This window comes from Chanodichthys erythropterus, chromosome 10 (assembly GCF_024489055.1).
Source record: "Chanodichthys erythropterus isolate Z2021 chromosome 10, ASM2448905v1, whole genome shotgun sequence".
NCBI classification, from domain to species: domain Eukaryota; kingdom Metazoa; phylum Chordata; class Actinopteri; order Cypriniformes; family Xenocyprididae; genus Chanodichthys; species Chanodichthys erythropterus.
The window spans coordinates 12,317,374-12,388,755 of record NC_090230.1 but is presented as its reverse complement, the minus strand read 5'-3'; the positions used below and the strand labels follow the sequence as shown (position 1 = coordinate 12,388,755).

General features: G+C 35.6%; 6 protein-coding genes across 10 annotated transcripts in view; 2 read left to right on the top strand and 4 right to left on the bottom strand.

The window, feature by feature from the left end:
* Window positions 1-5,454, top strand: part of stx6 (syntaxin 6) — a 6,498-nt gene extending 1,044 nt beyond the window's left edge. Inside the window, exons 3-8 of the mRNA XM_067398632.1 lie at window positions 27-121; window positions 2,351-2,413; window positions 2,500-2,628; window positions 2,755-2,861; window positions 3,548-3,642; window positions 4,177-5,454. Of these exons, the coding sequence (XP_067254733.1) occupies window positions 27-121; window positions 2,351-2,413; window positions 2,500-2,628; window positions 2,755-2,861; window positions 3,548-3,642; window positions 4,177-4,253 (566 nt within the window). The 3' untranslated portion in view covers window positions 4,254-5,454. The remainder of the gene's footprint in view (window positions 1-26; window positions 122-2,350; window positions 2,414-2,499; window positions 2,629-2,754; window positions 2,862-3,547; window positions 3,643-4,176) is intronic.
* An 8,698-nt stretch (window positions 5,455-14,152) lies between these two features.
* Window positions 14,153-31,819, bottom strand: si:dkey-121a11.3 (uncharacterized protein KIAA1614). Its single transcript, XM_067398631.1, has 10 exons — window positions 31,448-31,819; window positions 25,494-26,419; window positions 24,565-24,634; window positions 23,129-23,269; window positions 20,189-21,390; window positions 19,040-19,187; window positions 18,409-18,667; window positions 18,091-18,215; window positions 15,335-15,507; window positions 14,153-15,255 (listed from the first exon to the last, which is right to left on the bottom strand). The coding sequence occupies exons 2-10, from the start codon at window positions 26,383-26,385 to the stop codon at window positions 15,062-15,064; spliced, it is 3,204 nt and encodes a 1,067-aa protein (XP_067254732.1). The 5' UTR covers window positions 26,386-26,419; window positions 31,448-31,819; the 3' UTR covers window positions 14,153-15,061.
* A 4,136-nt stretch (window positions 31,820-35,955) lies between these two features.
* On the top strand, window positions 35,956-41,769 carry plekhb2 (pleckstrin homology domain containing, family B (evectins) member 2). 3 transcript variants are annotated; one of them, XM_067398630.1, is made up of 10 exons: window positions 35,974-36,045; window positions 36,341-36,396; window positions 36,748-36,782; window positions 37,586-37,738; window positions 37,929-38,031; window positions 38,113-38,152; window positions 38,261-38,347; window positions 38,980-39,036; window positions 39,907-40,024; window positions 40,102-41,769. In XM_067398630.1, exons 4-10 carry the CDS (start codon window positions 37,675-37,677, stop codon window positions 40,233-40,235), a joined length of 603 nt encoding a protein of 200 aa, XP_067254731.1. In that variant the 5' UTR covers window positions 35,974-36,045; window positions 36,341-36,396; window positions 36,748-36,782; window positions 37,586-37,674; the 3' UTR covers window positions 40,236-41,769. The 3 variants fall into 3 exon arrangements, with proteins under 3 accessions (XP_067254729.1, XP_067254730.1, XP_067254731.1); XM_067398628.1 differs by lacking the exon at window positions 36,748-36,782 and having other exon boundaries at window positions 35,956-36,045; XM_067398629.1 differs by lacking the exons at window positions 36,748-36,782; window positions 38,980-39,036 and having other exon boundaries at window positions 35,956-36,045.
* A 486-nt stretch (window positions 41,770-42,255) lies between these two features.
* LOC137029107 (vacuolar protein sorting-associated protein 4B-like) lies at window positions 42,256-49,581 on the bottom strand. Its single transcript, XM_067398627.1, has 11 exons — window positions 49,433-49,581; window positions 48,205-48,316; window positions 45,910-46,060; window positions 45,782-45,837; window positions 45,580-45,699; window positions 45,351-45,507; window positions 44,295-44,443; window positions 43,556-43,637; window positions 43,254-43,473; window positions 43,037-43,177; window positions 42,256-42,962 (listed from the first exon to the last, which is right to left on the bottom strand). The coding sequence occupies exons 1-11, from the start codon at window positions 49,451-49,453 to the stop codon at window positions 42,861-42,863; spliced, it is 1,311 nt and encodes a 436-aa protein (XP_067254728.1). The 5' UTR covers window positions 49,454-49,581; the 3' UTR covers window positions 42,256-42,860.
* A 1,461-nt stretch (window positions 49,582-51,042) lies between these two features.
* ankrd29 (ankyrin repeat domain 29) lies at window positions 51,043-59,247 on the bottom strand. Of its 3 annotated transcripts, none has more exons than XM_067398624.1 (10): window positions 59,072-59,247; window positions 58,185-58,295; window positions 58,005-58,106; window positions 56,611-56,709; window positions 56,417-56,515; window positions 55,644-55,742; window positions 55,452-55,550; window positions 54,158-54,253; window positions 53,921-54,019; window positions 51,043-51,978 (listed from the first exon to the last, which is right to left on the bottom strand). In XM_067398624.1, the coding sequence occupies exons 1-10, from the start codon at window positions 59,081-59,083 to the stop codon at window positions 51,895-51,897; spliced, it is 900 nt and encodes a 299-aa protein (XP_067254725.1). In that variant the 5' UTR covers window positions 59,084-59,247; the 3' UTR covers window positions 51,043-51,894. The 3 variants fall into 3 exon arrangements, with proteins under 3 accessions (XP_067254725.1, XP_067254726.1, XP_067254727.1); XM_067398625.1 differs by having other exon boundaries at window positions 58,005-58,103; XM_067398626.1 differs by having other exon boundaries at window positions 58,185-58,292.
* Window positions 59,248-62,724: 3,477 nt separating this feature from the next.
* Window positions 62,725-71,382, bottom strand: part of ttc39c (tetratricopeptide repeat domain 39C) — a 16,342-nt gene continuing 7,684 nt past the window's right edge. Inside the window, exons 6-15 of the mRNA XM_067396050.1 lie at window positions 71,125-71,382; window positions 69,291-69,459; window positions 68,589-68,682; window positions 68,335-68,442; window positions 68,140-68,249; window positions 65,724-65,847; window positions 65,523-65,620; window positions 65,125-65,229; window positions 64,998-65,036; window positions 62,725-64,914 (exon numbers count right to left, since the gene is read on the bottom strand). The exon at window positions 71,125-71,382 is cut by the window's right edge and continues 109 nt beyond it. Coding sequence (XP_067252151.1) covers window positions 64,825-64,914; window positions 64,998-65,036; window positions 65,125-65,229; window positions 65,523-65,620; window positions 65,724-65,847; window positions 68,140-68,249; window positions 68,335-68,442; window positions 68,589-68,682; window positions 69,291-69,459; window positions 71,125-71,382 — 1,195 coding nt within the window. The 3' untranslated portion in view covers window positions 62,725-64,824. The remainder of the gene's footprint in view (window positions 64,915-64,997; window positions 65,037-65,124; window positions 65,230-65,522; window positions 65,621-65,723; window positions 65,848-68,139; window positions 68,250-68,334; window positions 68,443-68,588; window positions 68,683-69,290; window positions 69,460-71,124) is intronic.

Below are 71,382 nucleotides of genomic sequence, written 5' to 3'. Positions count from 1 at the left end.
GGTTGTAGCCTTAACCCAGTGTTCAAGTATTGTGGAGGCCAATCCAAAGAAGTTTAACCTTGATGCGGTGGAGTTGGCCAAGAGGAAAGCCTTCATCACTAGCACAAGGCAAACAGTCAGAGTGAGTAGATTTGAGAGACTTAAAGGGTTAGTTCACCCAAAAATGAAAATTCTGTCATTAATTACTTACCCTTATGTCGTTCTACACCCGTAAGCCGTTGATCTTTGGAACACAAATTAAGATATTTTTGATCAAATCCAATGGCTCAGTGAGGCCTGCATAGATAGCAATAACACTCCCTTTTTTAATGGCCAGAAAACTGCTACAAACATTTTTAATACAGTTCATGTGACAATAGTTGTTCAACCTTAATATTATAAAGCGACGAGAATATTTTTTGTGTGCCAAAAATAACAAAATAGTGACTTTATTCCACAATATCTAGTGAAGGGCAATTTCAAAACACTGCTTCATGAAGCTTCAAATCTTTATGAATCATTTGTTTCAAATCAGTGGTTCAGAGCCCGTATCAAACTGCCAAAGCCACATGAACTATTGAAGTTTCAAAACGCTTATGACATAACCAAGCCTTATTTACTGAAATCATGTGACTTTGGTGCTCTGAACCACTGATTCGAAACATGATTCGTAAAGCTTTGAAGCTTCATGAAGAAGTGTTTTGAAATCGCCCTTCACTAGATATTGTGGAATAAAGTCACTATTTTGTTATTTTTGAGGCACAAAAAGTATTCTCATCGATTCATAACATTAAATGTGCCCTAGATTCAAAAATTGAATTTATCTCGGCATAGTTAAATAACGAGAGTACATGGAAAAGACATACAGTGAGTCTCAATCTCCATTGTTTCCTCCTTATTATATAAATCTCATTTGTTTAAAAGACCTCCGAAAAACAGGCGAATCTCATCATAACACAGACTGTTACGTAACAGTCGGGATCATTAATATGTACGCCCCCAATATTTGCATATGCCAGCCCATGTTCCCAACATTATGAAAGGCATTAGACAAGGGCAGCCAGTATTAACGTCTGGATGTGCACAGCTGAATCATCAGACTAGGTAAGCAAGCAAGAACAATAGCGAAAAATGGCAGACGAAGCAATAATAACTGATATAATGATATTTTTAGTGATATTTGTAAATTGTCTTTCTAAATGTTTCATTAGCATGTTGCTAACGATTAAATGTGCTTTTTTAAATGTGCGGTTAAAGTTACCATCATTTCTTACTGTATTTACGGAGACAAGAGCCGTTGCTATTTTCATTATTAAACACTTACAGTCTGTATAATTCATAAACACAACTTCATTCTTTATAAATCTCTCCAACAGTGTAGCATTAGCCGTTAGCCACGGAGCACAGCCTCAAATTCATTCAGAATCAATGTAAACATCCAAATAAATACTATACTTACGCGATTAGACATGCTGCATGACGAACACTTTGTAAAGATCCATTTTGAGGGTTATATTAGCTGTTTGAACAGTTATTAGCAGTTTGAACAGAAAAGTTTTTTTATGTTGTTTAAGGCAAGCGTGAGCTCCGTGGGCGTGGAGCACCAGATTTAAAGGGCCACACACCCTGAATCGGCTCATTTCTAATTATGCCCCAAAATAGGCAGTTAAAAAAATGAATTAAAAAAAATCTATTTTGAGCTGAAACTTCACAGACACATTCAGGAGACACCTTAGACTTATATTACATCTTTAAAAAAAAGTTCTAGGGCACCTTTAAGGTTGAAACACTGTAGTCACATGAACTGATTTGAATATGTTTTTAGTAGCTTTCTGGGCATTGAAAAAGGGAGTGTCATTGCTGGCGATGCAGGCCTCACTGAGCCGTCAGATTTGATCAAAAATATCTTAATTTGTGTTCCAAAGATAGGTCTTATGGGTGTGGAACGACATGAGGGTGAGTAATAAATGACATTATTTTCATTTTTGGATGAACTAACCCTTTAAGGCCCGTTCACACCAAGAATAATAACTATATTAGTATCCACATTAATGTATGATAAAGTTCAGTTTATTTTAAGCATATGCTGCAGTTTTGTCATCTGTCATCTTTAAATGCTCAAGCTCTTTAAAGCAGGATGGATTCTGATTGGATGTCAATGTTTTTATTGTCCATCAGCTGGAAAAAAATAGTTTTGACAATGATTCTCGCTCTGTGGTGTTATTGTTATAGTTGTCTATTCTATTCAATTTAGAACTATTTTTAAAACCATATCTTTATCGTTATAGTTATCGCCCTTGGTATGAACAGGCCTTTACACACATCTGCACTCGTGGTAGATGACTATCTCTAATGGATTTTCATTTTACAGGAGATGAAAGACCACATGACTAGTCCAATGGCTGTTACAGTGTCAGAGAAGAAAAATCGACAGGTTTGTACTTAAGCTATGGAAGTAAGGGTCAGATTATGATTTTTACAGTGTGTATCATCTCATGTCATTTTACGTTCCCATGTTAGACTTTAATGGGGGATGGTGGGTCTCGTGGCCCAATCTGGCAACCCAGTGCTGATAAGTATACTAGACTGGACAAGGAGCTGCATACGGCAAACTCACAATTCATTGAGGAACAACAGACCCAGCAACATGTACGTGTGTATATATATATACGTCATACCACAGTTAACAGGTGATTATCACATAATTAGCATATTCTACAATATTCATGAGCACTTATCAGGACAATGTGTTTTATTTGTGTGTGTACATGGCAGCTAATAGCAGAACAGCAGGATGAGCAGCTAGAGTTAGTGTCGGGAACTATTGGCGTCTTGAAGAACATGTCTCAAAGGATCGGCCAAGAGTTGGATGAGCAAGCTGTGTAAGTCGCTTCAAAATTGGTAAAGTCAGGTAGGAGAAACAACAGTTCTGGTTCTCGAATCTGATTGGCTGAGAGTGTTTTCTAGCCTTGCGATATTCTACTAATATTACACGGAAACCGTTTCAGGGTTTGTATCACTCCGCTTATTTTTGCTGGATCTATACTGGCAGCATTTCTCACAGCGAGCGTCAATGGCTAAAGCGCAACCGCACTTATTGCGAAATTTGTTTAGATGTTTTTGACATCTAAATATAAATAATATGAAAATGTAATTGTTTTTTAAATTTTATATATATAAAATTCTATTATATTTAATTTTAGAATATTTTTGAACATTTATATATCAAATTTATATGAATATAATATTTCACTTTAATTTTTTTTATTACATATATTTTTAATAATTCTGAATTTGTGAACACGTTTATATATATATGTTTGTGTGTGTATATATATATATATATATATATATATATATATATATATATATATATATATATATATATATATATATATATATATATATATATATATATATATAATATAATATGTGTGTGTGTGTTTTTTATAATTAGCTTGTGTCCACATACAGTACAATGCACACACATATGCATTGTATTGTTTGTATATCAATTAAATGTAATTATTTATCCTTTTTAAAATGTGTGTGCCTGGCCTTTTTTCAGAATGCTGGATGACTTTTCTCATGAGATGGACAGCACTCAATCCAGGCTGGATAATGTCATGAAGAAACTGGCTAAAGTTTCTCACATGACCAGTGGTGAGTAATACTGCAACGGAAGAGGCAGACATGCTTCATTTACTGTCTCACATGGTTAAAAATGTCTTTCTCAGAATACTTTGAGGAGTCATTGAACTGAAACCTCTTATTTTAATATCTGACATCCTATTTATTTGTCTATACATTTTTTTTTCTGAAACAACAGTTTTTATGTATTCCAGAAGCAAAACGTTCTGTCATAATTCATAAAGCTAGCACTTTATTTAGAAAGAAATCCATCATGCGTTTGCTGTTAAGAAAATCCCTTGACTTCCTGTTGTAGCTAAAGGTGATTGGCTGCAGTGCTCTTTATATGGCAAAGCATGAACAGGAAGTCAAACTTCCGGACCTTTTCTAACGAAGCACTTTGTTGAGAAGCCAAGAATTAAATCTGAATCCCTCTTGAATATTGTGGGAACATTTTAAAAATGTTTAGTTCTTCTTTCCCCATAAACCTCTATGGCTATATGGATTAGCTGTTGATAACCTAAATATCAGTGTTTTAACTCATTACATTCTTGCTTGACCTCGCAGATCGAAGACAGTGGTGTGCTATCGGCATTCTTCTGGCTATCCTGTTTGTCGTGATCATCCTCTTCATTGTTCTGTGAACAGCACTCCGCTACAGCTCTCCCGCCTGCGTACGTTCACTCCAACTGCTTGGAAGGGAGAGAACGAGCAACAAAACCCTTTTGTCTCCATCTCTAGTCCATCATACGGTAGAATTCTGCTCCTTTTTTGCTTTCTTATAAGCAGCCCAGACTGAAAACAAACACTAAGCAAGGGCTGTTCCAGTTTATTAATGCAATTGCATTCCAGTTCAGGCGATAATACGATCTGAATCATTTCGTAAGAGTTGTCATTATCCAGGGTAAATCATTTCTTTCAAATGGATCATGACTCTTAACACTTAAGCAGCTAAAATAATTAATAAGTCTATTTTTTTTTCTAGTACTACTAGAAAATATTGCCTACGTTATTTCCTGTACACTGCTTTAACAGTTTAGACCACTGTAACTAATCAGCACTAACTATAAATTTACTAAACACTGGAGTTTAATGAACCAGATACTGTTTAAGCGGGTATGTTACTGATCATACTAATGAGAATTAGTTATTTACTGTCTGTGTTTATTTTTGTGTGCGTGGTTTACTTTTTTTTTACGTTACTAGTGAGATTTATTCACACGCACTGCGCTTTGAAAATGGATGGAATCGTGTTTTTAACGAAAACGTTGATGTTAAAAGCTTCGGGTAACTGTCTAAAAGTCTCCGAATAGTTTAGCAATTGTAACTGATTTAAAAAAATTCTTTAGTGAGCATCAAATTTGTAAATTGCGTGACAATTGGTTATTAATCTGTAAAAGTCCAAAAAAGAATCACTTCAGATGGAAGTGAAGTTTTGGACCAAATGCTATTTTTAGTATAAAAAGCTAAATTTGACAACTAATGGTTAAGTAATTAAAGGAATAGTTCATCCAAAAATGAAAATTTGTTATCATTTACTCACCCTCAAGTTGTTCCAAACCTGTATGAGTTTCTTTTTACTGAAAAAATATATTTTGAAGAATGGTGGTAACCAGAAAGTTCACCGTAGCCATTGACTTCCATAGTATTTTTTGTCCTACTATGGAAGTCAGTGGCTACCGTCAGCTGTTTCGTTGCCAACATTCTTTAAAATATCATCTTTTATGCTGATAATTTTTCATTTTTGGGTGAACTATGCCTTTAAAGGGTTAGTTCACCCAAAAATGAAAATTCTGTCATTGATTACTCACCCTCATGTCGTTCCACACCCGTAAGACCTTCATTAATCTTTGGAACACAAATTAACATATTTTAGTTTAAATCCGATGGCTCCGTGAGGCCTCCATAGGGAGCAATGACATTTCCTCTCTCAAGATCCATAAAGGTACTAAAAACATATTTAAATCAGTTCATGTGAGTTCAGTGGTTCAATATTAATATTATAAAGCGACAAGAATGTTTCTGGAGCGCCAAAAAACCCCAAAATAACTTATTTAGTGATGGCCGATTTCAAAACACTGCTTCAGGAAGCATCGGAGCACAAATGAATCAGTGTGTCGAATCTGCTGTTCGGAGCGCCAAAGTCACGTGATTTCAGCCAATGGCAGTTTGAATATTTTGTTATTTTTGGCGCTCCAAAAATATTCTCGTCGCTTTATAATATTAATATTGAACCACTGTACTCACATGAACTGATTTAGATGTGTTTTTAGTACCTTTATGGATCTTGAGAGAGGAAGTGTCATTGCTTCCTATGAAGGCCTCATGGAGCCATCGGATTTGAACTAAAATATCTTAATTTGTGTTCTGTAGATTAATGAAGGTCTTACGGGTGTAGAACGGCATGAGGGTGAGTAATCAATGACATTATTTTCATTTGTGGGTGAACTAACCCTTTAAGTCCTGTAAGTATAGGTTACTATCTAGCCAGTGCCTTAGCACAGAGGAGGGTGACGTTACATTTCGGTTACATTTCATTTTAGGACACCAGGCACGCGTGACGACTTTAGGTTTCAGAAAGTATGTTCAGACAATATTTATCATTCATATTTTTACAAATTGACGGTTTGCAGTGTATTTCTACTGTTGACTCAAATGGTGGTATGAAGCTGCAGTCACTAATATGAAAATTATTGTATTTCTTGTTTGTTTTGGTTTTTTGACAGCACAACACTACATATTCTGTGTAAAACGTGTATCTTACTGGGTATTATTTGTATAGTTTTTGTTTTGTTTGTATTTTGTTTCAATGATCTCTTGGGTGAATCACACAAAGAAATGTTATATTTCACCCCAAAAAATCGAAAGAAAAATATGTGAAATTCCATTTTGCATAAGAAAATACTTTTTTTTTTTTTTTTTTGCATTATTATATTACATTATTGTCATGCCAATTAAGCACATTTGTCATTACTGTAATGTGAAAAATACATATTTTTATTTAATATAGTAATAAAACTAATCTTGTCTGGACAGTTAAATTTTTTTATTAAAACAAGCTTAAATTAAATACATCAAATATTATCTTGATGTGTATATATATTTTTCTTTATAATTATTATTTTTTTCACATTATGGTAATGAGAATTGTTAATTGGCCATGAGAAATGCTTAATTATAATGAAAATAATGTCATAATGCAGGAAAAAAATGTTATCCTAAAAATAGGCTTCATTTTCTTAAGTCAAAATATAATGGATTTTATGTTTTTTAATGTGAAATATGACCTGGACGTGTTTTTGACAGACTTTGTCTGATTTACCCTTTCTGTTTTTGAGCAATCACACCACTTGTTTTTCAAAAGCTCGAGGAGACTTTACAGTGTTTTTATCTCTCATCATTTCTGTTGGCCCATATAATAGTGTTCCAGCTGATTCTGACTGCACTCAGTCACATGATGCAGTACGTCAGCTCTGATTGGTTCGAAGTATGAATGAATTTATTATGCAATTTTACGATACAAATGAAAATATACAATTGCACAGTTGTGTCACTGTTTTTGAGTCGCAGTGACAGAGCGGAGAGATCAAGGTAGTGAAGGGGCTCATAAACGCTGTTCTTCCTGATTGTGTGAATTTCAATTGTACGTGTTTGTTTGCAGTGTTTGTTTGCTCCTGAAGAGAATGCAAGTATTTTTTTACCCCCCATTGTTTCTCCTCGTCCCTCAGAAAACTGTCAAACCACCCCTCAGTTTGTCACTGTGTGAAACTCTGAGCCCCATTAAAATAGTCATTGCAAAATTGTGTTGGATTGAATTCCTGTTGATGTGTGGAAATGAATGTTATCTATCTATCTATCTATCTATCTATAAAAAATATTAAAGTGTGTGTATGTATGTATGTATGTATGTGTATGTATATATATATATTTGTGTGTGTGTAAGTGGAAAAAACAAATACATTAACAAAAAATGTTATTTTTAATATTTAAAATATGTATGCACATGTACATATATAATTCGATTTGCATTTAATTTATATTTTATTCATTTTTATATCTTTTATTGATTTATTTATAAGAAATATGAAGTATATTATAAGAAGCTTATTAATTTGTTTTTGTTTTGTACAATCTGATGGAAGAGAGATGTTTATAGAGCTTAATATGTATTGATCCTGAAACATTCCTCTGAATGAGGATGTATTTTTCTACTGGTTGGAGTTGTAATTTGAAGAAGGTGATGTGCTCAGATCAGCGTCCATCAGAAAACTGGTATTGATTATTGTGTTGACGGTGACCGTCGTCATGTGAGCAGTGCTCTATTGATCCACTAATCCTGCAGGCAAGATGGACCGTTCCATAGAGGCCAGAGAGGGGCCATTCACCATGATCTCATGACAGGTGGCGTCTTTCTCCTCTGCCTCCCCTTCCTCCCTCTTTTGTCTGTCCCAGTAATGATTAGAGATCAACACCTGAGTCCAGCAGTATTGAGCCTCCAAAGAGCCAAACCAGAACTTATGGGGGTCTTCAACACTCCCTTACATTGAGGTGTTTTAGAGGTCATGTTTATAGAGATGGTAAATTTGTTGACCAAATTGAGAAATATGACTCATTTTTATTCATATTATGAACATGAATTTTTTATATTACACACACACACACACATATACATGTATATATACACATACATACACTCACATGTTATAGATACTATTATAACATTTAGTTCTGCATATTATATAAAAATAATACAATCCAAAATATTTTATGCTTATGCCATTTATTTTTTAAACTATATTTGCATATGTGGTGTTAGATATGTACTACCCGTTTATAATTCTAATATTAATATGTAAATAAAAATGTGCATAGTACAATATTACTGATATTTCAGCATTAGTATTTTTGCATATTTAATATTAATATAATATGAACAAATGTTTTACTATAATAAAATGTATATTATTTTTATGATGATTACTATTTTCTTATGTTTATTCTATAATATGATCTGAAATGCTAAATATATATATATATATATATATATATATATATATATATATATATACAATCAAAATATTTTATATATGCATATATTAGAGCATTACAGGATTATTATACATAAAACAGTTTTTTTCCCTCGTGACATTAAATATGGACTGCCCATTTATAATAATATGTAAGTAATGCTTTTCAAGTGTGTATATAGTATATAGTACAATGTTAGATTAATATTACAACATTAATATTGTTTTGCATATTATTTGAAATAATATAAAAAAATGTTTTATTTCATTTATTAATACAAAGATATTTTATTTCATTGATTATAATATAATTTTTATATAGTGTATTATTTTGGTTTAATATAATTTATATAATCAGGGATAAGTAATATATAAATATGTGTTTGTGTATAGTAACACATTAAAGGATTAATAATGGCAGCATTTATTAAATAAATATTTAATTGAATGAATTTATTAATTAAATATGTATTATTTTATATTGAATTAATACTAATATTTTGGCATATAAAATACTTACTGCAATTTTTATTTTAATAATAGTCAAGGAGAGTTGTAGTACATAGACTAGAATTAGAATTTTGGGCTCCAAATAGTGGTGATATTTGTGGGTCTGCATAGCTGGAGTGGTTCTAATGATGGATTTAGAGCGAGACAGAGTGTGTGTGTGTGTGTGTGGCAGGGAGGCAGCAGGTGCAGGATGCAGGTTCCGCATTGGGCTCCTTTATCCCACAGTAAGTGGAGGGGACAGCTGAGCTCTCGTACCCATGGGGAGGTGGGGGCAGGGCTGAGACGTACCCCTCCGCCAGCTGAGCTCATTAGCATCAATACGCACAACACAAACACAACATAAACCTGCACTTGAGAGCAGTGATCATGCTTATAAGGGTGTAGAAAGCCTATAAACCAACCCAGAGTCCTTTTAAACAGCTGTCATGAGCTTTTCTTATAGTTACCAGTGACACAGCAATGAATATTGAGTAATGAAGGGTGTGTCTGCTTAAAGCTGAAGCCAATATAAGCAACTATAAAGACAAGAATGAGATTGTGCATGTTATGAAGAGGTTTATTATTAGTTTTGTAATCGTTTTGTCTTGTGTACAATAAAACTGAGAAAAAATGTATCTAGGGAACAGTATATGATAAGAGACTTGGAAGTCTTTTGACCACCCAGAATATCCTAGCAATCATTTGGAACACATTTCATTACTTATGTAAATGTAAATGCATGTTTTTTGTGTATGTGTGTGTGTTATAAATGCTGGTGACCAGGATGGAATCAATCATGGTCTAATCAATAAGGGAGGACAGGCGAGATATTGACCAGTGCACACGCCTCCCATTTACCTCCACCCTGACAGCTGGAGGAACCAAGACGCTCTTAGGGTCCGTTCATACGTGTTTTTCCATTCCACTGCGCTACTCTTCTGTTGTTTTTCAATGTAAACGCACTGACATCTGTAGCCGCTGCGCTTGCTTGCAGTGTCTCGCGCATGACACTGTATTCTAAAACTGGCACTCGAGTTCGAAAGAAGTTCGACTTGCATGTTTACATGATAACAATGTACTAAAAACAGAAACGTTTTTCATTTGCGTTTCGCATACAACGTTGTTAAAATGATCCCCGTTCACACGGATTCCCAAAAACGACTAAAAACGCTGCATTATTCATGCCAGGCCAGTAGTTGGCGATGTCACTTTGTAAAGAAACACTTTGCACCTATAGACAGAACATGCATGTCACAGTTTTCACAAATTCACGTTTTGTAGTTTACATGGATATGATAACACGATCGTTTTCACTATCGTCGCATTTGAAACCCATTTTCAAAAGTTTGCATTTTCAAAATGCACAAAAATGTTTCAGTTTTTAGTTGAAAACAGTGTTGTGTAAATGCCCCCTAAAACAATTTTTTCCATTCCACTGTGCTACTTTTCCATTGATTTCAATGTAAACACACGTTAGATGGACATCATTAAAGGTGCTCTAAGTGATGTCACGCGTTTTTAGGCCAAAACATTTTTTGTCACATACAGCAAACATCTCCTCACTATCCGCTGGTCTCTGTATAAAACGCGGTCTCTGTAGTCGCCACAAGCCCCGAAAACGGCAATAAAAACAAATTGGTGCAGCCTGGACCATGAATCATAATAAACACGCTCCAGCCAATAACCGACAAGAATGATTTTAGTTTTTGAATTAGTTTTTCTTAAAAGTTGAACTTCTTTCAACTTAAGTGTCACGTTTCTAATGCCTCGTTTCCACTGAGCAGTACGGTACGGTACAGTACAGTAATTCCGAACTGTACCGTACCACATTTTTGGGACCCTTCCTTTGGGGTACCTAGCACAGTAGTCCGGTACTAAAGGCTGGAGCTAGACACACTGCAGAATGTTGATTGGTTGACAGAGAATCGCCAGTTGCGTGTGCTACAAGGGGAATGACAACAAAAGAGCTGCCATGTTTTTTAATAAAGTTGAAACAATACCATTTCTTCTTGTGAAAACAGCCAATGCCAAAAAGCAAGAACAAGATCTGCCGTATGTCCTACATTGTTGTTTACTGTGGGTTTCTTCTTTGCGTGAGAATCACATTGATCGCTACTTTCCGTCATACATCACGCCTATCAAGTAAGGGTACTGTTGGTGGTAGAAACGCAAGCCAGATCAGAGTTTACTGTCCCGAATCGTACTAAACTGTACGGTAATGTCCTGTACCGCACGGTGGAAACGAAGAATTAAACACCATCTTTTTTTGCGTTTAAAAATGCAAGATGCAGGTTAATGGAATGAAAACAAATGCAAGGTCTAGACATGTTTTTTAAAAGTTATTTCTTTTTCTACAACGTTGGACTGTCTAGCACGTTTACATAGAAAAACAATGGAAAAGCAGAGTAGTGGAATGATTAAAATGGTACCTTAGGCCGTGTGTCCACCTTAAAGTCACCATGAAATCAAAATCAACAATTCTTGAAAAAAATTCCTGAATTTTTTTTTTTTTTGGAATATTGTAATATTTATTAAAGGTGCTCTAAGCGATCCTGGGTGGAGTAACTTCCTGTTGACATTCGAAGTGTTGTCAAACAAAACAGAGGCTAGCTAGACCCTCCCTCCTCCTCCCCCTCCATGCTTCCTGAAACATTCATGAACATGCATTTAAAATCATTCTTGTCGGTTATTGGCTGGAGCATGTTTATTATGTTTCATGGTCCAGGCTGCACCAGTTTGTTTTTATTGCCGTTTTTGGAGCTTGTGGCGACTACAGAGACCGCGTTTTTTTACAGTGTGTTCAGGGGACAGGCAGCTAGCGGATAGTGAGGAGATGTTTGCTGTATGTGACAAAAAATGTTTTGGCCTAAAAACGCGTGCCATTGCTTAGAGCACCTTTAAAAACGATTTATCCATGCACAGCTTTTTGTTTTTACCTCACTGTGGCGACCAGGGCGGGCGAGAGCCGTGAAGGAACGGCGCGAGGCCGGTGACGCAAGTGATAACAAGCATCACCTGGGAGGCGCACCGGCCTTGAGTCTCTCACGGAGGAGCTCCGGGAGCATAAAAGGAGGAGCGACGACCGTGGAGGACGAGAGAGGACCAGGCCTGGACTTTATTTTATGTTTTATTATGTTTGTGTGGCCGGCAGACGTCCGCGAGGGTCTGCCGGCATTACTTTCGTTTTGTTCTATGTTTATTTTGAATTAAAAGTTGCGTTGAATGTTCGCCGGTTCCCGCCTCCTTCTTCCCACATTTACGAACTGTGTTACAATGGTGCCGAAACCCGGGAGGAAGGAGGGACATGCTGTCGGAGAGCCCTCGCTGCTGAGGGGGATCGCGGTGCTGCGGAGTTCGGGCAGCGCGGAAGTGAAGACCGCGAAAGGCTGCCCGAGGCGGTGGTGCTGGAGCCTTGTGAAAGGTGGGACGGAGACCCGGATGCCGTGCTCCTGGGACGAGGTGGGGTGGCTGCCGTCCTGGACCTGGAGGGAGCGGAGGAGTCGCCGCCGTCTGCCGTGGGCCGGAGCCTGCTGCCGTCCGCCATGAAGGGGAGGAGCAGGGGACGGGGGACTCACTGCCGGCTGCCCTCAGTCGGAGGAGCCATCGCCGGCCGCCAGGAGGCGGTCGAGGATCGGGCCGTCCACCGAGCGTCTAGTGCCACCGCATGGCACCGCGAGAAAGAGCCTCTTGGCAGGCTGAGGACCGAGTGGCAGTGTGTCGGGGAACCGGACCAAGAATTTTTTTTTTCTCTTTTTCCTCTCTCCCCTCTCTCGTCCTGTCGCTCCCCTTGCTTCCGTCTCCTTTCTCTCGTCTCGTCTATCCTTACCCCCAGGTGCTGCGGCCGCCGAGACAGGCCCCGGGGGGGAGTAGAGCGCAGTCTCGGAGGTACCCCCGGCCTGCGAGGGGCGATGGGGGTATGTGGCGACCAGGGCGGGCGAGAGCCGTGAGGGAACGGCGCGAGGCCGGTGACGCAAGTGATAACAAGCATCACCTGGGAGGCGCACCGGCCTTGAGTCTCTCACGGAGGAGCTCCGGGAGCATAAAAGGAGGAGCGACGACCGTGGAGGACGAGAGAGGACCAGGCCTGGACTTTATTTTATGTTTTATTATGTTTGTGTGGCCGGCAGACGTCCGCGAGGGTCTGCCGGCATTACTTTCGTTTTGTTCTATGTTTATTTTGAATTAAAAGTTACGTTGAATGTTCGCCGGTTCCCGCCTCCTTCTTCCCACATTTACGAACTGTTACACTCACCTACCCTCGTAATCTTTAATCAAAAAATCTTCCCCTCCCTCTTGCAGCAACATCTCTTCTCTTCTCTGATGATGTGTTTACTGGCACAAGGGTGGGACAACCTGTCACTCACATGAGATCAACCAATAGCAAACCACCGCCATTCCCCACAGACAAAATCAAGTCCCGCCCTACATTTTTTCTTGTTCGAGTAGCCATTTTACTCGGATATACATCACAATCAGGAAGAAAAGATTATCGCAACTTCCGTTTCATTTCGAATTTAAAGTAAATATTTCTGGTTCAGTGCAAATGAATCTGAATCCACAGATTACCACAAAAGTTAATTTCCACTTGCTCTTTGTTTTCTTAAGAAAAAAAAAAAAAAGGAGGTTACAATGAGGCACTTACAATGGAAGTGAATTTTTGGTTGATTGTGAAGAAATGTGAAGCTTATAATTTTATAAAAGCACTTACTATAATTCTTCTTTTAAAATGTTCTTTGAGCTGTAAAGCTAGTTAAATCATCGTTTTTATAGTGGTTATACAGTTTACGGCATTATCGTGGCAACAAAGTTGTACAATTGGCTGTAACTTTACATGGAAAATGTTATCAAGAGATTTTTTAGTTCCCTCTCATATTGTTTACATCTTGTGTTTATACAATTGAAACAATTTGAATGTTTATGGATTGGTCCCATTCAGTTCCATGCTAAGTGGCTCACTGCATTTCTGGTCCTGCTAAAATACTAACAATCTATGAAGGAAAGAAACAAGCCATCCCACAAAAGCCAGTTGTTTTATTTCATAGGAACACATATAAATAACTGTAACAAAATACATTAGGTTGGTAGCTTTTTGCGCAGCACGTACCGTAATACTGATATCCTTCAGGACAGCAGACTAATGGTGTCAGGTTGCACTATAGAGGCATACCAATGTGCTGCCTCATGGAGAAATATCGAATCAATTTACTAAAGAGCATTTAGAGCTGATGATCAATGCGACTGCAGCGTGTGCAATGAGTTCTAAGAGAGTATATAAACCTCTTTTGACTGTGTGCAATATAGATCTGTGTACTTGTCAGCAGCATGGAGAAGGTTTAGTACTAGAACCGATGGTATGAATGCGAAAATGACGGCTTTCAATGAAACTAAATGTTCAGAAGAAGGATAAACATTGATGTTCATTGGTCTTTTTTGGCAAACACATTTCGACTGTCCTTCATTACAATAATACTTGAGTTTAGCTTTCAGTACGTGAAATATCCTTGTCCTTCATACATAATTGTGCCACAGATATATAATATTCTGTTGTAATGATATAATTCAATAGTACCATTCTGGTAGGAAACAACGATCCAATGAATGTTATTGAATATAATATTTTTCTGAGGTACCACTGTAAATTAGCCATAACAGAGGCTTCAGGGATGAGTTCACCCAAAAAATGAAATAGGATCGGAACAAAATACAAGAAAAGAAACCCTTCATTTTGGGTAACTATCCCTTTAATATGGACTGTCACCTCATCATTGCTTAATAGCAAAAATAGCAAAAAAAATCCAAAGGGCGGTAAAACATAATACTGCCGTTTACACAAACTCATCCCTGACTTTATTTCTGACGCTCATTAGCACAGTGTTCGATTGCGTCGACTGAAACTAAACAAGAACAGAGTCGATCTGGCTCAGTCTGGTCTTCAGTTAGCGCTGTAGGCGTCTATGTCGTAGTACGCGGATTGAAGCCGTACTGTTTTGAGTCATTAAACGAGTCACCAGGTCCAGACTGAGTCCCGCCACCTTCTCACCGTTCACCTCTAAGATCTCGTCCCCGACCCCGAGCAGCCCCGCGTAGAGTTTCTCCGTATTGCTGTCACCCATTTCTTCAACGTACACCCCTTAAACATAAAGCGAGTTAGTCTTAAACGTTCCGACTACGTCAGAAGTGCATGAAAATGAGAGTGAGAGGTCACTCACCTGAGTCTGGCCTGCCTTTTCCTCGTGAGATGAGAAAGCCGAAGGGGCCGTTGGGGGGTCTGGAGAGCTCCAGTAAGATGGTGCCGTCGGGGAAAGCCTGAGCCACGCGTCCCACCGGGCGCACCGCACTGGGCCGCCCCACGTCCTCTACACTCAAGGCACGCTGAAGACCCCTGAAACACACACACAGATTTATCTACCTAAAACGACCACAGAAATACAACTGAAGTATTTTACTGCAAGATTACATGGTGAGTTACTTATTATTTATTAATTATGATTTTGAATTATGCTAATACAAGCAGTTGGCATATAACAGTGCTAGAACTTTATTTTCTTAGGAAAATGTGAGTGGTTCTTGATCATCGAAGTTGCTACCGTTACGCTAGAGTGTTGCTATGCTGTTACATTTTTAAATTTTATTTATAATTACTTTGAATTACATTTATATGTTTATTTTTAAACATATATATATATATATATAAATATGTAATTTTATATATTAATATATATATATATATATATATATATATATATATATATAAATATGTAATTTTATATATTAATATATATATATATTACTATTAATAAATGTTAAATACATCACTATATTAGTATTATTTTAGATAATCATATTTATAATATAAGAAAAATAAAATGTACATAAACAGACACCCTTATCTGACACCTTATCTCTACAAAGAATACCATGTATTTTCAACTGTGAAGGCTGAATAAACAAGACACAACCAGAATAGATATATCCTTATTGGCTCTCAAGGAAGATGATGTAAGCTGCAGCTTTGCTCCAGTCACTGAAGCTGGAATTTCCTCTCTGGCTATCTCTCCTTCACTCAGACACACATTCACACACTCATAAACACCACACACATCCACAGGCGCTATCAAATCGCAACACCGGTGACAAACACGCTATCTGGCACTGTGAACCCAAATACACTTAAAGGGCAGTGTCTAGTAATACTAGGCTTAATATAGCAGCAGCATGTAGACAGGTGATCATTGCCAGCATTCCATGTCTTTCTTTGGCAGACACACACACCTCTATTTTTATCCTCCCTCCCTCCCTCCCTCTCTTTTTATTGCTGCTGCTGACCCAGTCAATGGAAAATACTTATCCTGTTGCACAACACGACAGCTGTCTGAATGTTACAGGAGCACGAAGCATGCTCCGCAAAACATGTCATGCTTGAAATTGCCATCGTTCATTACGCTAGAAGGTTACAAAGAGGTAAATAGGCAGATTTAATAAGACAGAGAAACGTGCATGTGCGTGAAATAATACTTACAAAAAATGACGGGATGGTATCAGATTCTTTTTAGGAAAATTATTATGGGATTATTTATTAAAAAAATCTGTAAATTTAAAAAAAAAAAAAAAAAAAGTATATTATGAAAATAATATATATTTATATTTAGTGTATATTTATCTATTATATATTTAAATAAAAAATATAATATTAATATTACAATGATAATAATATGACTATTAATTAATATATATAGATATGTCATTGACGAATAAGGTTTTTAAAAGTGTAAAAAAACATAATGGAGATATAATTAATTTTGAAGTTTTATTAGGTGTTAACAATGAGATTATGTGGGTTTTATAATCAATTAAACACTCCCTTTGTCATTTTTTACAAGATGGACAAAATTTGTCAGCAAAAATGTCATTCGGTTTAACCAAAATTTTGGTTTTACCGAATGACCCATTTGGTTATACCATGGGTTAAACTGAATGACTGAATATTTTCAAACAATGCTAACAGAATGATATCTAGCTAGCTAGCAAGTTAGTTTGCTAGCTAGCTAGCAAAAGAACAATCAAACATTTTATATTTAGTACCAGTTTTAAAAATATTACAACATTTTCCGTGTTTTATAGCAGTTGTACCGAATTACCTTATGTTTTGGGACATGCGTCTTAGCAAGTGAAAACATTAATTTTTCAAATAGTTAAAAGAGAGTTAGTTACTTTGCTTCATGACCATGTGGTCCTTGCAGGTGTCTGAATGATGTCACATCCTGTCACATCCATGATATTGACTGCATGACTTGATCCAAAATGGTCCCTTTATATTGGTTACTCCGAATGACATTAATGAAATAAATTTTTCCGGACATTCTTTCTCATAATAAAGCAACGACTTCTGCACATAATTTTAATGCCATTTTGCACTATGTTGATATATGATGTTATAAAATCATGCCAGAATAGAAAAATATATCAATTTATTTCATTTTAAGATATTTTAATCACAAATGAAGTGGCTGTATTGGCCTTTGGACGGTTAAACCGAATGACCTTTTGACACTTCAAAATCTTTAAAATACCTTTATATGTAGCAAAATATAATTAAAACCTTTTGGATTCAATAAAAGAGATCTAGTTGTACTACCTTACATACTTTGGATATCATATCTTTGTTTTTTATTATTACTGAGGCCTTTGGACAAAAAAAATGACACGTCTCGCAATTGACCCATATAATATTTATATATGTTTATAATTATTTAATATAGTAATATTGTTTTAAATAAAATTGTCTTAATTTCATATTCTTAAATAATGCAACCCTTAAAAAAATGAAAATATTCGTCAATAAAATTGCATTTTTTTGGACATTGCATTATTATGTTATATTATATATTATATGTTGTTTGGTGTAATTTAAAGTGATACATTATCTTAGTGTGTTATTAATTTGTATGTTGTATAAATGTTGTACCTGGTTAATACAGGGCTACAGGGCTGTTCTCCTGGAGTGTATGCAGAGGAGCGGTCTGCTTTCTTCTTGGGAATGTAGAGGTTTTGAGCCGATGAAGATCTCCTCAGCTGGAGATATGGAGACCCCTAGTGGTGAGAAATGATGCAGTCAGTACCACTCACTATAATCGCTTTGAAATTTTAAATTTAAATTAATAACTTTATATACTCTCTTTGATTGTAATTAATATCTATTTATAAGAAACACATGTTTTTTCTTAAAAAAAAATATGTTTTTTGAGGGACTTCTAAAGGTCATACAATAACAAAAGGTGCTAACCAGCTGTATACTCTGCAGTGAGGGGGCTTTCTTCAGCTGGTGGTGGTGTCTGTGTGTGGGGCTTGGGGAGGTGGAGGGTGATGTTGGCCGAAGGTTTTGGTTCGAGTTTGAGTTGGGTTTGGGGTGCAGGCTGAGCTGATCCATGCTGCTGGATCGCCCCTTTCCCAGCAATCCCACACTGTTCAGCCCCATGGCAGAGAAGAACCGCCGCAGGGAGAGTTTGGGTCGACCTTCCCGCTGCTCCACATCCGCCCCCGCTCTAAAAAACAGGGCAAGTCATAACAGGTTATTTAATAAAATATATCCTGATTTTTGATATTGGTTTTGTGACATCTGTATGAATGTTTATGCAATTGCGATTCTCAGTCAGTAGGTGGCAGTGTTGTAGTAGTGTTCATAAGTAAGTCTGCACCACATCTCTCCTGACCTACTTTGAGCCTGAATTGCCAAAGCAATCTGTATGATTGTTGCCCCGGAAATTAAATTGTTCGGCGAAAGGATTTAACATTTTAGTAAAGGATCTTGTTTGTTAAAGTCCAAACCAAAAAAAGATTACAAAAAAGGGATGTAGCCGTGGGTAAGGGCATAGCATACTCATCATTTCCACCTCTTTCTTTCCCTCTTTACTCACTGTGAAAAGTTTGGACTAGGTGCCCTGTGATGCACTGGTCTGATTGGCCCTCTGACGTGTCCATCACTGAGATGAGTTTGTGTTGATTCAGCATTGCTGGATGTTGCATCAGATCCTAGTTGTCCAGTAGTCTGGTGCTGTTCAACATCTGAGTAAGCACAGAAAACGTGGCAGTGCATATCAGAGGATGACTGATGAAACATTCTATGTAAATTGTTAAATATTATGATTAAAGTATCATGATACTGTATAATCTGAACTGTTAAGTATAACAATATTACATAGTGATGCATCTCATGCTACTGAAACATAAGTGTCAGAATGCATTTACAAGTAGCGTCACACAAGATGGAAAATTGTTGAGGGTGTGGAAAAAGGCCGGGAGAGTAGTTGCTGATCGCACTAGCAACTGGCCCACTGTGGGATTACTCCACTAGGACAGTATGGATCTGCTGATCTGGACAATCCCCAGTGGGACAGGAACGCAGTGAAGAGAAGCACACACGTTCACAGGTGACACCAACGCTGACTGGAGAAGAACTTACAGGTCTACCTGGAATTGCCACTTGATTCTGGGAAAAGCTTTTATTCATTTTTAGATTACATTACGTAAGCGTGCATCTGAAATCTAACCTTCACAATGCTAAATATTAGCTTTATTCTTTGCAGCGTGAAGCGATAAAGCGAAGATATGTATTAAAAAATTAGGAGGTTATATTAGCTCTATTACAGTTAGTGTTATTAGTGCTTTACGAATTGCAGACTTCATGCTATTGTTTATTTTTCTGAGAAATTCATTTTCAGCTAGGCTAAATCTTAGTGCTAGTAACCAGAAGGTTGCAGGTTTAAAAGACAAGAACCACTGTGCCCTTAAACAAGGCACTTACTCAAGGTTTCTTTTGGGGGGTTTCTTTTTATGTGTATGGCAGGGGTGTCAAATGAGAGCCACTGTCTTGCAGAGTTTATATTTAACCCCAATTAAACACACCTGAACCATCCAGAAACTTCCAAGCATGCAGGTGTGCTGGACTTCTAGGCAAGTTGGAGCTAAACTCTGCAGGACATTGGCCATCCAGGAGCAGGTTTAGACATCCCTGGTGTATGGATAAACCATTGACTACTGTTTTTAGCCCATGTATTTAAACTAACCTGTTGACCTTTCCTCCCCTTGTATGGGTAGGTTTCGAGCACACAGAACCGGGCTTGTCCTGAGTAAGGGTCCAGGGGTGGCCATGGCAGACCGGTCCTCCCAGTAACCCAACCCAGATGAAGCCTGCTCCTGAGGACAACTCTGCACAATGCCCCCTGCCTCTGTGGAGTCCAGATGCACCAGGTGGTACTCTGGCGAAGACATGAGTGTGACGGTCCGCCGACCATTAGAACGGTCTTTGGAGCTGGATTTCAGGGCAGATTTTTTCGGTTGAAGAGGTGGAGGGGTTGGCTGGGGAAGGTGGGAAGTGGGCGGTTCTCCTTTTGGAGGCAACGGAGGTGCCACAGGACCTTTGCTGGATGTAGGGCTGCATGCGGCTGGGATTCTCTGTCCATGTAAATCCGTGGCATAGGGGTTGAGAGGCAATGCTACTCCATTCGATAGACAAATTTGAGTCCCATTGGGTGTGAGTTTGTTGCAGTCTGGAGGTGTTGGAACCCTCAGGCCATTGACATACAAGGGTTCCTGCTTGCTCTCGAGTTTCCGGACCTTCTTCTTCAGCTTCTGGAATGTTCCTCTACTGCTCAGATTATCCACAGGACTGCAATGCGTTCCATCACTGTGGACAATAGCGGGACTCGTCCCAATGTACGTCTCCTTAATCTGTTCGATCCGGACTAGCCGGTTGGGAAGGGTGGGAGCAACCCAACATGGTATCTTCTTCCCTTCTACTTCCCCGTTAGGTACGGACAGCGTATTTGAGGTCAAGCTAGGCTCATGGGGTTCATTTAGAAAAGTCCCACAAGAGTTGCACTGCCTGTTTTCTGTCTCGGAACCTTTGCCATTTAACAAACTCTTCTTGGCTTTTGTCTTCCAGAATATTGAATCCTTCGAGCCATGACCTGACTCTGCCTGTCCATTGATGTAAGATGACAAGGTGGGTTTGGACACCAGCAGGCCCTGTGCTCTTTCTCCAGCCCTGCGCCGCTGGCGTAGCCGCTCCAGGTAGCGCACCTCGGCGTCCTTCTCGGATTCGTCTTCGAAACGCACGCGAGTTGGGGACTGGCCGTGCCTCCGCCGGGTTCCGCCCACTGAGTCACTGCTGGAGGAGTCACTGAGGTTTCCCGAGAGGACCGCCACGCCCTCCTTCCCGGCAAGAGGAGCCTGGTGTAAGGGTACACCAACCCAGGAGAGCAACTCCCTGTACACACATGCACATATATGAAATTAGTTGCATTCCTGTGCACTTAGATACTCAAAGAAACAGATGCATGCCAAAGTGGCCTGCAGTCTATCTCTAAGCATGGAGACATGGGCAAATTCCTGAGGAAATTTTCCCTCTGCTTTGGCTCCTCTGTGCACATTCCTGACATGCTTTTTTACTCCTTTTAGGAAGGTCGTCTTCTGCACACCAGACATTTTGAAATCACCAGGTCTTTGTTAGACATAAAAAAAATCAAAACTAGCGCCTTTCTATATTCCCTGTTTGCTAAGATGTGGAATTGCCAGAATAGTAGTCTACAGGTGTATTGTTGTGCACTGGGACTTTTTATGCCCATTAAGCATTGTGCACTGTTCTGAAACCTATGGGACTTTTTACAGCCGTGAGTTTGTCTTAACACTTAACTGCCTCTCTTGAGATTGAATGTTTAAGTTTAACCCGAGCAAACTGACAGCAGTGTAATCAACATTACCAAGCTGTTTTTCCCATAAGGGAGAGGCAGGGAGGGAATTAGGGAGAAGGAAAGTAACAGCTGGCAGACATGACAGGTGTAGCGGAGCAGTACAGCAAAGCGGTTTCATCAAAACTCCCTTTTAAATAAAAAAAAAAGAGAGAGAGATTTCTCTGTCAATCACTAATTCACTATTATTAATTACTATTTTTAGATCCAAGCTAGAATATGAATGTACAATTTGTATTTTTTATTTGTTTTTGTTTTCTATTTAATACTTTAGTACAGTAATTTATGAAAAAGTCAAACCATCTAATAGCACATTGCTGAAAATGTAATTTACTATTAATTTAATTTCTTATTTATACATTTTAAATATTACTTTTTATTATTTACATATATTTGTTAAAACATTTTAATATATATATTTATATATATATTTTGTAATGTCTTTAAAATATATATTTTCCCTCTTTTCTCAGTGCGTGTCAGGTTTTGTTGACGTTTAAAATTGCCCTAATCTGTTCCGGATGCTGCCATGCAATGCACGCCGCTTGTCTTCATACCAAACAAGGATACAGACGTTTGGGGCGGATCGCCCATCTGTCTTTGTGTGAAAGTGCTGAGGTAGAGAACAGAGCGCTGGATGGGGAAGTGGGATTTAGAGGCACCAGACGTGTGTACATGTTGTATAATTCGGGTTGTCTTATGTAACACGTGGCCGGCAGAAATAGAGAAGAAGAGTTTGGAGGAGGACGCTGGTACACTTAGTTTAGAAGTTTAAATTCAGGATACCATTAGCTTCCTGCTGCTTCACTGATAGTATTGAATGGGTTATCTTTGTTAAATTGTTATACAATACTCACATATCAGTTTCATTCAAATACAGAGAAGATAAAACTTTATTTTAATGTCTTTATCATGCCATATTTTATGCCGTATTAAAAGGCCAGGCTAAAATAGAAAGCAGCACCTGTTGCTTCTGAAAAGAGATCTGCCAAACACTCCCCCCTTCCCTTTTATCAGCTGCCCGCCTCCAAACGGAGCAAAATACAATTCAGTCCAGCCCCAAATAATACAGTTTAAGTTCTACATCCCCCATACAAATCCTCAAGTGTGAGCAGGTGAAGGTTTCCTTGTTTTGATATGAAGAGAGCCATGTAGACACCCTCCTTTCCCATGATGCCTAAGCCTCTAAACCCCAACCCCCCCAGCAGAAACCCCAACAAGCCGAAGACTAGAGAAAAAGAGACCGGAGAAACTTACGGGTTGTCCCTCTGGACGGGTAGGATGGTGTGGTCGGCTTTGATAGGGTTGGACCGGGCCTTCATACGCGCTCTCTCCAGCAGTCGTTTGGCCTGCTCGTGGCGAGGGCTCAGCGGAAGGTCGTCGGCCAACACAAAGGCCCTGTGGGCAGGCCAGAGAGAGACAGAGAGAAAGAAACACGTCAGCTCCTGTGCGGAGTGGGGGGATTAAGTGGAGCAGACCGTCATCACTAATTAGGCTGACGGTTGTTGAGTGTGTGTTGGGTTTGTACCTGATTATGATGCACTTGATGGGCTTATGCATATGTTTACATGATCAAAGGCCTGAATATTACTCTAAAATAAAAATATGGCCATACCAAGATATAAAAAGAATGTATGGGTCATTCTCAGGAACTGGTATGCCTCAGGACTTAATACTGATGTAATTCAAAGAAAACTGAACTTAAGTCTCGTTATTTAATAACGTAAACGTAATAACGTAAAATCTGTAAATGACATTTTTTAAATAATAATAAAAAAGTTTGTTTTTATTATCAGCCAAGTTTGTAATTTGTCAGTAATTCACTATTTTTTTTAAATCCAAGCATTTAGATTTGTTTGTTTTTTGCTTTTTTCATCTTTTGTTTAATTCAAAGGATTTTTAAAACTAAAAACACCAAGTACATAAAAAATTAAAACCACAAAAGAGTTTATATGAAGTCATCAGAACCAGAATGTATGGGTCTTTCTCAGTAACCGGTATATCTCAGGAAACACTACTGATATAACTAAAAGGAATATATGATACTGATATATTTTAACAGTGTCATTATTTAATAGCTTTAACTCTGTTTAGTGTGTAATCATAATGAAAAAAAAAAACTGTTTTAAAAATTCTCCTTAAATTTGGCTTTTATTGAAGTTCAAACATCATTCTTACACTCTTAATTTTTTTTCTAATATAATGCTTTATGTAAATGTGTCTGATATCTTTCTGACATATCTACATGAGCACATTAACAGTCCTTTTGACCATATGGTTTCTTATAATAACAGTGATCTGTTTTTTAAATAATATTTAAAAGTATGTTCCTGATTTTTTTTATGAAACATTTTTCAAGAATTACCCATGTTTTTATATAAGAATTTATGGCATCTTTATTAGTTTGTTGAAAAGAGCTGAGCTATTTCCTTTGTTATTCAACTCTTAGGTGGAGTTTGAAAGAGAGGCAGGAAGAGCCAATGATATGATCTCGTTCCTCTGCTTATGAAAACCTCAGCAGCTGTTTTCTCCTGAGCTCACGTTCCCCTTTTCTGTATGTTCCACATTTAGAGAAATTGAGGACTTTGGAGAGCCTTGGGCAACTAAAATAATAAATCTCTAATCAGCACTGTGAGAAGCTAAATATACAAGTGTGTGAGAATAATGTGAGAGCATTAATCTGTGCTGCCCACCTTTGGCTGTGTTCACTACCTTGGAGCGATATCCCAGAATCCCAATCACTGTCATTCAGGCCACAGAAATCTGTGGAAACAGATACAGAGACATTTGGGGTGCAAATTACAGGGGGTTTTGACCTTCCTAATTAATTTTGACTTGATATTAAATATATATGATACATATAAAAAAAATATTTTAGATATGTTTTTTATTTTATTATGCATTTTTCCTGCTTTCAGAACAGATCGGACCTGCATTCCACCAATTTCACTACAGTGCAGCATCTACTTCAAGTTGAGTACAAATGAAGCGAACAAATGAAGCGCCACACCGTCTTTGTTTTTCCCATCTCACAACCTTTATTAGAGTAAGTTGTTTGTAATCAGTGTAATTCTCATTCTTATCCTTCTGTCTCCTCATATCTGGATTATCCAGCTCTCTCGTCTATATGACCTCTGCTTCATTAGAGAGGTCATGTGCACCTGTTGCATATAATGCTTAAACGTGCTAAAGGAGACAATGACATCTCATCCGACATGCGCTAACGTCATTTAACACCTGTCTGATAGCCTTGGATTAACTATGCATTATATCGTACATTACGTTACAACGGATAAGGCTGATTACATCTCAGCTTCCAGGAAACAAGATGGCAGTTTGAAACACTGCCTTTGTATTCATGTTGATTTTATATAGTTTTAAAAACCATTTTCAAGAGTTTCTAGTCAAACCATGTCATGTGGTGTCACCATCTAGTAACAATTACATACACATCTTATTCATTATTATTTTTTATTATAAGCTTCATATTTTATTATGTTTATGAGGAGGTGTTCAGGTGTCTGAATTGCATTTTTAACATATTTTTGAAGAAATTAATAGATTTTAAACAAAAAAAAAATGTTTTGCCACGTCCCTGAGCCACTGTAACGGATCTCCATACCTCTACCGCCAATGTGCATCGGGTCCTCCAGCCTCTGTCCTAGTGCAAGGTCTTTGCTCTGGGCTTTCTGCAGCATCTGTTTGAGAAGGCCACGGTTCATCTCGACCCTCTCGGCCAGGGACAGCGCACTCCCACTGCTGCACATGCTCTCCAAGCTGTCGGCCCGCCAGAGTCCACTTTGTCCCACCTCGCCATGACTGTACCTGCGCAGGTGACTCTCCAGGCTGTCAGACCTTTGGAGTTCCCTTGGGAACTTGTGGCCCATTTTGGAGCCAACGGCCCATGGCCCTCCATTTGGTCTGTTTTTCCCAACAGAAACATCCCCGTTTGGAACTGGCATCTCCGGTTTAATGGACCTCCAGAAATACTTTGGTGGCATCCAAGGTTTATCGGATGGGGAAGCGTCATCTTGATGACCGCAAACATCGTTTGAGAGGTTCTCCAAGCTTGCTCCTTCTCCAAGGCCACGGGGAATTGCCAACAAGTTTTCAGAAGAGATGGGATTGTAGTCGAGTTCTACCTGAGGCTTGGGGTCTCCTGTGAGGAACGTCAAGGGCTTGTGAGGTTCCCCGTCTTCATCGCTGCTGCTGGAGCCCCAAGCATCAGTGAGGGCGTATCCCAGCATGAAGGTCCCAGGAACCACCTTCTTGTCCTGGTTCTTACTTCCAGGTTCTTTCCAGACAACTCTGCGCTCAGAGAGAGCCTTGACCTTGGTCTGCAGCGCCGATACGGCAGAGCCTTGAGTTTGCTGATTTGAAGGCGAGGACGGGGAGCCAGGCTCTGGGCTTGTGCTAGAAGGATACCTGTCCTCTGGCTCTTCAAGGTGGATGTCAGTATTTTGGGATGGGGCAGGCAGGGGGTCAGCATCCTCAGAGGTCACTGCTTCCTCCATGGCGAATCAGAGAGTCAGTGGAACATTATGGTGGCTGAGGGGATAGAGAGAAACAAAAACAAGAGAATCATTGACTAATAATTGTGTGGATTATTCATATTTGTACGCACAGGAGAACTTTTCACAAAAAAATGTCAGCCTATTTCACAAAGGTGCGTGAATCTGGAGTATAATAATGAGACAGCATGAGGTTAGTAATTTGCATAAAACATGGAAAAACCATCTCCATATAAGGGCTTACTGCTAAACCTTTCTATTACAGCCTTTTGAAAGTTTTTGGTGAATCATAATTTGTTTGTAAATACATTTATACACAGATTTCACGCACAAACTTGTGCATACCCATGGTTAGTGAATGAATCCCAATGTTTACATACTTAAAGCTGCAGTCCGCAATTTTTTAAACAGAACTGCACGCGTCTTGCGGAAGAACATTGTAGCCGGAGTTACTTTTCTCTGTGTATGTCTATGGCGAGTTACGCAGTTAATGTGATACACTGCGGCGAGTCCTACCAGTCCGGTCTGAAATAGTCCGAATATAAACAATTATTAAGTGTACCCTAACGATTCAGAGTAAGACAAAAACACGGTTTGGAAAATGGATTCATGTTGTACAGTCTCATTATATATTTTTGTAAATTTTGAACACAAACAAAGTTGCGGACAGCAGCTTTAATTTAATTTTTTGTTTATGAAATAAATGTCTCTTATGTAAAAAAAAAAATTTGTTTACATGAGAAGTAACACTACAACACTGACTGCATAAAATATAAAGACTTTCTTTCAGAGAAAGTATCTTTAATAATACAAATGTATTGATTGATTTAATAAATGGTGAATTTCCTGTGAAGTTTTTTTTTTCATACCGATCTGTTCTGTTTTATCTGCACTACAACTGTTATTTTTATCTGCAACATTCTGACCGAAAAACATTCAAGTTACTGTATTTGTATTTAGCTATGTAAAATAATTCTGTTGTATTTGTATAATGACAATAAAGAACTTGACTTTTTGCATTACTATCTTTGCTGCTGGCTAAACTTGTAAAAGATTTCCAGTAAGAGAAACTCACCAGCTATAAACAAAGGAAGAAAAGTCGTTACTTTTGTTTATCACGACTAGATAAATTTACTTGGGAATCAAAAATGCATAAGATATGATGACTTGCTTTCATAGATTGTGTTTTGAATATGAATGTATTTTGTCTTATTGCACTTGCAATATTTTTAACATATTTTTAAATGGGTCCTTGATTATGATTTCACTTTAACTTTAGTTAGTGTGTAATCTTGCTGTTAGAGCATAAACAACATCTGTAAAGTTACGATGCTCAAAGTTCAATACAAAGGGAGATATTTTCTTTTAAAGAAATCACTTTTTAAGGACTACAACAAAAGGCTGGTACAAGCTGGACTACAACGAGCTTCTTCCCAGGTTGGTGACATCACAAACCCCAAAATTTACATAAACCCTGCCACCGGGAACACGCAACAAAGCGGGCGAGGCCATGTTGGACTCCTTTAAAGAAGAGGAAGAGTTGTTGTAGAGTGTTGTTACATGCCGTCATTTTACGCCGGACTGCTTCACAAACCAGGGTCAATTCAACACTGGATTTGCACAAAGGATTAACATGACGGCACATGCTAGTCAATGAGTTGAATCAACTCCACAGCAACTACATAAATTTATTCACTTACTCATTCAGAAACGTCCAGATTCATTCTAAATGTTGTAACTTCTTTCTAAGTCTCTCCATCAGTGTCCGACTTCGGTTTGAACAATGTAAGGCTGAACACTGTTACTAACAATCGTCATTTTGGCTGTGTGAGATTCTCCAGCTTTGTTGTTGTTGAGCAACTGACGCATAGAGACAGAGCGCAACGCGTCATAGTCTGAAGACCACGCCCACCGGGGGGGAAAACAAACCAACCGTCTCCATTGACTTTGTATTGCGTGAGGCTGCCTCTTTGTCTTTTCTGACTTATTACAAAAAACGGAACAATGTCTAAAAGCTGCTGTATGACAAGGTGCACAGCTAACAAGCTAAAAAACCCATAAATAAGTTTTTATAAGCTGTCGATCCCAAAAAATGAATGTTTTAGGACATAAAAGTGGATACAGGCAGTGAGACAGAGCGCAAATGGTCATAATTACTTTAAGAAATACACTGGAGGTGTTCGTAATCGGCGACAACATATGCTAAACAAACCAACAAAAACAAACCATTCATTATTTTTTACCATGTCAAAGTATTATTTCACCTGTCGCCGATTACGTTCCCCTCCAATGCATTTCTTATAGTAATATGACCCGTTGCTCTCTGTCTCACTGCCTGTATCCGCTTTTATGCCCTTAAACATTCGTTTTTGGGGGTCGACAGCTTATAAAAACTTATTTCTGGGTTTTTTAAGTTTGTTAGCTGTACACCTTGTCACACAGTAGCTTTTAGACATTGTTCTGTTTTTTGTAATAAGTCAGAAAAGACAAGGAGGCAGCCTCACGCAATACAAACTCAATGGAGACGGTTGGATTGTTTTCCCCCCCGGTGGGCGTGGCTTTCAGATTAACATAAATGCGCTCTGTCTCTATGAGCTGTTAAAGCTCCGCCCTCTTCTAGAAAGGGGGCCGGGAGCAGCAGCTCATTTGCATTTAAAGTGACACACACACAAACCGGTGTGTTTTTGCTCACACCAAATACTGGCAAATTTGACACGCTATAATAAATGATCTGTGGGGTATTTTGAGTTGAAACTTCAGATACATTCTAGAGACACCAGAGACTTATATTACATCTTGTGAAAAGGGGAATAAAATAAAATAAAAATTTAAATAAAAACTTAACAAAAATACTCCTTAAGAATCAAATTTTCAGTGCAAAGAATTCAAGCATTAGCATTTTTGAGTGACAGTTGCATGAACTGAGGGAAATAATTGTGTGCAAACAGGCCATTATTAACAAGTATCACTTACAGCATGATATACTGTATTTGGCATTTTAAACGGTCTCTTTGAGGCCATTAGCAACCACAGAGGGTTTAATTGTCCTCAGACCAGTGGAAAGCACATTCTTCATTCAAGCGAATTTTTGATAAATCACTTTCTGTTGACAAAAAGAGTTTCACAGCTTTCATTCTTTCCAAACAGCTTTGGCCAAGGCTTGACCACAGTATATATAAAATGTCCACAGTGTCTAAAAAATCTAAAATGTCACAAACAACTGCCAGTATGTCATTTTGGTATTGAAACTGGATTTTCCCAAGGCTGAGAGAAAGTAATAATGAATATTTTAGTGTGTCACATAAGATTAATCTGTTCTACGAACTACTAACGCCACTGATGTAGAACAAATAGTTTCGCCAGTAACCGATACAACATGCTAACCTGTTCTGAGAATAATGTAGGGCTTGTTGACACATTATCCCTGTTTTAGCTTTTGGCTTAACAGCACTATCCTGCTTTTAAACCTTCAATTGTCATTTAACAAAACACAATGATGTCGAACTAACATCTGACCGCTCTTAACTTTTAAGTAATAAACCCGTTCAGGTGTTAGAAACATGCACTTGGCATCTGATCTTGCCATTATTTAGGACCGGAATGGAAAAGCAAGTTTGCTCTGAGGTAAGTACACAAGCGAGTGAGTTTTCTGGGAGATTAATTTGATTTAATTGGTCCTCTCTTAATTAGGACTCCCTCCCGTTGCTCCAGGTACTTCTCGTTTGGATACATAGACGTTATTCTGTCTGAAAACACACACACACACAAGATAATAAAGAAAAATCTAAACAATTTTAATCACTTTTTAAGTTTTTAAAACACTAACAAACCTGTTCAAGTGTTCAAGCTGCTATATCTACAACAAAATCTAGCTGTTCAATGACTAGAGATGGCAATATATTTGACTGATGATAATCTTGTAATTTTCAAAAATAAAGCGAAAGGCAATTTGTTTTTTGTTGTCATTGTTGCGGTTTGTTTTTAACAACCAATGAGAGGCAAAAATATAGTCTCAAGGTACAGGCTAAAAATGTATAAGGGTTCCTGAACCTTTCAGTCATGATTTATTTTATTTATATATATATATATATATATATATATATATATATATATATATATATATATATATATATAAAATTATTAATAATTGTCTATGTATAATTACTATGCTAACAAAAAGCGATTTCTAGCCAATTAAATAGAGTCAAAAAAACAAATAAATAGAATGTACAAATATTCACTAAGTTTCCATGATTTTGTTCCATGACTTTTTAAAATAAATTAGTCAATACATGAATAAAATATGCTCACAAAGAGCTTTTTCTAGAAAATTAAACATCTTTGAGCTGAGCATAAAAATAAACAGAATATAGAAACATTCACTATAGAGATTTGATAGTGACCTTTTTAGAGATAGATAGATAGATAGATAGATAGATAGATAGATAGATAGATAGATAGATAGATAGATAGATAGATAGATAGATAGATAGATAGATAGATTTTTAGGCAGTTAAACACCTTATGGAGTCAAGCATAAAAATAAACAGACTATAGAAATATTCACTATAGAAGTTATTTCCATGTGCTGTTTTTAAATTACAGTGCAAAAAAAAAAAAAAAAACGGCTGGTGATGAGAAAACTACAGGAAATGAGACCATTTCAAAGGAATGAGTAATATAATTCATGCATGATGCGTTCTTGATGTCTCACTTTGTGCTCAGGTCAGTTGCTACAGCTCTGCGTCTGAAGTCTAGACTAATTTCTCTGCTGGTGTTGAACCCCAAACACACGGGGGGTCACTCTCTGTCGGACCAGGAATGAAAACAATCATCTCGCGCGGGACCACTTCTCTCATCTGACATTTATTTAACACTGGGGCTCAAAGAAGCAAGGGCCAGGAAAGCAAAACACCATCCGAATTCAATAACTCTCACACAGGTGGCCATGAAAGCTGCACAAACTACTTTTAAAGATCACGAGAGCTGTAAATCTGACAAATCACGTCATCGCACTCACTGAGAAGACAAGAAAACAAATAAATATCTTTTTCAAACATCTTACCTCCTTCGTCCTTCTGCTGTCTAGCTTCCACAGCAGCCATATGCGCCCTTAAAACCCCATTTTACGATTTTAAAAATCATGTTCAGCTACCAGGAGTCAGCAAAAACTCAAGCGGCCAGTCAAATCCCATCTTGCTCCAGTTTCTGCTTTGCTTTCAGTTTTGAGCGTCCCAAATCTTCCCTCACTCACTCTCTCTCGCTCCAGCTGTTTTGGGCCAGCTCAAGGGTGCTCGGCACACTCCCACTTCAAATTTGGCCTACTAAACAGCTGCGTTTAAAGTACCGGCTATCACTCACTGCTCTCGCGTTACAGAGGAAGGACCAACTGTAAAACTCGACAACATGTGGAAAGATCTCTACGTTGCTATGGAGACCGTGGTGACCACCTTTGAGAGAAACTGACCTGTAAAACGTTGCTATTGGTGGAGCGGCCGCGTAGCTCCGCCCCCAATTAGGAGGAGCGTAATCCTACCCTTGAATTTGGGTGGACAGGAGATGGAAGAATTCTTAAATGCTGAGAGGAAGTTCGCGAGTCTCCAGGCACATATTCCAGCTGCCAAGGAATTTCCTTTGTTGATTGTGAGCGCGCGCCCGCTGATCTGTGCCCGTCTTTATGTTTGATACCCTAGACATTTCCGTTACCTTCACGTTAAGAGAACTTTTGGCATCTGGTTTGATTTTTCTGCACGAATAGCCATTAGAAGTCAGTCAAACTTCATCCGTGATTATTTTTCTTCCAGTAAGTATAAATCCCTGATCTGAGGCCAGTTTGAAGCAAAGCCTGATGTAATAGAGAGCACTGGGCTGGGTCTTGAACTTCATGCACAGTTGAGTCCAAGGACGCATAAACTGCAGGAGAAAAAAAAAAAGAAAAAAAAAGAAAACGAATAGACCTTCTTATTTGTGCATTCCTACGACACAGACCCAGCCCTGCCTGTAGCAAGAAGTAACCCAGAAATTCAAGCATGGACAAAATACACTTGCAATCACTGTTGCTTTAAGCAAAAGCCATTATCTGGTTTTTAAACGTCCTATCACATTAATACACACATTGTAATTACATGCAAATTAGTTAAACGAATACAGGGGGGTGGTAGGGAGTTTTAAGGTTTTCTTGAGCCAACTGATATATGCATATATATTTACAAACCTTTATGTGAGATGCGATTAATTGTGATTAATCATTTTGACAGCACTAATATATATATATATATATATATATATATATATATATATATATATATATATATATATATATATATATATATATATATATATATATATATATACAGCACTAATATATATTATAATATAAACCATTAAAATGTATTATAATTTTATAATATAAAATATATAACAAATATAGTTTTATATGCTCTCTCTGTTTCTCTGTACATATGTATATAATAAAAATAACATTTTAAAAGCCTTTATATAGCCTTAATGCATATATATACAGTCCAAAAGGAGCCACTAAGATTTTTAATGTTTTTAAAAGAAGTTTCGTCTGCTCACCAAGGCTACATTTATTTAATTAAAAATACAGTAAAAAACAGTAATATTGTGAAATATTATTACAATTTAAAATAACTGTGTACTATCTAAATATATTTGACAAAGTAGTTTATTCCTGTGATGCAAAGCTGAATTTTCAGCATCGTTACTCCAGTCTTCAGTGTCACATGATCCTTCAGAAATCATTCTAATATGCTGATCTGCTGCTCAATAAACATTTATGATTATTTTCAATGTTGAAAACAGTTGTGTACTTCTTTTTTTCAGGATTCCTTGATGAATAGAAAGTTCAAAAGAACAGCATTTATCTGAAATACAAAGCTTCTGTAGCATTATACACTACCGTTCAAAAGTTTGGGGTCAGTAAGAATTTTTATTTTTATTATTTTGAAAAGAAATTAAAGAAATGAATACTTTTATTCAGCAAGGATGCATTAAATCAATCAAAAGTGGCAGTAAAGACATTTATAATGTTACAAAAGATTAGATTTCAGATAAACACTGTTCTTTTGAACTTTCTATTCATTAAATAATCCTGAAAAAAAATATTGTACACAAATATTTTGTACAATTGTACACATTAAATGTTTCTTGAGCAGCAGATCAGCATATTAGAATGATTTCTGAAGGATCATGTGACACTGAAGACTGGAGTAACGATGCTGAAAATTCAGCTTTGCCATCACAGGAATAAATTACTTTGTGAAATATATTCAAATAGAAAACAGTTATTTTAAATTGTAATAATATTTCACAATATTACTGTTTTTTTACTGTATTTTTAATTAAATAAATGTAGCCTTGGTGAGCAGACGAAACTTCTTTTAAAAACATTAAAAATCTTAGTGGTTCCAAACTGTTGGACTGTACTGTATTTTATATATATATATATATATATATATATATATATATATATATATAGTTTTATATGCAGTATTGAAATGATTTGTTATTACTTTTTATATTTATGCCACTTTAAGTGTTAAATAATAATTCATTATATAATATAATATAATAAATTAATAAATAATGTATATATATAATGTATATGTATTAGCCTATAAAACTATATATATATATATATATATATATATATATAATATATATATATTCAATTATATTTCATTATATTTTTAAATTGATAAGATATTAGATATTCAATATTAATTACAATCACTATATCATATTTATAAGGATTTTTCAAATTTTTGATTTGATGATACAACTTTATTAGCTTTATTTGAAATTTTGCAGACCTAAAGAATACTGTAAAAACACCATTGGGTTAGCTATTAGAGTTTTATTTGCATTTAGTTTAAATCCTAAACACATTACATGAAATGTAACAATAAAGCATCGAAAGACAGTTCACTTAACAGCACAAGCACTAATGTAAAGTTGACACTTACCTGTCAGTCACTTGAAATGTGCATAACTAACCATCACAGTATTTCCAAAAGATTAAATACATTTGCTATACATCCTCCAGAGCCATATAATCTTCTCAACATGAAGTTTGCAGTGTTTAAGTTCACAAGTTCCCCACACATTAGTCCCGTGGAGGCACACAATTGGTTCGGCCTGTTAATCTGTACAAAGATTAAGACAATACAAAATCCGCAACAGCCCACCACTGGCGAGACGTTGTTGTGTAAATCACTTCAATCTGGCCTCCACGAGCCTCCTCAGTATGAGTGAATGAGGCTCAGATGAGATTATTTCATGGAGCACTGGAATGAGCTCAGCTGTGCCAGCCAGAACCGCAGAGCCAGAGGTCACAGCAGTCTGGGAACAGCAGCGGCAGGCCAGCAGTCTAGAGGTAGAGCTTATAGTAATTGTGAAGGGTAGGGTTAGTGGTTGAGGCAGATACGTGATTGCAGCTTGGGTCTGAGGATGCTGGCCTGGCACTGCTGTGGCGTTTGGTTCTGCGGTTCTGCAGTTAGATATAGTATCTCCTGCCAATGACTTGTAATGTCACCTGCTCTGATCCCAGCTGTGACAACCATCCACAGGTTACAGTAGGATTAGATTCTGCCTGTCTGTTCTCAGAATACTCCATTTAAAGAAGTGTAACTGTAGCAAAATGTTGCACCATATTACCATAATCTTCTGAACTGGATCACAAAATGGCTTGTGTTTCAGTTTGTTGGTGTAAATGCAAATGTGAAGTGACCAAATGCAATCTTGATTTGTAAACTGGTTTATGGGTTATAGAGGCTTTGATAATTCAGTATCTTTTTGTTTTGACCCTTATTCACTAAGCTGTCAGTGGGAAAGGTCACTGGGGGAAACACTGAGCTGGATAAGGCTTAGGTAGGCAAATGCAGTGTGAGTGTAACATGACGATTGCAAATGCAAATGCAAAAAAAAAACTTCACATGGATACTTATCATTTAAAAAAACAATCTATTCAAGGGTTTGGGCATAATTGTTAGCGTAATGTACGTTTTCATTTGCGTGAACATTAAATGCACCCAATTTCCAGTGAAACCGCCCCATCTAGTGGTGGCATGTTGTATCTGATCTGACTGTTTTTAGTTTTTATGTGTTGCTTTTCAAATTAATATCACTTATTTACATTGGACTGGATTATCATTATAAGCTATTATTTTAGGCTTATTTGATAGGTTGTAATACATACTAATACGTAATAATTGTTTTTGTTTTTCCTTCAGTTTGCTCCAAATTTCCATGAGATTTTTTAAAGAAGACAAAATACAGTAAGACTTTTATATTTATATAATACATAATATTATATTAAAAACAATATGAGTAAAAAGCACCTAAATGAGAACTAAATACTGACAGAATATTCTCGAAAGCCTCTCCATACTGCCTGTTTTGACTTCTACGTGGTGAATATATGAGTTATTTGTCCTAGAAACGATGCCTACGCTAATATCTCATTAAAACGAATTGTGTAAAGTTAATAAAAGTCTGTGAAACTTAATAAAAGTCGTGCTGATCATCTGATACAGTGACATAAGGCATCAGCTGAGCCGCGAGGAGGAGGAGGAGGAGGATGCTACTGATGTCACTTTGCTAGTCGCACACACACTTCAAACATCAACAAAGCGAAAGAGGGTAGATTTACTCATTTTATCCATTTAAAAGAACATAAATATGACAAATGTAGTGCTTGAACATGTTTCGTTGTTTTTAAACGTCTTGGGATGTTTTTTTGTCGGTTTATCGTCGATTTTAGCACAACGGCGCCGCGAGCGCAAGCTAACTTTGAAACTGACAGGCGAAGTTCAACCGCTAAACTATGTTTACTGTCAAACAGAGGCACTATCTACATGTATATGCGCTCAGTTTAATATTCAATACCTAAAAATGATCTTAGCAGGCTTTAATTGAATTGTTTTTATTTGTGTAGGTAGTGAGTTTACTGGAGGATGGCGTTTGTGAAGAGCGGGTGGCTGCACAGACAGAGTGAGTGTTTATTACAGCGTATTTATGGCATTACTAACCCAAAATAACTAAATTGAAGGATTTTAAAGTCCATTTTTTTAGCATTTTGGGATGTTATTGTAATGCATATACAATGTTAAGCCGCACTTTTATAATTTAGAGCCTTCTGGGAACTCATGAAATATAAATGAATTGTGCGGAATGTTTAAGCTTGCAGGTTGAATTGACAAGTTTTCAGTTGAGCAGTAACGTTACAGCAGTCATGAACGACGAGGTTCTTTTCCTCTTCTTGACAAGTTGTCTTGGCATGAGTTTTTAGAAGGAAGTTGAAAAACAGCTGAACTTTGTCTTTGACTGTGTCTCAAAACCTAGTGAGCTGACTATCTAGGCTGCATCTTGTTATACTTGTAAGTGTTTTAAAGCTATTTTTAGATGTTGACTTCATGATTTCTGTTTGATTATTATTTTATAGATATTTTTGATCAGGTAGAACTATAGAGGTCAGATTACATTAACATTTAATTTTATAATTTAATATATAATTAATATAAAAATATACATTTTTGATACATTTTATAAAAAAAATATTATATTATTATAAAAAGTAATTAAAAAATGGCTGATATTAAAATAATTTGTCTAAATAAATCATAATTAAAATATTTTTATATTTAGTAATTTTATAATTGAATACATTTATAATACATTTATAACATATAAATACATGTAATAATATAAATAAAATTAACATGTTATTTTATAATATATTGGAAAAATAATAATTTTATTAAATTAATTTATAATAAATGTATAATAAAAAGTATAAATACATTTATTATACAATATATTATATATTTAACAAAATAATTGTTTATTATAAAAAGTAATCAAAACATGTTTGATATTAAAATAATGTTTTTAATGATTTTATAATATAATTTTAAAAAATTGCATTAAATTTATTTATAATAAATGTATAATAAAAATATAAATACATTTGTTACAATTATTATATAATATATTTTATTTTTTTTAATCAAAGATAATTGTTTGTTAATAAAAATAATTGTTTTAATTATTTTATAATATTAAAAAAATGCAGTATTTTATTAAATTGTACAATTCTAAAAAGTAATTAAATATAACAAAACAACAACAACAAAACAAATATATAAATACTGCCTACCTCTAACTGCTGTGATCTTATCAGGCACCATCCTGCGGCGCTGGAAGAGGAACTGGTTTGACCTCTGGTCAGATGGACGTCTGGTCTTCTACGATGACCAGCAGCGGCGGGACATGGAAGACGAGATCCACATGAAGGTGGACTGCATCAACATCCGCAACGCCAGCGCTTGTAGAGGTGGGTGTGATCCACACTTCACTCTTCATTTGCTGTCTTCTGCTTTTAAACCGCAAGACATGAGAAAGCCTCAAAAGGGCCATTTTATGTAGTACTTGAGAGCTTTTTGTCCAACGGAAGATGAATAATAAGTCATTTGAAAGTTCTGATGTGTTGTTGTTCTTCATGCTCCTCCATTATTTATTCCCAGAGCTCACGCCACCCGAAGGCAAAGGCAAAGACTCCCTCCTGCAGATCGTCTGCCGGGACGGTCGGGTCATCAGCATCTGCGCAGACAGTGCAGATGATGCGTTGTGAGTCCAGTTTGTCATTTTTACTTACTGTGTGCTTTAAAAAGAGATTTCTCAATAGAAACTCAATGTATTTTCTCACAGGGCTTGGACCATGGCCCTCCAGGACGCCAGACTCAACACTGTGAGTTATATATATACACATACACGTTTGAACTTTCCCATAGTGCGGCTTCAGGAGCAGATTTTGGAAGCATTACAGAGGCATTTACTGACATGACATGTTTTGTAGGTTGTGGCGCCCACTCAGATCGGTTTTGCCGAGGATGTCGTAGCATCAGCACCTCCGCCCTATTCTGAATTAAATCCAACTCCACAGGTAATAAATATATCATCTCGTGATATTTAAAGGAAAATTGCTGTATATCTGTGACAAATGTTGATTACTACAGGAAATTATATTTTTTATATTAATAATATATCCAGCTTTGTGTGGTTGAATGAGATTTAAGGTTGTGTTTACACTTGTAGTTCGGTCCTCTTGGTTCTTTTGAAAATGATACATTTAGTCCTGGTTCGCTTAGCGTTCACACTGTCAATTTTAACAACGAATCTAAAGATACAGAACGAAAAAAAGGGCTTTTATGACATATATTCTGTGACAGAACTCGTCTAAACGTCAAAAACAATTCTGTGTTCTGGGCTAAATGTATTTGCTGTGTGCGTACATATGATGGCATATGATGGAGCTGACAACTCGTGAAAATAAAGCTTATAAAATGTGTAAAGGAGTCAAAACAGCGGCAGGAATCCCTCCGTCACACTCAAGCGAAGATCTGCTGCGAGAAGACGCGGTTTTGATGCCTGTACCGAACTTTGATGGGCAACAGCATGACTATGATGAGGAAAAAAACAGATATGCTTGAGTATTCTGTACTTTTTTTGTTCTGTTATGTCCTTTTTTTTTAGTTCTTTTAGATGTCTTTGGTCCATGTTGTGTTCATATTTCAGTCGAACCGCACCAGAGGAAGGTGGACCAAGACCCAGGGGTCTCAGCCTGCATTTTTGGTGCGGACCAGGGTTCTGGTGGCAGCTTTCACACTTATTCTGCACTTATGAACACTTATGAACTGCACTAACAGAGCAATCGTACCAGAGTTCGTTTTAGTCAAACCAAACCTGCCAGGTGTGCAGATGTTGACTTTTTACAGTTCTGTTTTAGTTATGGACTTGTTTGACCAGGAAGAAATATTGAGGTCGGATTACATTTACAAGCGACACTTAAAAGTATATTGGCTGCAATAAACAGGTTACCAGAATAAGAGGGGGAAAAAAAACAATAAAACACTGCTTGAAATTATGGTTTCAGTTTCAACTAGTTCAGTGGAAGAAAACAGGACACTAATGTCCATTGTTTTCTGATAATTATTTTCATATATTATCATATTTCATATATTATGTTATGGCTGATATTAAAAATTGATGCTATTGTGTCTAAATATTATTATTATTATTCTCTAAATTTTATAATTTAATGAATGTAATGTTATCATTTAAAATAAAATACATTTATAAATACTAGCAAATATAAAAAGTAAAAGTGAAAAAAAATTATTATGTAATTTAAAAAAATAATTACATTTTATAATTATTAAAAATAATTTAAATATGATTAAATATTACAAAAAAGAAAATAATTACAAAAAAATAGGGGGACATGAGCATGCACAATTAAAAACTAAACATTCTAAAACCAATTATAACAATAATATAATTTGAAAAAAATAATTTAACCAAATGTTAATTTAATAAAATGTAATTAAATGTAACAAAATAAATAAATAAAAATGAAAAACAAATAGTATATACTGATAATTAAAGATAACTGAATTGATGCCGACAAATCATGCATCCCTATTTTTTTCCTTGTTCATCTAGGTTTTCTATCCTGATGGATATGGCGGTTATGTTCCTCATCCTCCGCCTTACGCCACACAGATGGTCTATTCTGCAGATGGGCAGCAGTATGCAGTTGCTTACCCTTATCATTATCAAGGTAACAGGAAATTGGTTGGCTTTTGACCTATGACCTTTATGTAGTTTGATTGACATTTGTTTATTTGTTTCCATCAGGTGGATACGCACCCGGCGTCAACCATGTCATAGTGCAGGAGCGTCGTCGTGACGACACAGGTGATGTTGCTCTGGGGATGTTGGCCGGCGCTGCGACGGGATTGGCCCTCGGCTCTCTATTTTCCGTATTCTAATGTGTTTTTGCGTGAACCCAGCCCAACCCCTCCTGACCTACAGCACGGGAAACTTTTCCCGTGTTGTTTTAACTTTGCCTTTACACCTCATATTGCGCAGGTCTGATAATGTAGCCGGGCTGGGGGTGCGTTCGCTTTCTTTTCTGTATTCGCCTTTGTACCAAAGCTTATGTACTTTTGATTAGGCACCAAAAAACGTGTTTGCTTTGCAAATTTAATATGTAACTTACAAAGATGTACACTAAAATATTGGCGGCTAGCCTCAAGATAAGGATAATCAGTAAGGCTTAAAGATCACCTGCTCTTTAACAAGACAAAGTGTCTATTATCGTCTTATACTAACGATGTCCTATGATGAAATGACAGACCCTGATGAAATGAATGATGGGTAACCTGTTTTGTTTTTTTCCTGTTAGTTCTTGAAACTGTTTTCAGTGTCACTTGTAGCTGCAAAGTCTCGTTTAAAAAGAATCGTTCACTCAAAAATAAAAGTTCTGTCATAAAATATATATATAGTAAGTTGTTTTTTTTTTTTTTTGTTTGAGAAAGTGAAAACCTATAACTTTTTTTCCTTTGGTGAAATTTCTTCAACATATCCATTTTTATAGTATGGAACATTTTGTTAATCATCTTTAATTAAAAATCATATGCGTTTTAAGCAATTTTAGAGCAAGTAGATAATGACAGAATTTTCATTTTTGTGTGAAATATTCATTTTAAGCTAATTTGACAAGAAAATAGGACTAATGATGATGTATGATTAATAATGTGACGGCAGTTGCGATGTTATTCAGGAAAGAGTAAAGAGTGTCCTTAAATCTAGCTTTTCTGGTTATTTTTCCTTTCTTTGCCTTTTTTTTTTGTGGCGGCCTTCGTTTAACTCATTTAATTGTGTTTATTTATACTCAGTGTTATCAAGTGTGTATTTTTCCCTTTTTTGTGGAGACTTTACACTTTGTGAGATAATTTTAGGTTTATTTCTGTGATTTATTTTGTCTTGACTCCTATGTGTATGTAAAGTTTTTTTCTCTTAAGCGTTAATATCGAATGTTTGCATATTTCCAGTTAACTAGCACAATGATTAGTCCCAATGTTTGTGATTGGATGCGATAAGGGAAATTTCAGGGAAAAGTTGGATCGACTCATGATTGGTTAGACTCACTGTCACATTTACACAATTATTTGATCGATTTGACTTTGTGTTTACTTAACAGGTATAATTATGAGCATATAAGTGATAATAATCTTAATAGTTTCATTCATACAGGATTTATCAGAATGGATTTGAGGTCTTGGTTTAGTTTAACTCAGGTCCTTTGCTTTGAAACTTGTGTGACTAAGTTTAATGGACCAATGATTTAGAAAAATGACATTTTCATCTGAGATATGCTTATGATTTCTAATGTTTTTTTTTGTTTGTTTGTTTTTCTTAATTGCTTTGTTGTTTGAGCCTCACAAACATCATTTAAATATGTTGCAAAATATACCAACATAATCATCAGCGTGTTATTTATAAACTATTAAAATAATATGTCCTGTGATTTATTTTGTCAGTTTATTCATTGTGTCAATTCTCAAATGCAATTTACATTAGAGCCAGACATCCTTTGGGGACTCCTAGATTAATCTTAAACCAAGCAACTAGACTGGGCATGTTAATGTTTTTGAAAACAGATCATTTTTTATTATTTTATATTTTTCACAGATAAATAACTTGTAATAAACACTGCAAAGTTCCATTAAAAATAAAAATGTTTTCTAGCACTAGATTACTAAATATACTTATATACACGGTTTGTAAGTCTAAATAGAAAACATACCGCTCTACGTGCAAGTATTGTGACTTTAAAAGAGCCACGTGGTCACGTAAATGACGTTACTGGACTGTGCTGCGTCACTGTGTAATAGCGCTCCCTGCCGCTTAGTGTTGGTATTTTTCTGGTTGCGATTTCTTTCAAGTACTCTGTGTAATCATTAGATCGAAGTAAAAACCACAAAGAGGAGAAACACGCGATCAGAGGTAGTTTATACATTTTATTTACAGATTAAAGTAGAAATAGAGTAGAAAAATAAACTTCAAAGTTTCCAAATAAACAAGTCTGAATACCCAAAACATGTATTCTCATACTTGTAAACACTTTTACAGATCTGTGGTTGTCTTTGATCCTGGTTCAAAGTTTAGTAAATTTAAGGCTAGCTTTTTTAAGTGTTATTATTATTATTTAAGAGTCCTGTTTTATTATTTATTTGTTTATTTTAGGCAAACGTCTTATTTAGCAATGAGGTACAAAAGTGGCCAGCCATTAAAGTACATAAAAATACTTTTGTTTTCCTCTCCCAAAAGTCTTGGTATAAACTTTAGCATCCATTTGCAACAAACCTCTTAAGTTAAGAAGATCTTTAGTAACCGATTTGTTTCAAATGGCTGCTGATGCTCAATCATCGTCAAGATCATAACCACGGATCGGTTATGTTCAGGACAATATCAACCCAGCTCAGCCTGCAAAAATGTTTCACCCCCAGAAAATGTCAGAAAATGAAGAGTTTGAAAAATAAAAGATTCAGAAAGAACTTTGTAAACATAATGGTGGAAAATATAAATAAATGCCACAAGAATGCACAAATTCAGCCCTCCTGGCCAAAGTCCTCAGTGAACTTCTTCAGCTTCACCAGATCCTCCTCGTTCACGGTGGGTTTGGCCTTCTCGAGTGACCTGAGCATGTCCTCCTGAGACACAGAGCACAAGCTCAAAACAAACTGATTTTTTTTTTCTTTTTTTCTTTTACTAAACTTGAGCTTACCAAGCTAACTATCGGCTCCAGGAGTTTATCAGTCTCCACGTCCACCCAGGTCATCTCGATTGCGTTTGGGTCGTTTGGAGAGCAGGGAGTCAAGAGGTCATCCACGACATCATCGGGGTTGTTCCATGCCTTTCCTCTGACCTGTTAAAACAGACACGAGAGGATGGAATCGGAACGATTCGACCGCTTTACTAGTCGCACAAATGTACTTTTGTACCTTTTTGAAGTGAGTCGAGGACTGCACTTTGCGAATGGGCTGCATGAGGGCATCGCGAACGACGATGCTGATGTCGGCACCCGAATACCCGTCGGACTTCTTTCCGAGTGCGATGAAATCAGCTTCGTTGAGGCTATTGGGGGTGGAGCCGAGGTGCAGCTTGAACATGGTGGAGCGAGCTGGCTGCTCAGGAAGAGGGATGTAGATGCGCTTTTCAAACCTGTAATGATAAGATAATAATAAACAAAAGCCAATTAAGAAATTTAAAGGCATCAGAATGTGTATGGATTTATATACCGCACCGTCTCCTGATCGCAGAATCCAGTGTCCAGGGGATGTTGGTTGCGCCAAGGACCAGAATTCCTTCGTTGTCATTTCCTACACCTGCGAGAATGGGAAAATTAAGGTTATAATACAATTTATTATGTGATATGTTAATGTATAGTTTTGTCTGTTAAGATGTATCTTCTATGCAAGTTCAAAGATGAATTTCTGTTCAGGAAATCTGTACAGACAATAAAGTTGAACTACTAACTAAAGACAAAGACAGAAGACAATTTTTTTTTTTTTTTTTACAATATAATAAAATATCTTTATATAAAATTATTACATTATTGTAATACATTTTTAAATTATTAGTAATACTAAAAAATATTAGTATTACTAAACATTATTAGTATACTATATGCTGTATTGTATAGTGTTTAACATTAAATGTGGGTCTGAAATAGCAATTAAAAAAGGTAAAAAAATTAAAAATGACTTAAAAATAAAAGAATATTCTAGAAAATAAAATTATATTATAATATATTAAATCAATTTTTTTTTTTTTTTTTTTTTTTACATTGTTTTAACTGAAATTTGTACAGACCACTATACAACCATCCACATTTCAAAACAACTACTTATAAACAATTAAAACAACTGAAACTGAAAGTACATAAAAAATGTCACATTTTCAAAACAGTAATAACCCTACCAAATGAAACCCAGATGACACAAACACACGCACAAAATAAATTATGCTAGCTTTGAGTTTACCTTGCATCTGGACCAGAAACTCTGTCTTGATCCTGCGGGCCGCTTCGCTCTCGTTCTCATTTCTCGAGCCGCACATGGAGTCGATCTCATCAATGAATATGATTGAAGGCTTGTGCTCCCGAGCCAAACTGAACAGATTCTTCACTAACCTAAAGACCACAACAGTATTACTAACAAAGGCAGAAGGAATCAAGGAATCAATGAGATCAAAACACCAAAAAACTATGTACAACGAGACCATACTGAGATATAACACAATATTCATATTTATAAGCATAAATAATAAATAAATAATATATATATTAGTCTTTAGTGGGGTTATCCCCAGCGGTGTTTGGATGACTCCGCCCTCCCAAGTGGTTACATTGTTGACACCTGTTGTTTACTTCCCTTTGGGCCTTTAAAAAAAGCAAAACGGATGGCAGACACATGCGGCCTATTTGATTTGTTTCCTTTTTTGTTTGCTTTCTTTTTCCACACACCACAATGCTACAGCACATTATATTCCCATGCATTCATTTAGCATTACACTACTGATGCCTGACTGCTTCATTACACATATTTTGTATATATATATATTTTTTGTTAATAAACTTTTGCTTTAAACTTTGGCTTACTCGTGTGTCCCAATTTTGTTGCATCCCTTCTGAGTCACAGGACATAACATAATCAATATATCAATCTATCCATCTATACCCGCATAGCAACCACCCAGAATACCCTAGTGATGAGCTAGCAACACCCTAGCAACCACCCCAATTACCCTAGCAAACTTATAGTAACACCCTAGCAATCACATAGCAACACCTATAGCAACCACATAGCAACACCCTAGCAACCACCCAGAACACCACAGCAAACAGAATGGCCTTAAAAGCTTCAAACCTTTAAAACTACTTCACACTTTCTGGCTAGGCTTTCTCAAGCCAACATAAAGTTTGTCTACAAACTTTTTAATGTAGTTTAAATTGTATTTATATATTACAAGTCCTACTAACCAAAATAGTTATGACAGATGTTGAAATCATTCCCACTCAACATCTGAAGATCACTTACTTCTCGCTCTCTCCCAGCCACTTGGACACCAGATCTGATGAGGAGATGGAGAAGAACGTGGAGTTATTGGCCTCGGTAGCCACTGCTTTGGCCAGGTAGGATTTCCCTGTTCCCGGAGGGCCAAAAAGCAGAATACCTCTCCATGGAGTCCTTTTTCCTGTGGATAATGAGGTTTAGAACAGTTCAGAAAGCCAGTTTCATGCATATTTCAGTATGTAACCCATCATACCAGTGAAAAGATGAGGGAATTTGATTGGCAGGATGACTGCTTCTTTAAGGGCCTCCTTGGCTCCTTCCAAACCAGCAACATCATCCCACTTAATGTTGGGCTTCTCCATGACAATAGCACCTGTAAAGCATGAAAATCCAAGTTTTTTAATTATAGATCATATTATGACTTTAAAAAGTCTGTACAACACAAAATGTTGTACCCTGGAGTTGATTTTTGAATTTCTTTTTCTCTGAATCCCCATCATCACTGTCGGTCCTGTGAAAGACAGAATTTTACATTTAGCTTACTCCGTGTAACAGGACGTTCATAGGAAGTAGAGCGTCTCACCCTTTCTCATCAGACTGGGGAACTTTGACAGGTTTGGAGGGCGGTGTGCTCTCTTTCTTCTTCAGGTACTGCTTGAGCTGCTCCGCTCGGTCCAGGTACTCGGTACACTTTGCTCTGATGCTCTGCTTGGCCTTTTCCCCCTGAGCATCATCTGCACCATAAAACAGCAACATAACAGCAACGTATTTTATATATATATATATTGAAAGACAATACATAAAATTAAAATACAATAAAAAATAAACATGTAAATTAAATTTAAGGCAAAAACACTGTTTTTTCAGGCACCTGTCAATTTTGAGGTTTTGCACTTTTTGGCTTTTCATAAAATGTTTTTTCAGACTGGTGGAAAGAAAACATCCAAAATACACGTTTAAGTGTATGTTTTATAACACTTTATCTTTTTGGGTCTATAGATATCAATTACAGTAACTATCTTTAAAGGCCGTTTTCTCAAAATGAGTTTTTTCTTCTGCTCTGAATCAGAAATCTCCACTTCAGCAGAACTTATATACACCAAACTTTACAGTTTTATTCCCATCTATATATTCTGAAGGTTTTTACAGAGGGATTTGTTATATTATATATATATATATATATATATATATATATATATATATATATATATATATACAATTTGCCTGATTTTGCCTAAAAACTGATGAAAATTATTTTTTTTCTGGCTGTTGATAGTATTTTCTGATTTATGTGATAAAAAGAGATAACCAAAATTCCCTCTGTAAAAACCTTTGAATTTAACACATTCAAATAATTAAACGAGAATTTTGAACCTGACGTCATCCAATATTCATATTTTTGTTCTAGAAATGTATACAAATTAGTGCATATTTAATTAGATAAATTTAATTAGATAAATGTTTGCCATTTTTAATGTAATCAGTCAGCTGGGGAAGTGTGGTGATATCTATTAGTTTTTTTTTTTTTTTTTTACCTTATTTACCTGGGGTGTCTTAAATATCTAAAATTATATACATATCATGAAATCCATTTATAATAAATTATAATTATCTACACCATAAAAAATGTGCAACTATTAGTTCATGAATGTTTTGCTCACTAAATTGCATTTAATGAGGGATCAAATAACACTATATAAAAATATACAATATATAAAAATAAATTAAATAAAAACAATGTTTATATTAAATATATAAAACAATACACATACACATTATAAGACAACATACTGGCTCTTATTTTAAGTGTATTTATATATTTATTTTATAAAAATATTTTTAATAATTATAAAATATTTAAAGGTGCCATCGAATTAAAAATTGAATTTACCTCAGCATAGTTAAATAACAAGAGTTCAGTACATGGAAATGACATACAGTGAGTCTCAAACTCCATTGTTTCCTCCTTCTTATATAAATCTCATTTAAAGACCTCCAAAGAACAGGCGAATCTCAACATAACACTGACTATAACGTAACAGTCAGGGTGTACGCCCCAATATTTGCATATGCTAGCCCATGTTCCCCACATTACGAATGGCATTAGATGGGCAGAACGAAAGGCAGAACGTTTGGATCTGTGCACAGCTGAATCATCAGACTAGGTAAGCAAGCAAGAACAATAGTGAAAAATGGCAGATGGAGCAATAATATTTGACATGATCCATGATAACATGATATTTTTAGTGATATTTGTAAATTGTCTTTCTAAATGTTTCGTTAGCATGTTGCTAATGTACTGTTAAATGTGGTTAAAGTTACCATCGTTTCTTACTGTATTCATGGAGACAAGACTGTCGTTATTTTCATTTATTTAACACTTGCAGTCTGTATAATGCATAAACACAACTTCATTCTTATAAATCTCTCCAACAGTGTGTAATGTTAGCTTTAGCCACGGATCACCATCAAACTCATTCAGAATCAAATGTAAACATCAAAATAAACACTGTATTTATGCGATTAGACATGCTGCATGACGAACACTTTGTAAAGATCCATTTTGAGGGTTATAATAGCTGTGTGAACTTTGTTTGTGCTGTTTATGGCAAGCGCGAGCTCTTGGGGTGTGGAGCACCAGATTTAAAGGGCCACACACCCTGAATCGGTTCATTTCTAATTATGCCCCAAAATAGGCAGTTAAAAAAATGAATTAAAAAAAATCTATGGGGTATTTTGAGCTGAAACTTCACAGACACATTCAGGGGACACATTAGACTTATATTACATCTTTTTAAAAAAAGTTCTAGGGTACCTTTAAATAAATGGAAATAAACATAAAATATAAATATAAATGAGGTTTTTAAAATGTGCTTACACTTCACCACATGAAGAAAATACTGGATTGCATGTTGATAGAGGCGCAGAGCTTCCTGGTAGTTTTTTGCCTTGTCCTCCTCTGAGGCTCTGCTGGCCAAATCAATGGCTTTCTATCGCACAGAAGAAGTAGAGACAGATGAGACATCAGGAAAGGCCTGTCATACAGGGCCTACAGATGGGCATTTCTACAACTAAAGCCACTTTAGGCTAGGCCATTTCTAAAATTATCTAAAATGATGTATCGTGTTTGGCATCATTCTGGGGTGGAAATGCCATTTTTAACATTAGAGACTCATTCTAATTTCATTTTATGTTTCATAAATGCACACAATTAAATATTCTTCGCACTTTTTACATAAATTAATAAAATGACAGCTTGGTTGGAAATTAAATTAATCTATTCTGCTCAAAAGACGAAGCTAAGTGATATTTCTCTTGATGTTTCCTAGTCTGAGACAACAGTAAAACAATAATATAACATAAAAGTGAAACATAAAAGTCCCTGTAGTTAAATAACTGTTAAAATATTGAACTGAAACGAATATCTTCTGTTGGACTGCCTGTTTTTTAAGATTATGTTATAGTGTGCGAGGTGTAATGTACGGATAACTGGTTAGACCAGTTTAAAGACAGGCTGAGGAATAGACAATAGACACAAGTTAAAAAAAACCTTGACCAAATTTACCAAAAAGTTAAGCACCTTCTATTATGTATGTAAGTATGACTTGGGTATATATATATGGTTTATATTCGCACATTGGGACTTCTGATAAATTCAAACTTTCCAATAAATGTGCAATAAATGAATGTTTGCGAATTTTAAGCAGCGACATGATATTGACAACCAACCATTGTCAACTTACATTTTTCACAGTCGATCAAAATAGGCAAGTATTGTTTTAATGGCATATTTACTTGTGAATGTCCACTGAAGTGTGATTAACAAGGCTATTGAATACGGATGTCGGAATGTGCGAATATAAAACCAACTTTACCCAAGTGTACGTATGTATGTATCGAAAAAGTAATCAGGTAACGAGAATAAAACGCATATTTACCAATATATATGTCAAAAAAATATATATGCAAAAGCTGAACAGTATAATGAATAATTTAGACTGTATGTTGTCAAAACATACATTCAACTAGAGCAAAAAAACACATTATATACAATACATTAAAAGGCCAATTATTACGACTGTCATATCACTTGTAAAGCCTCTTACCTGTAAATTGGCATTCGTCATTGTTGACGGTGATGTTAAGGTGAACTTATGATTTGTTACGGTTCAAATTTAAACATTTTTAAATGAATGTATCGCAGAATAACGATGTTGGTAAATCTGTGCGTCTTCGCGCACTTCCGCGTTGAGTGTTTACCGTGACGTCACGGATGACAGGCGTCGAGCCACACCTTTCCCGCGTGTCAGACACGCCTCCATCGCGACGAGCCAAAAAATACTAGTTTACTAAACCTACACACACGGTGCCAGTACTTTTTAAAATAATAAACTAAATAAAAACAATATAATATATATATATACAGTACAATCCAAAAGTTTGGAACCACTAAGATTTTTAATGTTTTTAAAAGAAGTTTCGTCTGCTCACCAAGGCTACATTTATTTAATTAAAAATACAATAAAAACAGTAATATTGTGAAATATTATTACAATTTAAAATAACTGTTTTCTATTTGAATATATTTCACAAAGTAATTTATTCCTGTGATGCAAAGCTGAAATTTCAGCATCGTTACTCCAGTCTTCAGTGTCACATGATCCTTCAGAAATCATTCTAATATGCTGATCTGCTGCTCAAGAAACATTTAATGTGTACAATTGTACAAAATATTTGTGTACAATATTTTTTTCAGGATTATTTGATGAATAGAAAGTTCAAAAGAACAGTGTTTATCTGAAATCTAATCTTTTGTAACATTATAAATGTCTTTACTGCCACTTTTGATTGATTTAATGCATCCTTGCTGAATAAAAGTATTCATATCTTTAATTTCTTTTCAAAAAAATAAAAATAAAAATTCTTACTGACCCCAAACTTTTGAACGGTAGTGTATAATGCTACAGAAGCTTTGTATTTCAGATAAATGCTGTTCTTTTGAACTTTCTATTCATCAAGGAATCCTGAAAAAAAAGTACATAACTGTTTTCAACATTGAAAATAATCATAAATGTTAGAATGATTTCTGAAGGATCATGTGACACTGAAGACTGGAGTAACAATGCTGAAATTTCAGCTTTGCATCACAGGAATAAATTACTTTGTCAAATATATTTAAATAGTACACAGTTATTTTAAATTGTAATAATATTTCACAATATTACTGTGTTTTACTGTATTTTTAATTAAATACATGTAGCCTTGGTGAGCAGACGAAACTTCTTTTAAAAACATTAAAAATCTTAGTGGTTCCAAACTTTTGGACTGTACTGTATATATATATATATATATATATATATATATATATATATATATATATATATATATATATATATATATATATATATATATATAAAATTCCCTCATAAATACATTAAAAAGCAGCATTTTCATTTACATTTATTGTTTTGACAAATAAACATTTTACCACACTTCTCACACAGACAAAATGCTAAATAAAATATTTAAGAAAGCACATATTTAAGCACCAAGGTTTAGACTTTGTTAAAGAAAAAGAAAACAAATATTTGAGCACCATTTTTTCTCTCTCTCTCTATGTAAAGTCCAAAATGCATTTCAGCAGAAAATAAACATGGCAAAAAAAAGCTACTCATCAAAGAGCCAATAATTATTTTTTATCTAGTAAATATTGAGCTTTTTATTTGGTTGTGACTCGTGATTCATGAGCTCTTTTACGGAAAACATGCTATAAATTTAAATACACTTGCAGGCTAAAAGACATTCTAACAATACTAAAATATATATTTTAAATGAGCATAAACTGCTGCTTCTTATAAAATATGCAAATTTAAAGGTACACGACTCAATATTGACAGCTAGCGGTTGAACCTGGTACTGCAGATTTGTCTCGACCCTGACTCCACGCTCACCTGGGTTGCCAGATTTGAGGATACGCAACAGAAACGAGCATAACTGACAATAAAATAGCGACGAGCCTTTATTATTATTATTATTGAAGAGGCATTTTTTTTTAGCTCGGGTAGAATTTGTGATGTCTGACCCAGTTCGTTTTCTGGCTTCCATCGCTGTGTTTTCCGAGATCTGGCAACCCGTTGAGTAAACTGGCAGTGGGCGGGATCACACCGACCAACACAAAAACCGACATCCCGGCACGAATAACTGGCTGTAGCATTGTTTTTCTGAGAAACAAGTATTTGAACTTAACATGTTTCCTACATCTCTGCAAACATATTATAGTATTTTTATTCTTTTGTACAGTCAAAAAAAATTACATAGAGCACCTTTGATAAATGCTTTAGAATGAGAACATAAGCCAACGACAGTATTACAGTATGTCATAACATTTCCAGGATAAAGAATAAGCAATTCTGCTTTTCAGTGCATTTGTGTTGTTGATCTGAAGCTTCAAGCATCCGCTGTACGAGACTGGAAAGCTGTTGCAGGCAGCGACTGCTGTTTTCAGTCTCCAGGGACTGAGATGTAGTGCATTCATTTTTCATGGACTTAAAAACAAACACAGCAGTCATCAACTCCCTCCGTCCAGCATCGGCAGTCGCAGGATTCTTAGGATGCGCTCGTTCTTCGTAAGATCCTCCGGCAGTTCATTGTTCTGTAGAGAGAACGTGGTGCAATAGTGCCATTAAAGCACAAGGTAAAACCTCTATTTTCATCATCTACTATTAAATTAATTTGATAACTGCAGCATTCAGCATGTTTTTAGCTACTGCCTGCAGTACATTCATAATACTTAAACTACCACACGACCAGTAGATGGCAGTGCTATATCAGAATACCAGCGCTATGGCGCACCTATTTTTTATTTTTTTTTAACCTTTACGCCCAGTTTCACAGACAAGCCAGGATTGGGCCTTAGTTCAATAATGCCATTTAAATAGCTTTTATAAATGTGCCTTAGGAAAAAAACATTACTGATGTTCATCTTGAGACAAAAAAATGGGACTGACATTTTTAAAGATATGTCAGTGCAAGTTACTTTCAGTTGAAAAAGCTTAAACATGCATTTTAGTCTGGACTAGGCTTAAAGGAACACTCCACTTTTTTTGAAAATAACTCTAGGGGAGTTGGAAAATGAGCCTAAACAGTTGAGTTTTACCGTTTTCGAAGCCATTCAGTCGATCTCCGGGTCTGGCGGTACCACTTTTAGCATAGCTTAGCATAGTTCATTGAATCTGATTAGACCGTTAGCATTTCGCTCAAAAATGACCAAAGAGTTTCAAAATTTTTCCTATTTAAAACTTGACTCTTCTGTAGTTACATCGTGTACTAAGACTGACGGAAAATGAAAAGATGCGATTTTTTAGGACGATATGGCTATGAACTATACTCTCATCCGGCGTAATAATCAGGGAACTTTGCTACCATACCATGGGTGCAGCAGTGCAATGATATTACGCAGCGCCTGTGACCCCCTGCTTGCACAGGGAGCGTGCCTTATAACCATGGAGACATTTGTGAGAGACGCTGCGTAATATCATTGCGTAGAGTCAAGTTTTAAATAGGAAAAATACTGAAACTATTTTGTCATTTTTGAGCGAGATGCTAACGGTCTAATCAGATTCAATGAACTATGTTAAGCTATGCTAAAAGTGGTACCGCCAGACCCAGAGATCGGCTGAGTAGTTTTGAAAAAGGTAAAACTCAACTGTTTAACTCTAGGGGAGTTGGAAAATGAGCCTATTTTCAAAAAAAGTGGAGTGTTCCTTCAAGCCTTGTTTGTGAAATCGAGGGTTAAAGTAGTAATTTTAGACAAAACCCTATAAGAAAAAAAAAACTTTTTTTTTTACCAACAAGAATCATGCAAATGTCAAATAATTGCATAATTATTCATTTGCATGGAAAACTCACACAATTATTTATTTATTAAAATACATCAATATATATTATTTACATAAAAAATAAAAATAAATTGTCCATGTAAATTAATAATATTAAAATGTATATATTTGGGGTTGAACAATTTAAATAAAGCCTGGTTCAGGCTTATTATGAAACTAAAACTATTTAAAACATTTGTAAATTAAAATAAATCTGAAATAAAATATAAATATTATATATTATAGTTATATAAATATAAATAAATGAAAATTAGAAATGTTGCCTTGGCAATAAATTGATATAATTTGAAGCACTAACAATATTAACTGGAAATTAAAACGTAAAATAAAACAAATAAAAAAATGAAACCTAAATAACTATATTTACAAAAAATAAATAAATAAATATATATATATATATATAATGATAAAAGCAAGCTCAAAATATTGCTAAAACTATAATTAAGCTAAAATAAAATTAATACTGTGCAAATATTGTGCAGGATAAAAAATATATATAAAAAATTAATTACAAATTTTATTTTATTTTAAAATTTTATTTTATTATTCACAATATTTTCTCATTATCTCTACCCAGACTTTATTTAAATTGTTCAAAACAACTCCAAATATATAAATTGCAGTATTAATTTGCATGGACAAGTGGCATAATTATTTATTTATTCAAATATTTATATCCACACGTCTCAAACTGACTTTGTTGGGTAAAGCTGGATCGGCATTTGCCTTCAGCAACAGTGCAACTGTTTTCGGATTCCCGCCCATGACAGCGGCATGAAGAGCTGTAGAACCGTTCTAGATTACACAACAAAACACACACAGTTCATATGCAGGGTACAGGCGTTTACTTGAAGTCCGACTGGATTAGGAAGGAAACGCATGCGGTTAAAATTGAATCACTTTTTTCCAGATGACAGATGATGTCTCTCATACCTTCAGAAGGCCAAGTGAAGGGGAGAACTTGAGCAGTTCCTCAATGACGTTACAGTATCCTTTATGTGCAGCCTTGAACAGAGCCGTGGAACCATCCTTCAGTCAGAAACACAAGCCAATCAAGCCATGAGAGACTCAGGCACCCAGATAATAGAAGAAATGAGGCATTTGTCAAACATTTCATGCATTTTTAATAAGCTTCTTTTCCACCTGGCTGAACTGTTTGATTAAAGCTTGGGAAGAGATAGGAAGAAAATGTTGTGGAAAATAAATAAATAAATTAAAATAAAAATGTATTAAAAAATACAATAAAATAATAAAATGAATGAATCATAATAAAATAATATAAATAATAATAAATATTGAATTAAATAAAAAATAAATAATTTACGAAAGAGGATTAGGGCCAAGCAATAATAAAAAAATAAAACCATCTCAAGATTAAAGTTTTTAAATTTCAAGAATAATGTTGTTAAATTTCGAGAAAAAAGTCGAGATAAAATGTTGAGAATAAACTCATTAAATTATGAGAAAAAAGTTGTTAAATTACAAGGACAAATTCGTTAAATTACGAATTTGTTCTCATAATTTAACAACTTTTTTCTTGTAATTTAATGGCTTTATTCTCATAATTTAACGAATTTGTTCTCATAATCTAACGACTTTTTTCTCATAATTTAATGACTTTATTCTCAACATTTTATCTCGACTTTTTTCTCGAAATTTAACGACTTTTTTCTCGAAATTTAACGAGTTTTTTCTCGTAATTTAACGAGTTTATTCTCAACATTTTATCTTGACTTTTTTTCTCGAAATTTAACAAGTTTTTTCTCGTAATTTAATGACTTTATTCTCAACATTTTATCTCGAGTTTTTTCTCGAAATTTAACGAGTTTTTTCTCGAAATTTAACAACTTTAATCTCGAGATGGTTTTATTTGTTTATTATTGCTTGGCCCTAATCCTCTTCCGTAATAATTTAAAAAAAAAAACACAACAGTAAAACATTTTAACAATATGAAATAATAAAGTAAATAAATTGAACCCCCCCCCCCCCCCAGTAATTAATTTTAAAAAAAAATTAAAATACTTAAAATAAAATTGTAATTAAATAATAAAACGCAATAATAATAACTGAAAAATAAAATACATTAAAATAATAAATAAAATTGAATTGAGCTAAAAATTAAATTAATATAACAGAAATAAAATAAAATATCAGGGTAGAGATATGAAGCTACTGCAAACTGGAATTCAAAAAAAGAGAGAATAATTTAACCAAGTTTTCAACATACTTTTCTATCTGCATCACGGTCCGCACCTCGTAGCAGCAGAACTTTCACCACCTCACTATGTCCCATCTGGGCTGCCATCCAGAGCGGAGCTGTGCCATCCTGACCCAGAAAAACACAATCAACATGGAGAACAAAATGAAAATCATAATAGCATACCAAACACTTATGAAAAACTACAATCATAAATCAGACCTCTCGAGGTTGATTGACTTTAGCCCCAGATGACATAAGCTGACGTATTACAGTCACATGACCCTCTTGGGAAGCCAAAAATAAGGCCGTCGCACCATCCTAAAACAGGTTCATTTCGTTTATTATTTATGACAGATTATTATGTATGACGGATGAAAATGACATTTAGAGGATTAAAAAAAAACCCATAACATTACATGAACAATAATAAATAAAATATTACATAAAATACAAAATAATAAATAAAAATAAGATTTATTATGAGATCTATTTTATAATTAACAAATATGATTATTTTTAAAAAATAAAACATAAATAAAAATAAATGAATAAAGATAATAAATGTAAGATAATAAAAACTAATTAAATTAAATTAAAAAATGAATACGTAAATAAATAATAAATAAAATATCACATTAGATTAAAATAGCATTACAAAAAAATACATATGAAAAAAAAATTACATTACATTATAATAACATTAAAAATCTCATTAAAAATACAATACACATAAACATATTACATGCCATATTCTTAGCAAGACATTCAACTGCTAAAACAAACATTTCCACCAAATTATCTGGAGTCTCCCAAGGATGTGTTTGGGCTATAAGGTAAAAAGCAATCCAGCCATGTTCCTAAGAGCAGAGTGTAAACACCAAATCAGCAGAAACCTTAGAGGAACTGGCACAAACATGCATCTCACGAGTAGCTACTGCTTTTAAAGAGCAACAGCGCGGCCGGCCTCATGAGAGGGAGACATGTTGACTAACATTGAGCTGGTCGTGGACATTGGCACCGTTCTTCAGAAGGGTGTCCACCACTGTCGAGTGACCGTACTGACAGGCTGCGGAGAGTGCTGTGCCGCCATCCTGGAGATTACAAACCCGTCAGTTCTGAATGATCAGAATTCACAGCTTCCTTACATAAATACTGCAATTTAATTTTAGGCTATAACATATCACACCTTTGTCCGAAACTCGGTGGACGCTCCAAATTCAAACAGGAGCTTGACAATTTCATTATGGCCCTGTTGTGAAGCAAAGAAGAGGGCGGTGGAACCTGTCTAGAGGAACAGTGACATGATCTGCGTCAACATCAGCACACTTACAGTATGTACACAGACACACTTCAGATGTTATTAGCAGCACTTACACACACGCTTGAGGAGTAATATTACCACCACACATTACTGCACTATTAACAACCTGTCACTCTATCTATATATATATTTAGGTCTGACAAAAATAACATTCACTGCAGCTTATTGCTGGGTAGATGGCAACAGAAATGCTTTACAATAAAATGTCAAAATATATATATATATATTTTTATAAACTTAGATTAAAACAGCATTAAATAAATAAACAAATAAATATTACATTAGCTTAATTATTCATTTATTTTTAATTAATAATTTAATGTAATGCTATTTTATCTAATGGGATTATTTATTATTATTATTATTTTTTGTTTAATTTGTTTAATTTAATGTTTTCTGACATTATATTTGTTAATTAATTTTTTTATTTTTGTAATGTTACTTTAAATTAATGTCATATTTTTATTTCTTTATTTATTTCTTTATTTTATTTTATTTTATGGTATTTTAAGCTATTGTAAATAATGAAATAAATGAATAAAATGTAATGAAATAAAAAGATTACATTAGATTAAAGTAATATTTTTTTTTAAAATTACATAAACTAAGGGGATAGTTTACACACACAAAAGAAGATATTTTGAAGAATGTTGGAAACAAAACAGTTGATGGACCCCATTGACTTCCATACTATTTTTTCCCCTATTATGGGATCCGTCAACTGTTTTGTTTCCAACATTCTTCAAAATATCTTCTTTTGTGTACAGCAGAAGAAAAAACTCATACAAGTTTATAACAATAATAATACATTAAAAATAAATGAATAAATATGATAAATATAATATAATGAACAAATATAATTAAATAAAAAATAAAGCAAATTAAAATTTAATAAATAAATATATCTAGACATAAATAAAATATTGTAAAAAAATCGAATTAAATAAAACTACAATATAAAAGCAAACAAATAAATATTACACTAGATTAAAATAACATTATAATAAATAAAAATAAAATTTTAAAATAATAAATAAAAGAAATAACAAAAAAAATCACATTAAATTAAAAACATCTAATTAAAATTAATAATAAAATACTATAGTTTTGTTTAGACAGATTTTTGAATAATATGAGACTAGTTTACATACTGCATGTCCTTAAATCATTAAAAAAATGTTCTAGAAATATTAAGAAATAAAACAGTTACATAAAATAGTCCATTATAATACCAATGTAAGCATGATGAAGATTCGTACCTCTCTTTGCAGATTAATGTCTGCACCTTGCATGATGAGTTCCCGAACACACTCATAATGCCCGCTGTACGATGCAACCATTAATGCACTGGTGCCGTACTGCTAAAAAACACCATAAAGCATTATTCTATGGCCATGCTGATTGCATTGTGAAGCATGCAAGAAAGAAGTAGTTCATACACCATCTTTGCAGTCTACATCCACTCGGCCGCTGTTCAACAACAGCTGAAGCAAAGCCAAGTTTCCTTTCCTTGCTGCCCAAAACACAGCGTTGGCAAGAGGAGTCTCCTTCTGTCAGACACATAAACAAGCAAAATCAGACATAAACAAAACAGACTAACACATACAATCATCATTTATAGCAGAGATCACACTATTATACCTCATGTGGATGTTAAATGCAGTTTATTTACTTATATTATCGAATCAATACCAGCTTCAAGTCCTTAGTCAACATTAGCAAAGTAATGTCGCTGAATAAAACATCATTAAAAAGAATAAAAGAATAAAAAGCATTAAATTAATTTGAAAAACATTTTTAAAAACATTTTTTAAGAAAAAATTTGTGCTGTCAAATGAATTATTCGAGATTAATCTCATCTAACATAAAAGTTTGTAAATATATAATGTGTGTGTGTATATATGTATATATATATATATATATATATATATATATATATATATATATATATATATATATATACTTAGCCTATGTTAGATTCGATTAATCGATTTGACAGCAGTATTTAAAATATTACAATAAATTACTTAAAAATATATTAATTTAGGAGTGTATATGTATATGAACCTGTTAAACAAAATGACAGGAGATTCCCAAATAATGCACAATGATGATTATTGTACGATATTTTAGCGTAAACTACTGTTGCCATGGGGATTTTTGGAAGGGTGGGGTGGGCGGACACTCGTCATAAGGCCATAAAGACGCCCGTGACTGATAGAAAAACTCATAATTCTTTATTCGGTGACACGTTTATTAGTATTCACCTTGAGACATATTTAGATTGTATAAATAATATTTTTTAAAGGTAAATATTAATTTTTACCTTGAAAGACATCCTAAGAATCTCATTCGTGCTTCATCTTGCTGGTTTGCGCCGTGTCCTTTATAACGTCTGTCTGCAGCACCCATTCATCCCCAGTGGAGAACTGAATGAACGGATATAACTGTCTTGTTTACCGCAGTGAGTGTTACACGGAACCGAGCCAGCACGGACATGAGCTAGCAGCTTTTGCATCAACTGCGAATTCCCTTGTATCCCCCTCCTTTCTCTCTCTCTCTCTGTCTCACGCACACACACAGAAGGTAAGTGTGTTCGATTCTGAATGAATCGTTCTAATGAATCGGATCTTCCATATGAATCAATAGAACCAGTTCACAAAACCGATTCATTAAACCAAGAATCGTTTTTTTTTTCTTTTTTTTTTCGATTCGAAGTAAAGTAAGTAAATCGAGGATTTACTGGTAATGCGAAAAGTAATTTACTTTAATAGCCAAATAACGAAGAAATGTTACAATAAAACAACAAAAAGCCCTTATTAACATCTCGTTACACAGCATCTGAAATGCTGTTCTGGTCATTTTGTAATGGCTGAGCAAAGTCTGTCGTTATCTCACGCGATTGCTTTCACAAACACCAGGCATTTGAATGCAAGATAACATGACAACATTTATTGGGTTTTGTCTGCACACTCTCAGGTGCAAGTAGCTAATTTATTATATACACAATTATTAGTTACAGTGGCTTCTACTGCAGCAACTTCCATTTTTCTCAAAGGGATAGTTTACCCAAAAATGAAAATTGAAAAAATCATTTACTCACCCTCAAGTTGTTCCAAACTTATACATTTCTTTGTTCTGCTGAACACAAAGGAAGATATTTTGAAGAAAGTTTGTAACCAGGCCACTTTGGGGCACCATTGACTTCCATAGTAGGAAAAAAAAAATACTATGGAAGTCAGTGGTGCCCCAGAACTGTTCAGTTTCCCACATTCTTCAAAATATCTTCCTTTGTGTTCAACAGAACAAGATATGTATACAGGTTTGGAACAACTTGAGTGTGAGTAAATGATGACAGAATTTATATTCTTGGGTGAACTATCCCTTTAAAGGTGCCCTAGAATTAAAAATTGAATTTATCTTGGCATAGTTAAATAACAAGAGTTCAGTAAATGGAAATGACATACAGTGAGTCTCAAACTCCATTGTTTCCTCCTTCTTTTATAAATCTCATTTGTTTAAAAGACCTACAACGAACAGGCAAATCTCAACATAACACTGACTGTTACGTAACAGTCGGGATCATTAATATTTACGCCCCCAATAGCGAAAAATGGCAGATGGAGTGAAAATAACTGACATGATTCATGATATCATGATATTTTTAGTGATATTTGTAAATTGTCTTTCTAAGTGTTTCGTTAGCATGTTGCTAATGTACTGTTAAATGTGGTTAAAGTTACCATCGTTTCTTACTGTATTCACGGAGACAAGACTCGTTATTTTCATTTTTTAAACACTTGCAGTCTGTATAATTCATAAACACAACTTCATTCTTTATAAATCTCTCCAACAGTGTGTAATGTTAGCTTTAGCCACAGAGCACTATCAAACTCATTCAGAATCAAATGTAAACATCAAAATAAATACCATACTTACACGATTAGACATGTTGCATGACAAACACTTTGTAAAGATCCATTTTGAAGGTTATATTAGCTGTGTGAACTTTGTTTATGCTGTTTAAGGCAAGCGCATGCTCCGTGGGCGGGGATCGTGAGCATTTAAAGGGGCCGCAGCCTAAATCGGCTCATATTTAATGATGCCCCAAAATAGGCAGTTAAAAAAATTAATTAAAAAAAAATCTATGGAGTATTTTGAGCTGAAACTTCACAGACACATTCAGGGGACACCTTAGACTTATATTACATCTTTTAAAAAGACGTTCTACGGCACCTTTACCATACCACACCTTTCAGCCTACCGTACCATATGTAGTGGAAAACGCGCCATTATTGATATTTTATTCCAATAAATGGAACCAGTACTTTATTCGCAAATGTTTTATATGATATTCCAACAATGTCCTGTTAATATTTATGTGTGAGAAAAAAACTGAAAAAACAAACACTGCAAAGCGATTCGAGTGCGTGAGTGAACTGTCCTAACGAATCAGACTGAATCGCGGAAACCCGTTTGACTGATTAACCCGAAAACAGGCGACGTGAACCACGTTACATAGTTTTTATTGTCTTGTTTTGAGCACAAGAAAGATTTTTTTCATTTATCATAGTCTGGTCTGTCTTGAGTATGCTGGTCACATGATTTGTTACAAGTTTCTGTGATCCAACATGGCCGCCATTGGTGCAGGACATTCAGATTTTGTGAAAAGTAAATATATATTAATCTTACTTTTTTCAGAAAAAAATGCTAAACAACTGCTAATATTAATTGTGAGCATTGTCTTAAGATATTGAAAAAAAAAAAAAAATTAAGTTAAATGTTGCTTATGCTGTTACCGCATTTTGAAAAGTATGTAACTCCCAGGTTACATTGCCTGTTTAGGGTATAAAAAAGGATTATCCACAGTATTGACAATGAATGGCGTTTCAAGGTAAACTGGGCTCCCTGTACTGGTCACTGCATTATTGCAAATTCCAGGGTGATGAGTGAGAGGTGGGTTGTGTGTGGTGGGAGTGCCAGCAGAAATCTCGTTTCAGGACCAGGGCCCCTAGGGAAGACCCTTACAGAGATCGTATATAATGGGGAGATAAGAGGGTCTGTATCTCTTACCATTTGAGAAAGAGTAATGGCTAACTTAATCACGTGTGGCACCTCTCAGCCTATCATGTAATGGCAGTGACGTGAGTCGCAACTTTCCCTAGTCTGCCTTCTCTTAAAAAATACATTTTTATCAAGCTAAAATCTACATAGTTCCCAATGAAAGTATTGTTTAGTGTAAAACATTCTGGATTAATTAAATGATTAGCTATTTCCCCACAAAAGCTGTTTAATCAGCATAGTGAAGCCTCTCGTCCATTGACTTCCATTCAAAAACAGCCTCTGGTCTCATTCCCTGCGTACCGCGGGGGGCGGAGCGTTAGCTTTAGCCGTTACGCTTTTTTGGCTAAAGGTTGCAGGCTTGCCTTCCAGTGGCTTTGACCTCCAGGCCCCCTCTACACAGTCCCCCTTCTCAATCTATGTATTTTCAGTTTTTTAAAAAAAGTTCTAATGTTAATATTCAAAAGTAAAACTGAAATTATTACATTTTGTTGACTACATCTTTGCATTTTTAACTAGGTATTTTCTTGCAGAGTTTCATACAGCTCATTTTATGGTAGAACAGGGGTGTCTAACCCTGCTCCTGGAGGCCCACTGTCTTGCAGGGTTTTGCTTCAACCCTGATCAAACACAAACAAATCTTATCAAAGTCTTCAGGATAACTTAGAAAAGACTTTGGTAAGATTGTTTGTGTTTCAGGTCTATTTATGTTTATTTCAATAAATCTTTTAATTTTTTAACTAATGTGTCAGTAAAGTCACCACGAAAGGTGAATAATAGCTGAAAAAAAAAAAAAGATTTCAGGAAAATAGAATTGGAGTAGAACATATCATTTGAGCTCTGCAAACTTGTGCCTCGAACATCATAATTCAATGAAATCATGGAACACATTGAACACACGTACAGTGTTTAATGGCAAGTTTTGTTATTTTATTACTGAAATTTCCTAACTCTATTGTCCTCACAAGGTATAAATACCCTGAACATCCAATATTGACACATTTCACAGTGAAGACATGTTTTGAGCTTCAGATCGAGTTACAGAGAGGGAGACCAGAGTGGCTTTTTTTTAATAGAGAATCAACAGTAGTGAATAAAGCCCACTGGAGGGACAGACATTTTACATCTACGGGGCCAAGAAAATAAGAAGGTGCAAATTTCACAACAATTTCACAATATATACACCGACTCAAAATAATTTCAAGTTATTTAGAGGTGACATCATCAAAAAGAGATACTGATGTGCTGTTAAAAGTCTACAAATAAGAAGCTTGGGCCAAGAATATTATTACAGAACATCTGGCACAAAAAACAAAAACAACATACGGCTTGTCAAAAACAAGGCCCAAAATCAATTGACCTCCTCTGGCCCAGAGGAAGACCAGTAGGTATTTGTGCATGGGTGCACTTCAGAAAATGTCTGCTGTCCAGCAGAGGACAAGAGAACATAAGTTATGGCAAAGATGCTGCTGTTCTCAAACTTAATACACAGAGGAACAGATGAGATGAAATTAGTCAAATTTATGTTCTAGCATCTCCAGAGGACCCCTGACATACTTTAGACCCTTTGACCCCTTTGTAATCATCAACCCTAGTGTTAAAACCTTGCTATAAATACAATGAAAACAGGCAACTTTGAATGCAATGCATTTTAACCTGTAAAAGTGTCTTCAACTAGATCAGTGAAAAACCGATATATCAGCCAGACTGATTCAACCAAAAAATATAAGACCATCTGGCCTGCTTGGGGGCGGGGGGGATTTATTGTATTTATTTATTTTTATTTATTTATTATTTATTTAACACGCACACTCACACAACCACCGGTCAAATGTTTCGAATAATTTATATTTTTTAATGTTTTAATGTAAAAGTCTCTTTTACCAAGGCTGCATTTTATCTTATAAAAATACAGTAAAACAGCAATATTGTGAAATATTACAATTTAAAATAACTATTTTCTGTTTTAATATATTTTGAAATGTAATTTATTCCCGTGATCAAAGCTGAGTCTTCAGTGTCACATGATCCTTCAGAAATCATTCTAATGTGGTGATATGTTGCAAACATTTCTTGTCATTATCAATGTTGAAAAAAAAACATGCTTAATATTTTTGTGGAAACTATTTTCAACATTGATACCATTATTAATATTTGAGTACCAATCATAATTGATAATTGAGAACCAAATCATCATATTAGAATGATTTCTGAAGGATCATGTGACACTGAAGACTGGAGTAATGATGCTGAAAATTCAGCTTTGTATCACAGGAATAAATTACGTTTTTAAATTTATTCAAATAGAAAAGAATTATTTCAAAATGTAATAATAAATCTTCTTTCAAAAGCATTAAAACAAATCTTAATTATTCCAAACCAGTAGAAAACCAGTCCAAACCAGTAGTGCAATAATGTAAAATTAGTTTTTAGAATTGGGCTCAAAAATAATAAATTAAAATAATTTATTATTACACTGGCCATTTCAGTCTCATATCGGTCGATCACTCAACTTCACAATGGTGCATACAATCTTGATTTAACATACAGGTAAGGTTGGATACTCTTATTTATTAAAGGGTTAAAGCGTTACACAATACATTTTTCATTTTTATGTGTTAATGTTATCTATGTTCTATCCCATGCTAATGTAATTTGTATGATAGCGCAAGCTATGGGAAAGGATCTAACCAGTTGGTCGGTCTACTCTATTTATCGTGTTTCTTTGTGAGAGTTATGTTTTTCTGCACTTCCGATCAATCCTGAACACACAAAATCCGTGTATCTGCACTATGATGTGGGTGTAAATGTGAACGTGAAAATTCGATAACGTTGGGATCAACAGCTACATGAACAGTGATTCAATACTAGGCGGAAAAATATTGGCCTCTGTCAGCTAAATTCCGCTGACTTTCAGTTTCTCCCTCCAGAAAAGCATGATTACTTCAAATGGCTTTCATTTCGAAAAGTGCTGGACAGGAGCGGTCGAAGTACGGTGCACTTGGAGGTTGGACGGGGTCAGTGAGGGACCACTTCCTTTATGGAGGCGAGGGCCGAATGGATACGGACATGCAGTCTGTTCTCGAAGTCGTACCCGGTGTAGTTCTCCTGCAAGCAAAGGTAGTCATCAACTGAACTCAATTTACTGACGTATTCAAGATGCTAAAAATCGATGACAGTTGTGGTCTCACCTTGGCCTGAAGCAGTAATGATCTTCCTTTACTCAGAGTCTTAGGGCAGAAAAGAATATTAAGTATATTTAGAAATAGAAGAAATACTTAAATATAGTGCCTTCAAATTGAGAATCAAGTGATTTACCTCAGGTTTAGCCAGTAACACGCAGCCCAGCTCATAGCAGGAATATGGCTGCACGTAGCTGTTATTCAGACGGCCGTATTCATCCTGTGCTGCCAGCTGGAATGACTAAGAACAAAATGAACCCAAATCAGTATTAAGCACTGTACGTGAGCGGATAAACAAGATTAAAACTCTGCCAGATCAATCTGAAACACGTTTTTAAGGTGCCATCTTCTGCATTTTGTAACATCTGTCCCCTGAAATCTGTAAACTGTTTTTGGGGACTATTTTAAGACATTTTCACTGATCCTCAGAATCAAATGTCTTTTCTGTTACTGTACCTTTAAGACTTTAATAGGTAAATGGCCTTAGTTTGCATGCACAATGAGTAACAACAAACCTGATGAGATTGAACAAACCTGAACAGCATCTTTAATATTTCCAAGACATTTCTGAATAGCACCAAGAAGCAGGTGTTTGAGGCCCAGACTTGACTGGTCATCCAGCCCCTGTAGCACTGAATACAGCATCAAGATCAGGGTTATAATGAGGGAAGAGAGGCGCTCAGAGCTGACTGACAGGATGAATTTCATCTCGCTGCAAGTCACTGTGCTCTTTACCTTGGTTCATAAGCTGGAGTTTGGAGGAAGAGCAGTTTGGAAGAGCTTTCCATAAGTATAGCACCTCCACAACACCCAGAATGCACAGCTCTCGCGTAAGGGGGACTTTCCTCAGTCTCTCTGCCTATTGAGACAAAAAGAAGAACGGTTTAGAAATAACTAATAATAAAATAAAATAAAAATTTAAATGGTTTACACAATACTGACATAATTATTAATATAAAAATAATTAGTTATGAGTTTAAGTTTTTATATAAGCCGAAACCTGAAACAATAAAAATAATATATACACACACACACACAACAAAAATTAAAAATTCATAACTATTTAGTAAAAACTTTTTTCAAAGATTACATATACAGGTACATCTCAATAAATTAGAATGTCGTGGTTCATTTATTAATAAATTCAAAGTTCATTTATTAATAAATTCAATGCACACAGACTGAAGTACTTTAAGTCTTTGGTTCTTTTAATTGAGATGATTTTGTCTCACATTTAACAAAAACCCACTATTCACTATCTCAAAAAATTAGAATACTTCATAAGATCAATAAAAAAAAAAAAAGGATATTTTAAACAGAAATGTCAGGCTTCTGAAAAGTGTGTTCATTTCTATGCACTCAATACTTGGTTGGGCCTCCTTTTACATGAATTACTGCATCAATGCGGCGTGGCATGGAGGCAATCAGCCTGTGGCACTGCTCAGGTGTAATGGAAGCCCAGGTTGCTTTGACAGCAGCCTTCAGGTCATCTGCATTGTTGGGTCTGGTGTCTCTCATCTTCCTCTTGACAATAGATTCTCTATGGGGTTCAGGTCAGGCGAGTTTGATGGCCAATCAAGCACAGTGACACCATGGTCATTGAACCAGCTTTTGGTTCCTTTGGCAGTGTGGGCAGGTGCCAAATCCTGCTGGAAAATGAAATCAGCATCTCCATAAAGCTTGTCAGCAGAAGGAAGCATGAAGTGCTCTAAAATGTCCTGGTAGATGGCTGCGTTGACTGTGGACTTCAGAAAACACAGTGAACCAACACCAGCACATGACATGGCAGCCCAAATCATCACTGACTGTGGAAACTTCACACTGGACTTCAAGCAACATGATTTCTGTGTCTCTCCACACTTCCTCCAGACTCTGGGACCTTGATTTCCAAATAAAAAGTGCAAAATTTACTTTCATCTGAAAAGAGGACTTTGGACCACTGAGCTACAGTCCAGTTCTTTTTCTCCTTAGCCCAGGTAAGATGCTTCTGACGTTGAATTTTGGTTCAGAAGTGGCTTGGTACGTGGAATGTGACAGTTGTAGCTCATTTCCTGAAGACGTCTGTGTGTGGTGGCTCTTGATGCACTGACTCTAGCTTTAGTCCACTCTTTTTGAAGCTCTCCTAAGTTCTTAAATCAGCTTTGCCTGACAATCTTCTCAAGCCTGTGGTCATTCCTTTCACTTGTACACCTTTTCCTACCACTCTTTTTCATTCCAGTCAACTTTCCATGAATATGCTTTGGCACCGCACTCTGCGAACAGCCAGCTCTTTCAGCAATGACCCTCTGTGGCTTACCCTCATCGTAGAGGGTCTTGATGATCGTCTTCTGGACAACTGTCAAGTCAGCAGACTTCCCCATGACTGCTGTTGGGATTACTGACCTAAACCCAGTATTTATACCCTGAGAATGTTAATTTAATAGAACTTGAAATTAAGTATTCTAATAATTTGAGATACTGAGATTTTTGAGATTTTTTTATTTTGATGAGCAGCAAGCTGTAATCATCAAAATTAAAACGAAAAAGTCTGGAAATATTTTACTTTATGTCTAATAAATCTAGAATATATTTAAGTTTTTCTTTTTGAAATTAAATTACAGAAAGAAAATAACTTTTTCATAATATAATTTATTGAGATGCACCTGTATACGCATATATATATTTTTATATGTATTAGAGAGATAGTGTGAAATGTAATATTTATAAATTATTATTGTTGTATAGTTGTTGTATAATTATTGTACAAAATAAATTATTAGTAAATACTATATAAAACAAACCAATACATATAAAATGGTTTATACATTCAATATTTAAACACACATATATATATATACATATATATATATATAAACTAAAATATATAACTAAAACTTGAACTATAATTGTAAAAAAAGTAGTTATTATATAGTATTTTCAAAATAAATACATAAAACAGTTTATACATTCAATATATTTACACAAGCATAATTAATTTAATATAAAATAATTATTTGTATATTATAAATTACAATAATTTCAAATTTTATATTCAATTTATAGTAATTATGAGTTTATTATAAATTATTTTTTTTAAACTTTAATAAAAAAAAAAAAAAATTCTAGTTAATACATTATTGAAAAATGTTTGATATATCAGAAAATAACTCACTCTTTTCAGTGCAAACTGCTCAATCTGATTGTTCTTGCGTTTAAAAAGCTTCTGGACATCTCGAAAAACAGCTTTGGCTCCCTCTAGATCACCAGAAGCCCCCTGACATACTTTGGGTTGAGACGTAAAAGCTTTCATTAAAATTATTATTTTAAAGAGACATTCGAGAGAGTTTGACAGAGAACATAATCTGACCTCCAGTGAGGTAAGCGTAGTAACACTGCGACCATCGGGATTCATTCTTCAGTCGCTCAAAAGACCTGAAGGCATCTTCAAAGTTCATCTCTATCATGCTGCACCAGCCTGCAAATACAGAACAATACGTAAAACACTGAATTATTAACACACCCTTAAGTGCAGGCCGAGATTCCATCAAATTATTTAATAAACGGCTATACTTTGCAAGCACCGATTCTGTTCCTACTAAAAAGAGAACTATAAATTTGTACCAATTTCATAGAGGCACACATGTTGAATCTCTCTTTGGTCTGAGGCGAACTCCAGAGCATCCTGAAATGATGCCAGTGCACTGTTGATTTGGCACTGAAAATAGAAAAGAAAAAAAAGATATATTATCAAAAAGATTAATCGCATCTAACATAAAAGTTTGTTTGTGTGTGTGTGTGTGTAACATTAGTGCTGTCAAATTGATTAATCGCATCTAACATAAATTTGTAAATAATATATATATATATATTTATTTTTTTTACAAAAATGATTTACAAATTTATGTTAGATGCGATTAATCGATTTGACAGCACTAATGTTTATAGCACTTAATTATAGTAAATAAACATAATATTATGTTGACTTGATTTCCTTTTATTCAATTTTCTTCACATTTTTTTAGACCATGTTCCTGTGCTCTGATTTAACTCTGACACATGAAACACTGTATCATCTTGTATCAAAAGGACATTTGTTTTTCTCTTTGTATTAAAGACGTTTAAAATTAATGGTTGGCTTTGGATGCCTTCCATTGCATCCAACACACCCACTAAAGGAAAGTAAGTGTGGTGATTGCATAGTAATTAAATATCATGGAAGAATAAACCGCACTATTATTTAAATGATTTAATCACGCCAATCGATTATCAAGCACCAAGCATCTGCTTTGATGAAACCGTGATACAAAAGCCCTAAATGCCCACCTCTAATCTCTGCACCCGTCCCTTGAAGAAAATGAAGAGAGAGGAGTTTGGGTAGACCATTGCCTTCTTCTGCAGAATAGCTTTAGCCTCCAGGAGCCCGGCTCGCGAGTCAGCGCCATCCAGCGCAAAGAAGGGCTGCACCACTGTGTGGTACCACAAGAGGGCCAAACTGAGAGAGATAACATGAAAAAAAGAAGTGAAAGTACATATAATAAAACAGTTTGGATGTTTATTAGATGTGTTTGCAAATATATTTGGTGTACACAAACTGCACAAATGCTACAGCAGCATCGTTTCTAAAAAAGCTGCATCTATTCATCTGAAGAGCAAATTGGGAGGGTTTTGTCCCAGGCTGGATTAAGTATGCTTAAATTCATCTCTATTATTAGAGCTGCTCCGCAATCTGTCAGCCCCTGGCCATGAACAACCGAGAAATGCATCGCAGAGAAGTGAAAAAAGGGTTAGGAATAATTCAGTTCAATGTAGTCAATAGTAGTTCAAATATAAAATCTTACTTCTTTAAAACCAATTAAAATTAACTAGTTTTTTTCCAAATTTGCCATATTTCTAGGATGTTGTGGATGGTAGCTAGATTGTTCTGGAAGGTTGTTAGGCCATTTCTATGGTGTTCTGGGTGGTTGCTTGGCTGTTGCTATGTGGTTGATAAGGGGTTATGAATGGCCTTGCAACTTATAATGCTAGGAGGTTGTGGATGGTTGCCAGGGTGTTGCTATGTGGTAGCTAGATTGTTCTGGGAGCTTGTTAGGCCATTTCTAGGGTGTTCTGGGTGGTTGCTAGGCTGCTGCTAGGTCGCTGATAAGGTGTTATGGATGGTCTTGCTACTAATAATTCTAAAGTGTTGTGGATGATTTCCAGGGGATTGTGATGTGGTTGTTAGGGTGTTCTGGGTGGTTGATAGGCTGTTCCTAAGTGGTTGTTAAAGTGAAATGGATGCTCTTACTGCCATTATGCTAGGGTGTTGTGGATGATTGCCAGGGCATTTTGTGGTTACTAGATTGTTCTTTGTGGTTGCTAGGCCATTGCTAGTCTTTTGCTAGGATCTGAATGGTGTTTGAACAAAATTTGTCATAATGCTAGTGTCTTGTGGATGGTTGCAAGGGTGTTGCTTTGTGGTGGCTAGATTGTTCTGGGTGGTTACTAGGCCATTGATAGTGTGTTCTGGGTGATTGCTAGGATCTGAATGGTGTTTGACTATAAAATTTGCCATAATGTTAGGGTGTTGTAGATTGTTGCTTTGGCGTTGCTATGTGGTGGCTAGATTGATCTGGGTGGTTGCTAGGCAGTTGCTAGGATCTTCTGGGTGGTTGCTAGGCTGTTGCTAAAGTGTTATGGATGGTGGTTGTTTTACGACTTTATGAAAACTAAGTCTGCGGGGGGATTTTCACCCATTTTAAAAGTCTGATGATCAGGGGCTTGAAAATACTGTATCATCTGATTTTTGATAACATTTTAATGAATCGTTTTCTTGTTCAATTATTTATTAAAGCCATACTAATGTTCAGTAGTAATAGATGAGTCTGTGCTAGCATTTGCTTGCACATGCTCAGATGGCCTTTCCGTCTAATGCCCTTTATCTCTAATTGTGACCTTTCAGAGTGCATCAATTATGTAACCCCAGTGTGAAACCAGTTCAGCGGTGTGACAGCATGTGTTCACGAATACACTTTACCCCACAGCACATCACGAGCGAGGGATTTTCCTCTGGCATACAAGCACAAAACATTTCAGCAAATGCTAATAAGTAAGCATAAAATCACATCAAAAGCTGGATTGTCATTGTTAATGTGCGAAAAACACCCCAAAAAAGGCTTACGTGGCAAGAGGTGCTTTCATATCTTTGCTCTCGCTGGCATATGCTAAGGAGGCAAGACCTTGGTGACGGTCTCCAGGGAAGCCCAGCAGGTTGACGATTTTGAGCAGGTGTGGAGGCACCATCGAAATACACAAGTGAAAGAGCCCATAGCCGAAGCTGACCGAACCCTTCAGGCGATCCAGAACCTCTTCTGTTACCCGGCCGCCACTCTCAGTTGAGGTGTTGTGGTTGGCGTGATCAGAGGGCAGCGCCCCCTCC

Bases quoted from the DNA above. Each gene is read 5' to 3' on its own strand.
- plekhb2 (XM_067398628.1), top strand. From the start codon at position 36,360: ATGGCGTTTGTGAAGAGCGGGTGGCTGCACAGACAGA. The intron at 36,397-37,585 runs GTGAGTGTTTAT...TGATCTTATCAG, and splicing joins CGGGTGGCTGCACAGACAGA to GCACCATCCTGCGGCGCTGG. The intron at 38,032-38,112 runs GTGAGTCCAGTT...ATTTTCTCACAG, and splicing joins GACAGTGCAGATGATGCGTT to GGCTTGGACCATGGCCCTCC.
- LOC137029107 (XM_067398627.1), bottom strand. From the start codon at position 49,453: ATGACGAATGCCAATTTACAG. The intron at 46,061-48,204 runs GTAAGCACATTT...TTTATGGTGCAG, and splicing joins TTTTCTTCATGTGGTGAAGT to ATGATGCTCAGGGGGAAAAG. The intron at 43,178-43,253 runs GTACAAAAGTAC...CTGTTTTAACAG, and splicing joins CCTCGACTCACTTCAAAAAG to GTCAGAGGAAAGGCATGGAA.
- si:dkey-121a11.3 (XM_067398631.1), bottom strand. From the start codon at position 26,385: ATGGAGGAAGCAGTGACCTCTGAGGATGCTGACCCCCTGCCTGCCCCA. The intron at 19,188-20,188 runs GTTAGTTTAAAT...GTGCTTACTCAG, and splicing joins AGGGGAGGAAAGGTCAACAG to ATGTTGAACAGCACCAGACT. The intron at 15,256-15,334 runs GTGAGTGACCTC...TTTATGTTTAAG, and splicing joins AAAAGGCAGGCCAGACTCAG to GGGTGTACGTTGAAGAAATG.
- ankrd29 (XM_067398624.1), bottom strand. The intron at 56,710-58,004 runs GTACGAATCTTC...CTGTTCCTCTAG, and splicing joins ACATTAATCTGCAAAGAGAG to ACAGGTTCCACCGCCCTCTT. The intron at 54,254-55,451 runs GTATGTTGAAAA...TTCTGACTGAAG, and splicing joins ACCGTGATGCAGATAGAAAA to GATGGTTCCACGGCTCTGTT.